At 47.0% G+C, this 72089-nt stretch overlaps 1 protein-coding gene across 1 annotated transcript; it reads right to left on the bottom strand.

The window, feature by feature from the left end:
* Positions 1-12533: 12533 nt before the first annotated feature.
* LOC126214920 (uncharacterized) lies at positions 12534-55889 on the bottom strand. Its single transcript, XM_049941560.1, has 4 exons — positions 55758-55889; positions 15935-16462; positions 12687-13292; positions 12534-12623 (listed from the first exon to the last, which is right to left on the bottom strand). Exons 1-4 carry the CDS (start codon positions 55887-55889, stop codon positions 12534-12536), a joined length of 1356 nt encoding a protein of 451 aa, XP_049797517.1.
* Positions 55890-72089: the final 16200 nt, after the last annotated feature.

The raw sequence follows: 72089 nt of genomic DNA, 5'->3' as shown, positions 1-72089 counted from the left end.
GATCGCCAGCTTACATGGCAGACGCTCTATCCATCTGAGCCACCGAGGACACAGAGGACAGTGCGCCTGCAGGGATTTATCCCTTGCACGCTCCCGGTGAGACCCACATTCCTAACAAGTCCACACCACTACATTCGTAGTGTGCCTAATAGATGTTAGCCCATCACACTCATTACTCGAGGCAGATTAATCTACCAAGTCCCGTACGAGTTGGGGCATGGCGTGTGTATTCGGTCGGGGCACACATTTTCAGCATGTGCCCAATGATGTATATCAACGGCTGTTTGCAGCTAGGGTGTCGATTTAATTATCATTTCAATCTTATCACAATCTGATGCTCGCCTACTGCAAGGAACGTTGACCCCGGCGCATAGCAACGCATTACTGGAAATTGGATACCCGGGAAACTAACGTGGATTCATCGGAGGCGCGGAACGGTCACCATCGAACAGGAGATACTATATAACCAGTCGGTGGACACTTTGAACTACAAGCAATTAATATTTCATTGTAAGATAGTCACTGGTATTCATGTCACAAGAAAACATCACCAACTGCTCCTCATAATTCAAGGAGAAAAAAAGCACACTTGCAAGACATCAGCCTCAGCAATCGATTCCGGGCGAAGATATGGGCCATTATTCTCATAAGATATGGAAATGGAACACCAAAACCGTAATTTCAAAGTATTTATCATTCAGACGACCAGTTTCAACGCTACATTAGCGTTATCTTCAGGTCCTACTATTAACCAAATTAGTACTTCCAGTTACTGGCTCATGTAACATCAGACCCACACTACGTGTCCTGGACCACTGTTCATCAAGAGTGTATATTGCAGCACATGATTTGCAAGTGGTCTCAGTGGTGACTGTACACTCCTGATGAACAGCGGTCCACAGCTCCTAGTTATTGTATGGATCATTGAGTCAATGACGAAGTAATTATTTGGTTAACTGTAGGACCTGAAGACGACGCAAATGCAACGTTGAAACTAGTCAAAAATGGTTCAAATGGCTCTGAGCACTATGGGACTTAACAGCTGAGGTCATCAGTCTCCTATAATTTAGAACTACTTAAACCCAACTAACCTAAGGACATCCAACACATCCATGCCCGAGGCAGGATTCGAACCTGCGACCGTAACAGTCGTGCGGTTCCGGACTGAAGCGCCTAGAACCGCTCGGTCACCGCGGCCGGCTGAAACTAGTTGTATGAATAATAAATAGTTTGAAAATACGGCTGTGATGTTCCATTTCAGTTACTAATATTATCAGCCACTGTCCTACGTCCTCAAGAAGGATGGACTTTCAGAAATAATTCTACGCACTTATGACCTCTCGACTGCAGAGTTTTTAAACCAAGCGCGCACCGATTGTTTGTCACAAGCTTCACTCTGTTGCAGCCGCTTTAACGTCCGAGCGAGAAGTACTGTGCAGCGAAGTGAGTAGGAGGTTTGTGAAATACTGGCCCTGGCTGTATGTTTTGTTCATTGTGTAAAGAGCGTGGTTTCTAACCTTTAGCTTATACCAGAAATGTCTTTGTGTTGAACACTTTTATGTAGCGATTTATAAATGCAGTGTAAATGAACGAAACGAATGAGTATGACATTAAAGAAGTAGCACCGCGCTATTTCATTATCAGCACCTGTTGTATGTTATTTTAAAGCTCAAAATGTTGAAGTGCGCTTGACATTTAGCCGGTGCTCTGTTTTCAGCGTAATATGCACAATAAAATTGTAAATCGAAAATAATTAACGTCATTTCATAATAATTCGGCCGTTGTTTAGGTTTACTCATTTTGCTTTTGAGGTGTATATATAGCTGCAGAACATCAGCACCAGAATATTATTTAGTAATAAACTAAAACTCTGAGCGAACAGGCCTCGGAATGCCCAACGGAACCGACCGACCGCCGTGTCGTCCTCAGACGACAGGTATCACTGGTTGCGGATACGGAGGGGCATGTGGTCAGCACACCTCTCTCCCGGCCGTTGTCAGTTTTCGAGAGCGGAGGCGCTACTTCGCAGTCAAGCAGCTCCTCAATTGTCCTCACAAGGACTGAATGCAACCCGGCTGTCAACAGCGCTCGGCAGACCCAGACGGTCGCCCATCCAAGTGCTAGCCAAGCCCGACGGCGCTTAACTTCGGTGATTTGACGGGAACAGGAGTTACCACTGCGGCAAGGCCATTGGCCATTGTCAAACAATACTAAAGATATACGTTCGCGCGATTGATGTACAGGGTGTCCATAAATTACATTTACAACTTAGGATTCCACTAACATTAAAACTATGCTATATATTAATAAATGATTTCCAACATGTGAAAGATAACTCATACAGATTTTTTTACCTTACGTGCGACGCAATTTTGATGCAGGCTTGAACCTTAAAACCTGATAAAATGTGGATGCTGTAACAGATGATCCACTTCGATGGCCACTGATCTCACACCAGTAGACTTCTTCCTGTGGGGCTTTGTAAAGGATGCGGTGTACCAATCCGAGGACTTGCATTCTCAATGCCTTTAAACATGTAACCATTGAGATCGTGAGTAGTTCGTGGAGAGAAATGGAATTCCGACTGCTAAGGGTACACACACTGATGAGTACGAATGAGGAACCAAAATTTGACGAGATGTCTTATCACATGTTGAACACCATTTGTCAATATCTAGTATAATTTTAAAGGTTCGCTTGCAAGTCTTGGCCTAAGTTGTAAAGATTATTAATGAAAACCCTGTATTATGCACCGTACTCACATTACTTACCTATTTTCCACGTAGAAGGACATGTGTTCTCGAACAAGATTTCATGACAGTTGAAAGATCTGTCCACCTCCCGTCTCCTCTCCAAAAAATGGTTCAAAAGGCTCTGAGCACTATGGCACTTAACACCTGAGGTCATCAGTCTCCTAGACTTAGAACTACTTCAATTTAACTAAGCTAAAGACATGACACACATCCATGCCCGAGGCAGGATTCGAACCTGCGACCGTAGCAGCAGTATGGTTACGGACTGAAGCGCCTAGAACCACTCGGCCACAACGGCCGGCTGTCTCCTCTTCCTTGGCCTTCAAGATCCCTCGAATGCATGTCATTCCGCTGTGCAGTACTTGGATCTCAGGCAATAGGTGGTTGCGGTAGATCGGAGCCAGTGGCAAACAAACGGTGCGCCCGGAGTTTTAAAGCTGTACATTCAAAGTTTTGCGCGGGACCAATTGCTGGAGCTGATATCTTCTTCTTTTAATCTGAGGTCGAGTTGGCGATGTTTCTTTGTTAGACTGTCAGGCTGGAAATTTGCACCCACCTGTGGTAATTGTAGCTACTATCGATTATAACGGCTACAAAGATCGGTTATACAGGGCGCAGTGTGAGTAATATTATTGCAAACACATTCTCCGTTCGGTCCACAGCAGTCGGACGTTTCCTATACAATTTGACCTCACGTGAAACTGAGCTCGTTTTATTTTTAGTCTATATGCACGGTGCGCTATTTTTAAATCGCCGCAGCAACCTACTACAATCTTTTACTTCTTGGGTTCGCGTTTTTTGTTCAGTTGTTTAGTTAGCCGCGCCATAACGACGGAACACTTTTACAGCCGTCAGATGACAATCTAGGTTTCTAGTTATGCCTGTTATACTGGAAACGTAGTTTTCGATGAGGATTTTTAATTAGGCCTCCTAATACGGTGGTTCGACAGAGCCAAATTGTAAGAACAAACTTAAACTTTTACTGCTGTGTATCTCTCGGTATTATTAAACAAAATTCTCCACTTTTTAAGAAACGGAACTAGAACAAATATTAAGCAATGAATACAGCAATTAAAAGTCAGGTTTTCTCTTGATTAGATAGACTGTCTGGTTGTATGATCGTCTACAGTAAATATTATAGACAATGTAAAACGTTTAAAAGCTTGTTCACATATATTTACGCTATCTGATGAAAAGTGTCCCGGCAACCTTATGTATTACGGAATTGACTGCTAGATGTCACGAGGCGCGCTCCAGGCAGTACAAAAGTAGGCTTGGAGTACTGTGTTGTCAGTAGAACAGCAGCCCAGCTGAAAGGGTTGGTTAGGAGACATCAGTGACTTCAAACGTGCGCTAGTCACTGGATGCTACCTGAGTAACAAATCCATCAGGAATAATTCAACACTTCTGAAGCTTCTCAAGTTCACTGGTCATGATATGGTTGTCACGTTAAGTGAAACAACAAGTTTACTGTTACCAGTCGCTGTTTATGTATCTCCACGACGCGTTTCAAAGGCTTAAACCTCCGTCATCAGGTGGATTAATTCTTTGGATGACATTTGTGTGTGTGTTGTTTTTTTTTTTTTTTTGGAGGAATTTGTGACCCGATGACATGGCGCTCTGTCACCCTTAAAACTCCATCGTTGTTTGGGAACAAGAAGTTCAAAAATGGTTCAAATGGTTGTGGGCACTATGGCACTTAACATCTGAGGTCATCAGTCCCCTAGAGCTTAGAACTACTTAAGACTAGCTAACCTAACGACATCACATACATCCACGCCCGTGGCAGGATTTGAATCTGCGACCGTAGCGGTCGCGCGGTTCCAGGCTGAAGCGCCTAGAACTGCTCGGCCAAAAAATATCCGTAACACAACACACACACACACACACACACACACACACACACACACACACACACACACACACACATGCCATATTAATAACTGTAAATCCACCTGATGATGGAGGTTTAAACCTTTGAAACGTGTCGTGGAGATAAATAGTGACTCGTAACAGTAAACTTGTTGTTTCATTTACTGTCAATAACAGTCACGATAAAGCTTAAGCTAAATTGTTCGCATTTATGATTGTGAAGTGCAAACGTGGAGGAACAGCCACAGATATACCGAGACACCAAGGCAGACCTCGTGTACGGACCGACAAGGACCGTCGAGCATTGAGGAGGGTGATTGAAAAAATCGTGTGAAACCAGCGGAATGAGGTGCTCATGAGTTCTGAAGTGCTGCTAGCAGTCCAGCGAGTACAATGACTGTACGTGGGGAGTCAAGAATGCGGTAAAATGGGAGAGCAGGTCCGCGTAAGCTGTATATTTATGTGCATAATCGTAAGTGATGCTTGAAGTGGTGTGGATAGTGGATGAGTGGAAGCGAGTTATTTGGAGTGATGAATCTCGCCATCCACTGTGGCAATCCAGTGGAAGATTTTATGTTTGACAAATGCCTGGAGAACATTACCTGCCATCACGTGTAGTGCCAACAGTAAAGTGCAGAGGTTTCAAAATGGTTCAAATGGCTCTGAGCACTATGGGACTTAACTTCTCAGGTCATCAGTATCCTAGAACTTAGAACTACTTATACCTAACTTACCTAAGGCCATCACACACATCCATGCCCGAGGCAGGATTCGAACCTGCGACCGTAGCGGTCGCGTGGTTCCAGACTGTAGCGCCTAGAACCGCTCGGCCACCACGGCCGGCGAAGTACGGAGGGGGTTGTGTTGGGGTTTGCGGGTGTATGGGGGTGTTTTTCGTGTTCAGGTCGTGGTCCCTCTATTGCGTTTAAGAAAATGCTAAATGCAGAAGGAGTGCACCACCAACGGCGCCGACAGGTCGACAACCCACTCCAGAGACGCCATATAGTCCAGCGATTGCCGCACAAGAAAGCTGCAGCGTTGGCGCCACAGCAGGCGGGGCAGTTCTAAGCCGTCTCCACTACCGGGAACGCAGCCCTCTACTTGTGTACTTGGCGCAGCATCGTCTACTCCTAGTGAGTCTACACCAGCCCGTCTCCAGTGAACGTTCTACTGGGACACGAACTGTTTACTATCCAACTTTAGCTTCTGCCATAGTTGTTGAACTTCAAGATCTCTTGCCTGAGCAGATTTGTAAAAAATCGAGTACTCGTCAATAAATATGTTTGTTCTTCTCACTAATAATTATCAGTGTTTCAGTGTTCTCCTCGTTCTTCTCCCATAGTCTTCCCCTCAGCGCACTATAACTACCTGACGGTGACGACGAGTAAAATCTCCTCCTCTGATTGTATCAAAAGCACGGTGCAACAATGTATACTGCATACAGTACAGGAACAGTTCCGAGACAATGGTTTTTTTGTTTCACCATGACAACGCACCCTATCATAAAGCAGCGGCTGTGAGGCAATGGTTTGTGGACAGCAAAATTCCTAAGGCCTCCCCACAATGTCAACTTGAACCCAACGAAACACCATGGGACGATTTGCAAGTCCGACTTCATTCCACAGCCCAGCGTCCAGTATCACTCAGTTGCCTCATCTGGTTTCGGCTGTTGACGGAGAATGGACTGTCATTCCTCCACAGACGTTCAGACACCTTCTTTAAAGCGTCCCAAGCAGACATCAACCTGTAATAATGGCGAAGGACAGACACATTCCATATTAATATCCTCTAATATGCATCTCAATACTTTTGATTGCAGGCTGTATTTAGTGCTACTTTAAGTCTTATTTTTCCATCAATATTTGAACTTCCTCCGGGAAACAATCTCCCTTCGCCAAACGTCGTATGACTATCGAAGTATGGAAGTCAGTATAGATCGCCTCCTAAGTTTGACGGAGCAAATTGAGAAAGTTCAAAGAAGAGCAGCACGTTTTATATTATCGCAAAATAGGGGAGAGAGTGTCACGGACGTGGTACAGGCTCAAATGGCTCTGAGCACTATGGGACTTAACATCTGTGGTCATCAGTTCACTAGAACTACTTACACCTAACTAACGTAAGGACATCACACACATCCATGCCCGAGGCAGGATTCGAACCTGCGACCGTAGCGGTCACGCGGTTCCACACTGAAGCGCCTTTAACCGCACGGCCACACTGGCCAGCGGACATGGTACAGGATTTGGGGTGGACACTGCGAGTTAACGACCTTTGGCGCTCTCATTTAAATATATGGCCGGAAGAGTCAGCCTACAGGAATTGTGAAACGAATCTTGTCGTCCAGGACCGCGTGCCACAAAGGGCGGAGATTCACCACGAGACGGGGAAACTCACAGGCGTCTGTTGTCTGTTCAGGCCTAAGCGCTGTAGTGTGCAAGTCAGGCAGACGAGAACCTACGTCGTCCATTTGTGGCCGAGGGGAAGCAGCAATGTTAAATATGGCCGACCTAAGAGCGGCCACAAAGGGGAACATTTATGAAAACTATTTAATTCTGTAGTAGTGCAGGAAATGTCACAGTAACTTTAATCTGCCATCCCCCACAAATTTTCATGGGAATCCCAACAAAACTTGAATATTGATCATATTTATAATAGTTTAGGATTCAGTGTTAAAGTGAAATTATCAAGTTTTGTAACGAAGACCTCAATGCTAAAATCTGAACGCTTTGGTCGATCTTAAAGATCGACGTTTCATACAGAAGCGCATCATTGAAATTACAAAAGTTGTAAATATCAGCTCTGTAACTTTATTTGTTTAAAAAATATAGTAAATTTAAATTATCAGTATTTTCAGTTAAGCATCAGGTCATCATTTCCTCCAGACAAAACACATTGAACGATGACTGCATGACACCTTCTTGAATCATTAGGTAATAGAATATTTGTTGTAAAGTTTAGTGAATAATAGTTAATTTTGTTCTTTATTTATTTATCGGAAGCGACATTGGTGCAAGGGTACTGGCCGTGACATTTAAAGTTAAGAAGGAAATTGTATTGGTTGTATGTAAAAGAATTTACGTTTATTATGTAATGGATATTATTGTTACTTTATTTAGACCATGAAAGTGGTCAAGCTTTGATTATTTAAATGTTTTAAAATCTACAGTAACGTAGAATAAGTTGTAACCAATCAGATGGACGGCTTCAGGGAAGTGAACTGTGCTAGTCAGTTGAGCGAAGATGTTCGGCGCGCGGGAAACGTGATTGAAGACGGGCAGAAGGCAGTTCTGGTCGAGACACCAAAGGGGATAGTTCGGATCGAGATGCGAAAATGGACAGTTCGGTTGGAGATACCAAAGGGTACAGTTTGGATTGAGACGCGAAAGCGGACAGTCGGTCTTTAGGCAGCTGTGAAGTGAAATGACAGAAAATTTCGCGTTGTGTGGTATCGCGGGACTATGTCTCTGAGCGGTGAGCAGCCGCGCGCCTGGTGTGAATTCTTAACATTTCGCGTGAATAGCTCGTATTTCGCGATGAGACTGTGGATGATCGATCTGCGCCAAATGGATATGCGCTCGAGTGTAACAGTAACTCTAAATACAACCACTTTCGCTATTAGTTTGCTTTCTGAATAAATATTATTCTAATCAAAACTGCAACTGTATGGTCTACATTATATATGGGCCGGTTAATTTAGTTTCTGATATTGTTATTATTGCTATTATATGTTATGTCAACTTTGCATTTCGCAATCTTACCATCAGCAAGACAATTTAACCAAAGGGTCATAATTTATGGCGAGTAATGCGACACGTGCGGGTCAACCCCTAGACGAGTTTGAGCCAAGACATTTCGACGAAGAGGAACCGCATGTGAGTCCGAACATCTATGGGATGTTAGCGCGCAACATCATTAAAGCAAAGGCGCTTTTCGCGCAAATTTCGATCATCAACTTTCTCCTCCAAATGCGAACATATTTTGTTGACGCTGACCCACATAGGGAGGAACGATCATGACAATAAAGTAAGGGAAATCAGAGCTCGCACGGTAAGATATAGGTGTTCGTTTTTTCCTCGCGCTGTTCGAGAGTCGAATATCAGAGAATTATTGTGAAGGTGGTTCGATGAACCCCTGCCAGGCACTTAAGTGTGATTTCTAGATGGAATTGATTAGTAGGGAGGGTTCGTCACCAGATGGATTTCAAGTTCCACGGCAGGGGGAATCTCACTGCTTCCGTATATCAGCGCTGACAGCTGTGTGCATATTTATGTTATTACGAGGTGCGATCAAACCCTTAGACTGTAAAAGAAGCATGAGCAAGGTTCCGTCGCCAATGACCACAGCGACGGCGCTACTGGGAGTACTAACGTACAGTAATGTGGTTCGCACGTGGATCTTGTACGACTCCATACTCTCAACTGAAATCTATTCCTGCCTACGTCATCACTTACGCATCTCAAATTGGTTACCGTTCTTTACAGTCTAAACGTAATATCCACAACACAGGATAGTGTATCATGAGCCACGCGTTGAGAGAGTGTTTCTCAGCAGCCTTTGTTGGTGTCCACGACTTTACAAACAATATCTACAAGGTCAAGCCAGCAAAAGATGCCACAGAAGAAATTCGAATGGCAGTTACTTTATTCGCTTGTACGTAACACGCAAACGAGCTCTACATTCACTAACAGTACAAGTCCCATTAAACAGCTGGAACAGACAACACATTTAGCGAGAGTTTCCTATCACTCATAAAATGCTGATTTATTGTTATGTTGTGAAACTGAAATTTCATACATCAAATCGCAAGGCAATAAACACAATGCAGTAGTCGCGACAATGTGACAATACGCTAATTTTGTTACGCTCATTCAAAAGACACCATTTACAGCCGCAATGTTTTATATTTAACGTACGGCCTTCCTTAAAAGGAGCAGTGAATAAAAAGAAACTTGCATCCGGGTGTCTGGTGACAGGCAACTGTGTGGAACAGTACAACAAACTCTGCTAAGAGCGGTGGAAATCACTTTTTATTCGCCCATGTAGCGATCATTCTTCCTGCTCATGACAAATAATTACACGATGATGATAAATTTTTTAGAATTTATCTGTTAGTATACACAGCTACTGAGTTGCTAAACCACCCTTTATCTCACATAGTATGTGTTTATTTGATCGGAAGCCTTGACTTTAGTATTGATCGAGTGCTTGGGATCCCAACGAAGCCTGATAAAAGGAAGATGAAGCAGTTCAGAAGCGTGTAGTTAAATTTGGTACCGGTAGGTCTGATCAACATACGAGTGTTACGGAAAAGCTCTGTGGACTTCAACGGGAATTCCTGGAGGGAGGTCGACGTTGTTTTCGCGAATCACTGTTGAGAAGGTTAATAGAACCGTCTTCTGTAAATGAATGTGGAACGATCCTACTGTCACCAACACAAGGTGAGAGAAGCCTAAAGGCAGTCGTTTGGCCGGCCACGGTGGCCGGGCGGTTCTAGGCGCTTCAGTCGGGAACCGTTCAAACGCTACGGTCGCAGGTTCGAATCCTGCCTCGGGCATGGATGTGTGTGATGTCCTTAGGTTACTTAGGTTTAAGTCGTTCTAAGTCCCATAGTGCTCAGAGCCATTTGTGCCATTTTGGAGCAGTCGTATGTCCCTCGTTGAGAGGGGAACAGAAAATGGAGTGACTAGCAGTGGCACAAGGTACTCGCTACCACGCACTGTACAGTAGCTGATCGAAGGCATCAGGATACTTATTAGTGGACACTAATATGGGATGTGTCCACTTTTCACTTTATGATGGCTTGAAATGTGCTGGAGATACTTTCAATGAGGCGTCTACATGTCTATGGAGCAATAGAATCCCAGTCTTCCTCAAGAGGTGAAACCAGATATCACAGTGATGTAGGAGGGTATCCGAAATGTTTCTCTACTGTACTCAGTACACAATCCGATAAAGAGTGTTCATATTCTTCCGCGTTTTCTTTAGCGCAGTAAGGGAACCACATTCTAACTACAAAAAACAACCTCATACTGTGACAGAACCTCCCCAGCACTTCATTGCTGGCACTACAAACTATGGCAGGCGAGGTTCTCCAGGCGTTTGTCCAACTGAAACTCTTCCATCTGACTACCAGAAAGTATCCCGTGATTCATCAGTCCAATTCACTCTTTTCCAGTCATCCATTGTCCACTGGCGTCTCTCTTTACCCCAGCTGAAACACTGCTTAACACCGACTACAGGAATGTCTCGTTCATGTGGAGGTGCTCGACCTCTGCACCCTATCTTTTTAAGTTCCTACGTACTGTCATTGTCCTATCTGAGCTGCTCTAAGGACTCAGACTCAACAGTGATTCCTCCGATGATTTCGGGCCATTTTTTATGGTCACCATCTAGATCGTGGCAGTCCTTCAGTACATGACATCTGTTTGGTCTTCGGTTACCTGTACTTGTTCATTATGGCTCCCAGTTCGCGAGAACATCACTAACTATCGACCAGGGCCGCTTTAGAAAGACTTCAATGTCCCTGATGGCTTTGTTAGTCACGTCTAATCCCCATTGAAACCGCAGAGATCTCCTGACCGATCTATTACGCTATTACTGTTTCCCTGCTGACAGCGCAGTACTCCATGCCTTCTTTTATGATGGAGGTCAACCTCTCGTGACATTTAGTGGTCAAGTCTGTATTACACAGGGATGTTCGGATATATTTACCAGACAGTATACAGTGTGAGAAACACGGTAACGAATGTTACGTAAGATAAGATTCGGAATTTAAGGTGTGCAATAAAATGTAATTACGGAGAGACTGACTGTTTTATTGTTTATTCCTCACAGTAAAGATTTTGAAATATTGTAAGATGTGTTATTTCATTCTACGCCACCCTTAAAAGTAAGATCACGCACATTCGCAGGTATTTAGGTGGTGCACATTTTTTTGAGCAGTTAGTACATCACAATTTTCTGTAAGAGACGCCTCTTTATTGGCTTCAGTGTGGGTGTTGCCATTAATTTTTTGGATAGCTTACGATAAGGAGTTACCCGTTTTGCTATCCCAGGCAGAGGACTCTAATACATGAAGGCTGAAATGAAGACTTCAGGATCAGTATTCAGCGATGATAATCTCCAGACCGTGAGGTGATCCCTCTGCTAATAACGCTTAGTGAAGCCTAAAGTGACTCCCGTCGTGCAGTTTACAGTGGTGCGCTCGTAAGAAGGCAGGTGGTGGATTACTGTGACCAACAGAGTCATCCAGTCGCGTCTCTTTGCAGCGTGCTCTTTGTGGAACAAGTATGGCATTTAGCTTTCATTTTCATTTTAGTTTAGGTATCGTGAAAGCACTGAACATTATGGTGTTCATTATTGGTGGGATAAAGCAAACACGATGATTATTACACTCACTAGTGACAGCGATAGATTCCCGAGAAGGTAAGTTTATGTAAGGTAATTCAGAAGCAGCGACAGTGGCCCAGTAGGCCGAATACTACATCCGCGTGGCAGAGCAGTGACAGTCGCTCCCGTGCACTCACTATCGTTGTCGTTTTGTATCATTCGCTGTGACGTGGGCGACTACGACCCAACAGGTCCGTTGCTCCTTACACGCGGGTAGGAGAATGTCGTGGTAGAGTACGTCACAAAGCAGCGCGAGGTGTACAGGGCGCGCATCGAGGCTGTGCATAGCGCCAATTCGCGGCATATGCACGGCCGGGAGAACACCGTGGGGACAGGGCACGCGTTTATAGTTACGTAGCTCTCACCAGAGCAGCTGGAGTGTGTGGCGTCGGGCAGAGAGGAGAACACACTGAAGATCCCGCGACGTTTTCTCCGTCTCTCCACCTTCTTACTTGCACAGCACTGTAACTGACTGACGCGCTGGTACGGCCACCTTGCCGTGACTGGAAATTGCGTGTTTTATACCGGCGGAGGCAGCTGCTTTGCGCCGGAGCGCGTCCTACCTGGGGGCGGGTACGGCGACGTGGGCACGGGGTCCGGCGCGCCGTACTGGCGCAGCCCGTAGCCGTCGTGGGAGGCGGCGGCAGCGGCGGCGGCGAAGCCCGCGTCCGCCATGGCGGCGGCGACGCGGCCGCGGTCCTCGGCCGAGTACTGGTGGTGGTGGTGGTGGTGGTGGTGCGGGTCGACGTGCGCCGCCGCCGCCCCCGGGTGGTGGCGCGAGCCGTACGCCGAGTAGTTGCACCACGACTGCGGCGAGAAGCCCTGGTGGCAGTCCTGCGCGCCGCCCCCGGAGCCCGCCCCCACCGCCGCCGAGTACTTGTACTCGGGCGTGTTGCCGCCGCCGGAGTTGGTACCGCTGCCGCCGCTGCCCGCGCCGCCGCCGCCCCCGCCGCCGCCACCCCCGCCTCCCGCGCTGCCGCCCCCGGCGCCCGACGACGCCACGTTGGCCGGCGACCAGAAGCTGAGTGCCGCGGCCGCCGCTACTGCGTTGGCCGCCATCGAGGTGGAGGAAGTGGACGACGAAGACTTGGAGGAGCGGACGCTGCCCGCGCCGCCGCCGCCCCCGGAACCCGCGCCGCCTCCGCCGCTGCCCGCGCCGGGCTCCGCTGCCAGGTTATAGTAGGTGGGCGGGGGCGGTGGGTAGTGCTGCTCGAACGAGTCGTACGCCGACCACGGCTGGCCCCCCGCGCCTCCTCCGGAGCCCTGCGACACAGCGCTCTGTCAGCCGATGTCCTCGCAACCGTGCGCACCAGACAATGTAGGAAGGGATGAACGAGGGTCGTCCGGGAATAAAGAACATACGGGGAAGATGGCAAAGTGACGCACAATAATTTTACTACAAAAAAGGTTTATAGGTAACAAAATAAAAAGTATCACAAATGAATTTACATCTTTTTACCTAGTTCTGTACCACCCTTCTCAACAGATATCACGATGGGAGATACCAGTTTCAGTATGCCCCGTTCGTAGAAGTCCGTTTAGTTGGATGTGGCTATCCGCGACGTGCTGGTTCCACTTCCACATCCGTCTCAAAGCGTTAGCTAGCCAGGAACTTCTTCGTGGGACCAAACACAAGAAAGTTTGCGGTGCAAGGTCCGGTCTGTATGGATGGGGCACCTCTCACCAAAATTTGGCGATTTGGCACGAATAGGAGCAACGACAGGTGGGCGTATATAATCATATAAACAGCATAAGACTGAGTGATCACTCCGAAGGACAAGGCAGTGCCGCCAACAACATGGGAACGTGAGGTAAGGCACACTCGGCGTCAAGGTTGAGATCGACCACACTTGCCCACAAGGGAGAATCACCGTACTGCACACTAAGCACAATACATCATAATCGTAGCCGCTTCAGATCAGCACCTGCCGTAATGACCATTCTCCAGCGTTCTGTGTCATCCCGCACCGTTGGTCAGAGACTGGCAGCAGCCAGACTAGGCAATTACCGTCCATTCCGGAGGCTGCCATCATCACCACCCTACAGACATCTCAGTTTAGAGTGGTACTCAGATCGGAAAGCAAGGATTGCTGATGAGTGGCGGAGCATTGTGTTCAGCGTTTCTGTACCACCCAGAATGACCATCGTCGGCGAATATGGCGGCGATTGGGAAGAGGTGGAATTTTTCCAGTGCTTTGGAATGGCACAGTGGCATTATTCCAAGCGTCATGGTGTCGGGGCAATCGGTTAACACGTAGAAGCAGACACTACAGGCGGTGCTGCATGTGGTTACAACCCATCCTGGCGCACCTTTCATCGCTTTTGTGCATAGTCGGTGGATTGGGCATGCAGCAACGCCTTTAAATGGCCTCATAGCCAGAGTATGGAGAGGCCATGCTGTCGGATCTCATTGACCAGTCCATTGAACGTAAAATGTTGCAATAAGGGACTGTCACATGATACACATAAAATGAGTGATACCCCGTCGTGCATAAACTACAGTGGTTGTCTTGGTGCAAGGATAACGTACTCCAATAGTGCTGGTGCTTCATTGCACATTAACTGTGGTATGTAGTACCTGTTTATCTGTCTGGTAAAATAAATTTATACTTAAGGGCTCCTGATGCTTCATATCCATGATTGCTGGAGGACTTGAGTCTGCCTGCACGTATGTATCATAGTAATCTGCTATGTAATCCGTTCTGTATCCTGCCTACAACACCGAATACTACACATTACTCGTCACAAGTAAAACAATCTATATGTGTAAGGGTATTGGTTTCCAGGCACATAATTATAGGAAATTGTCTTCTAGTTTTGAGCAGTACTACCTCCTGCAGGGATATGTGACACTTTTTTTAAACACCCCGTATACTACATCGAACAGTTTCACTTTTTGAAACCAAACAGCGAAAGTAATGGGACTGTAAAGAGTCAGGTGGATGAGGTGGTAGGAAAATTCAGAGGAGCATCCGCATGTTCTCAACAGACAAAGTGAGTCTCTATGTGTATGTAGATACCGGGTAGTGCAAGTGATGTGAGGTTGAGGCTAGTGAGGGGCTCGGAGGATGAATGTTTGTGTTTGGAGTATAAGTATCCTAAATCATGGGAAATTCAGAGCAGTACCCGCAAGTTCTGAAGAGCCAGCTGGAGAGTTTACCTATTTGGAGTCAGGACAGTCAATGAATGGCTCAGATGAGGAATTGTACCTATTTTGAGACCAAATAGTGAAAGTAATTGGGTGATTTTGAACAGAATCGACAATTTCTGAATGCCTCAAGGAAAGAATTGTTTCCATTTGGAGTTCAGATTGTCTAGATGGTGAGTTAAGTGAAGGAGCATCCACAGGTTCTGCTCAGCTGATCTGAACGATTGTAGCCTGAACAGCTTCTACGATTTCTGGATGGTGCAGATGAAGAGTTGTTTCTGTTTTGAGTTCAGATAACCGAAGTGATGGGCAAATCAGATGTTCATGAACAGGTTTTGCACTGCTCAGTTCACGGACTGTTTTTATGCAGAGCCCACACAGTCGAAGTGACGACTGATTCAAAGCAAGGTCAATAGCCATAACGACGATCTATTTTATTCTGGAGTGCAGATAGTCGAAATGATAGACGCTTCAGAGATTAGCACATCGGTTCTGTATGGCCCAGATGCGAGTCTGTTTGAGTTTGCAGTCTGAATGGTGCAAGTGATAGGTGATTCCGCATGTTCTGAATGGTCTAGATGAGGATCTGAGTTCGTTGTCCCATCCCAGTGACGAGCGAATGAAAGGAGAACCCACGGGATCTGACTGGCCCAGACGTGGGTCTGCTTCAGTTTGGGGTCCCGATGGTTCGACCAGTGAGTGGTTCAGACTAGCACCAGAGGACTCTTACTGCATCGGCTTACTGAGAAGGCCCGAAGGAGTGGCGACTGACCTGCGAGTGGCGGATGACGCCAGCGCCGGCGAGCGCCGCGGCGCCCGCGCCGTTGCCGCCGGCGAGCCCGGGCGGCGCGGCGCCGCCGAGGCCCACGTCTGGCGGGCAGTCGGCGTACGTCAGCCGCTTGGCCGGGATGTGCAGCGGGCCGGCCGACGTCGTCGTGCTGCCGGTGTTGGCGGGCGTGGCCTCGACGCTCGCGTCGCTGTGCGGCGGCGGCGGCGCCTGCTGCGGGGGCGGCGTCTGCTGCGGCTGCGGGGGCGGCGCGAGGGCGCCCGGGGGCGCGCCGGCGGAGGCGGCGGGCGTGCTGCTGCCGCTGGCGCTGCCGCTGCTCGTCGAGGTGGCGCTCGTCGGGCCGCCGCCGGTCGTGGGAGCCTGCGGGGGCGGCGCCGGGGGGCTGCCGGGCGTCGCGGCGGTCCTGCTGGGCGGCGGCGCCGGCGCCTGCTGCGGGGGCGGCGGCTGCTGCTGCTGCTGCTGCGGGGGCGGCGGGGGCCCGGACGGTGGGGGCGGCGTCGCCTGGACTATCACCTGCAACACAGCGGGGAGCTTGCTGACTTTCTGACAACACCGGAGGCGAGCCAGAGGCCGACTGCTGCACTTCTCGCTCGAGACATCAGTCGCGGGAGATGGGTTTGATCAAGAGGAGCCCAGGTTTTAATAGAAGTGGTTAACTTCTTCTGGCTGGTGAAAGAATAAGAGACTTGATGTTCTTCCAGGATGCTTACTAAACAAGTAGGGTAGATCATGCGCAGTTTTAAAAATAATGTAATAACCAATATTCATGTTGACGCAAACACACACACACACACACACACACACACACACACACTCATATCAGATGATTAACCTAAACAAAAATATTGTTGGTCGTTTGTTAACATTAATTTGCTTCAATATTTGTAATTCTGCCAGTTGCATACTCTCTCTCCCTTTCCTTGTATCCTTCTCGTCATACGGGAGATTTTTCGTCTTCTAAAAAATTATTTCATGTTCTACTTTGCAGTCGAACGCCCTCCCTGTTGCCATACAAGTCAGGTAAACTAAGGATGGGTAGTCGTGAATCGTTTAAACTTTGTTCGTGTTACAGTAATTACACTGTACTTGCGGAGACGAGAATCAGAAACTGTCAAAAAGCCACACTCAGGCATTGCTAACTCTTGCATTTCCATAAACACTGCCAAGAACGGTAAGGATCTAGGAACAAAGGTTCGACGTAGACACATCTTCGCATACGCAAGTACATACCGGCGGTGGTATGTAAAAGGTTCACAGTTGCAACAGTGACTAGCGCGCATTAACGCCGTGACCAACTTACCTCTGCGTCAGGTCAGTGTGGATAACGGTAGTTCAAAGCATTAGATCGTTATCGAACTTTGTGAAGGGTTGTGCTCGTGTGAGATGACGTAACCAGTAACTGACAGAGTTCGAAAGAGACGTGATTGCGGGTCTGCAATTGGCTGGGTGGCTGTACGCGTATTTTTCAAAAATCCAGGCATCTGTGGTGTCTGGCCCAATTGTATTGGGAACATAAAGAAACCTAGGGAGGCAATGCACAGAGATGTTAGGCTCAACATCACATTACGGGACTTCCTATTTGGGCGGTCCAGGTGAAGAGACATCTACTACTCAGTGAATCCCATCGTCTTTTATCGTTCTTCTTAAATCATTTTTTCTTTTATAATGTCCTATTTTCAATATGATGTAACTTGTAATAGATTTATAGGTATAATACTGCTGCGAATTACAGACAAATGGACGACAAACGATCTGAACGAGGACTCACCTCCACGTGGTGCTGCACGGGCAACAGAGCCTCAACTCAGTAGCATAAGAGCTGCACTGTGAGGGTCATCGGTTCCGGATAAGTGGAATGAGGGGATCACTGCCACCTACACAGCTAATTGCGGGTCCCAGTAGACCAAATGAAGCTTTGAATACAGTAAAAAAGAAACGGTTCTGGTCTACCATACTGTGCTCCTAGCACATCGTAAGCCCTTCATCTGCACCTTCCATCTAGTAACAAATAATGGACTCACTGGCATCCAGAATCAGTGCTCGGAGACTAGATGAAGCAGAGCTGTGGATCACCTACCAATAAGTATGCGACCGTTAACGCAACAACGTCGACTGCTGGCTTTAATGTGATGTAGTACTTGGTCGAGTGGAGTCTGGTTTCTGTACTACATTGGATGACCACCGTCTAAGAGTATGTGGGTACCGAGGGGACGGGGCAAAGTATGCCAGTTGTTTTGGAGAGCTACACTGCTGGTTCAAATGGCTCTGAGCACTATGGGACTTAACTGCTGAGGTCATCAGTCCCCTAGAACTTAGAACTACTTAAACCTAACTAACCTAAGGACATCACACACGTCCATGCCCGAGGCAGGATTCGAACCTGCGACCGTAGCGGTCGCGCCGTTCCAGACTGTAGCGCCTAGAACCGCTCGGCCACTTCGGCCGGCCTACACTGCTGTTACCTCTAGAGCCATGACGTAGGGTGTAGTCACTGATTACATCACGGTCACCTATCGCAGTGATTAAGGCTCAACATTACTTCACAGACATCCTGCGCACTCTGTCACGAGACAGTATCCTCGTCAACAGGACAACGCTCGTCCTCAGAAGGCTCACGACGCTACGTCCAGCCTGGGTGATGTTCAGATGCTCCCTTGGCCACCACAATCGCTCTATCTGTCCGCAGAAGAACATCTGTGGGGCCAGTTCTGACATCAGATCGATCCCAGAGCCAATATCCACCATATCGAAACCCGGTTACAAAGTTTCGGCCCAACAACTGCATTGTGAGTCTCTTCCCAAACAAATCATTGCACGTATTCTGGCCCAAGTGGGTCCAGCAACTTGCCACTGAGAAGGACCCAGAAGCGGGCTCCTACTGCCCATTTTGTAGTTAATGTCGTCAATTTTTAATCAATGAAATAAAGGCAACATAACCACTAAAGCGTGAAATTTTGCGTCACTTCCTCATCTTTTTATAGGCTGGCATATCTTTTTTGGTTTTTAGAGGCTGGATATAGCTCTGAAGTTATTCAAGAAGCTGTACGTTACGTAACATGAAGTAAAAAATATTTTGGTTTAGTTGATACTGTATCAAATGTGTTACACTGCGGAGCAGTACACGTAAAAGAGATTTTGATTCAAACCAAAATGCAGCAATAAAGTACAAAATGGATACATTAAAGTCGTCACAATCAGTGTCGTCAGCTTGTAACAAGGTTGTTCTGTACGTTCAGCCACTTGCTAGCTGCACCCCACACAAAGGGATCGCTGGTACCTGAATGAGTAGTTCCGTGTTTCACCTGTTTTACATGCGTGGATCTCAGTCAAGAGGCTGACTGCTCATTTGGTGGACTTGGGTGACCAGAACACACTAAAAAAAGACGCCTAAGATTGGGTTTAACGTCCCGTCGACATCTAGGTCGTCGGAGACAGAGCACGAGCTCGGATTGTGTCAAGGCTGGGGAAGGAAATCGACCGTTCCCTTTCAAAGGGGCCATCCCGGCAGTTACCTGGAGTGATTTAGGAACATCACGGAAAACACAAATCTGTATGGCTGGACGCGGGTTTGAGCCGTTGTCCTCCCAAATGTGAATCCATTGTGATAACCACTGATCCATCTCGCTCGATCCCGGAACACACTGTCTTGTAGAGTGTGTGGTGCAGGCAGCTCAGGCACAATCACATGACACACAAAGATTCAGAAACAAATGGGCCGATCTCAACACACCTGGTGAGAAATTATCAACCGCACTACGCAAGGAGTACAGATCAACTTGCCCACGGAGAGTAACACTGCTGAGAACTCAAAATGACAAAACCAACGCAGACAGTGACTCAGTCTGCCTCTCGTAAAAACACAAGAAAACAGCACAATACAAACCAAAGAAACACATGCAGTTACACATTACACAAATGTAGAATATAGCGGTGTCCATGCTAATTGGGACAAGACGATTAAACTTCAACTGTGCACACTTACTACTGTATGTATAATACAGTTAGCTGTTTAGTGAATATTAAAAACTAATGTGTCCTCCATTTGCTTTTAATGAGCTTCCGAAAACGTCGTAGCATAGATTCGACCAGGCTAGAGCAAATGTTCCATAGCCTGTCATCATGTAACCACAATTTGACCACATTTACTTACTTGCATTGTTTTGCTGAAGAGGCAATTTTATCAAGACGCCTGTACGCAATACTTCATAAATTCTCCATAGAATTTAAATCTGATGAACTACCAGGCCACTGAAGTACATTAATATTATTTTCTTTACTGAACGTCCTGACTGCTTTAGAATTGTGACACGGGACCAAATCATGTTGAAACGTTGCTCAACCATCAGCAATGGCCTCTACGAGTGGCACAATCTTCTAACTAAGAATTTCCATATATTTTGTGTAGGTCATCATGCTAACAACTGGAGCAAGTGGCGCACGATCACAAGCAGTGAAAAACCGCCAAAGCATGTTTTGGGAAGGGTATTTTACAATCTGTTCAAGAAGCTCATCTCACACTGTCTCATGAGTGCTCCGCCTTACAAACATTGCTCTGTAACCCTAAACAATAAAATGTTACTCATCATTGAAAATTACATGTTTCCTGTTATTGAAGGTCCAATATTTATATATTTTGGTCCGTACCAACCATCTTTCTTCATGGCAGGTGTTAACTACCGCTTCTTAATTGGCTTTCGCGCTTTGCACCCACAATCAAGAAGCCTACGCCGTACCTTCGAAGGGTCATTTTGAACCCCAGTAGCCATTAAATCTCTCTGTAGGTCCTTACTTGTGAGGATGAATACTACTGCTTCTAAATAGAGTTTTGTCAGTTCTGGGCCTAGTTTTTCGTTTACGTCCACAACTGTCTTTTCTCTTTGGATACAATGAGACAGTATCACTATATGCTCTGAGAAGTCTTGAAGTGCTAGGTTTTCCTCATACCAACAACAGAGGCAAGGTCTCTTATAGTAGATCTGTGTGTTCTTGAACAGCATTTTTTTTTGTCTGCTTAGGCGAAATATCCGTTTTAACAAAAACACAAAGTTTTTGTGTCGAGAACATGTAAGTAACACAATTTTTGATACACATACAAGCGCTCAGTTGAACTGGAAGGGACCTACAATGGTTGTTCATGCTTAAGGCAACAACAATCGGCAAAGTGTCCAACAATTGGGTGCATAAAATTTGTTACAGTTAATCATTTTCAGTTTCTTGTAAGATGAGCTTGTCCCAATTAACTTGCACACTACTACAGATCATGACTGCCAATGTTGACGTTAGGGCACAACGAAAACGTAAAAAGTAGAAAGCCTTATATGTCGGACCTCATCTCCTGCTGGCAGGACCCTTGTTTGATGCGCTGTATATTATCAATATTCGATCAGATTTGTCAGAAATATCGCAACATTGCCCGCTATACCATAAAAATTAGTGAAAAGCGAACCTCGATATACGGAGTTAGCTATTAAAACTGCACACAAAGAGCTGCATTTGACAACGAAATTTGAGTTCTAGCACTTGTATAGTGCATTAGGTAGAATACATTATTAAATTTATAGGAGATCTTGTGTTATACAGAGTGAGGAATTTAGTAGACAGTTCTGCCACCTCTGCGAGCGGCAGTCTGAAAATGGCCATGGATGACAGATACGGACAAGCTTATGTGAAACTTTGCCAACACTAGCGGCTGGGGATTGTTGTATGCTAGTGTGTTGGCAACCTATGACTAGATCTTCTCAGTGGGTGATACACTTGGAGAAGGTGCTGGCCAGAGCAATAGCCGTACATTCTCTGTATCGAGATAGATCAGAACAGTAAGGTTAACATGCGGTCTTGGGTTATCTGGATGAAAGACAGTGTCATAGAGAGTTCAAATATAGGGCACTCCACATGTGATCGTGACACCAAAACATCACTCTCGCTGTTGGACACGTAGGACGATGAAGAATGCAGTCTGGCAACGTTCGTATTCCTCGGAGCCTCCATTCACCGATACTTAGACATACTTTTACACTCCAGTCACACTGGTGTGACCACCGCCTTTGTTCTTCCTCAACGTGCAGTAACCATTCACATATCGCAGATAGAGAGCGTATAAAGCGCATTGGGGAGATGCAGAGAACAGTGGAGTCGTTGTCGTAATGTGAAAACGGAGCAGTTTACCTGACTTCCCTAAAGGGGATGATCTTGGCTTTCAGGTCAAGGATGGAACTATTTCCGAAACGGCCCTGTTTGTGAACGTGAACTTCGCGTGCTGTCGTGGTTAAAGTATACCATGCATGCAAAAACGGCATCGTCCAAAACGGGCGCCGAGCCAACTGCTGTTCACCGCTGGCGATGGATGACACAGTTGAAGGACGAGTGCGGAGAATACACGTGCAACTGTTTGAGCAACTGACCGCCAAGATGAACCAAGAGTCTACCAATGGTGTATGCTCGACGACCGTTCAGCGAACGTTGCTGCATGTGGGACTCCGAAGCAGCCGGCTCGTTCACGCAACCATGCTGACTGCTGTTCATCAGTGACGAAGGCTGGAATGTGCACGTCACTACTGCCAATGGACGTCCACAGAGTGACGACAAGTGGCCATTTCTGGTAAATCACATTTCAAGCTCCGTCGAACAGACGACCGTTGGCGCTTACGGCGTGAAGCGTCTGAAACCAAACACTCTGCAATCGCTATGGGCTCGGGAATGTTGTTTTCGTTGAATTCCCTGAGTGACATTGACATTCTGAACGGCAGAGTACAGGGTGTCCGAAAACACTTTCCCTGATTAAATAAACTGATAACTCATGCTAGAAGCAAGATACAAATATGAAACTTGTGTCTAATTGTTTACAACTATCAAAGTTCTTTTTCTGTTTTAGTTTAGCAGTACGTAAGTAGTGGATGAGGTGCAGTGCCCAAGAAGACATGTTAACCAATCAGGAGAAGGCACAGTGTGTCCTGTGGTACCATGATACACGATCACCAACCACAGTGCAGAGACACTTCCAGACAACATTTGGAAGGAATCCACCTGATATCAAGAGCATTAAAGCCTAGTTGCTGACCTTCCGAGGTCTGGTCGACCAAGAACCTCAGCTGACAGGGTGGAAGCTTTACGGCAGTCTTTTGTGCGAAGTTCGAAGAAATCGGTGCGCACGGCCTCACGTGAATTACAGATGCCAAAAAGCTCTCTCCATGACATTTTACACAAACGTTTATTGTTTCGTGCGTACAAAGTGCAAATCGTTCAGGCCTTGTTGCCCAATGACAGTACACGTCGATATGACTTTGCGGTCGAGATGCTATCACGTACTGAGGACGATGATGGTTATTTGCCTTTTCCGACGAAGCGACCTTTTTTGTCAGTAGAGTAGTGAATCACCATAATGTGCGCATTTGGGGTTCACAGCCCCCTGGCGAGGTCATGGAGTGCACCAGAGGCTGTCCAAAGGTGAATTTTTGGTGCGCGCTATTGCACGATCGAATTATCAGGCCATTCTTCTTCGCTGAGGCTACCGTCACATCTGCAGTGTACCTGGACGTTTTGCAACTGTATGCTGTTCCTCAGCTGCTTCAGTATCACCCCGATGTTTTGTTTCAGCAAGACGGTGCATCGCCTCATTGGGGTTTGGACGTCCGTGCCTATCTCGATATGACCTTTCCTGGGCGATGGATTGGTCGTGATGGGCCAACGGGTTGGCCTCCACGCTCTCCTGACATAACCCCATTAGACTTCTTTTCATGGGGTTATGTCAAGAACGAGGTCTACCGAACACGTGTACCAGATCTTGAAACCCTGCGGCAACGGATAACCACAGTCGTTGAATCGATCCGTCCAGTGATGTTGGCTAATGTGTGGACGGAAATTGAATATCGCCTAGATGTGCTACGTGCTACCAAGGGTGCTCATGTGGAAGTTTACTTATGTGTGAAAAAAACTTTGATAGTTTGTAAACAATTAGAGACTAGTTTCATAGCCCGCATCTCGTGGCCGTGCGGTAGCGTTCTCGCTTCCCACGCCCGGGTTCCCGGGTTCGATTCCCGGCGGGGTCAGGGATTTTCTCTGCCTCGTGATGGCTGGGTGTTGTGTGATGCCCTTAGGTTAGTTAGGTTTAAGTAGCTCTAAGTTCTAGGGGACTGATGACCATAGATGTTAAGTCCCATAGTGCTCAGAGCCATTTGAACCAACTAGTTTCATATTTGTATCTTCCTTCTAGCCTGAGTTATCAATTTATGTTATCAGGGAAAGACTTTTCGGACACCCCGTATGTATCTGCCCTGTCCTTGGGGCCATGTTCACCCCTACACGCAGGTTGTTTCTCCTCTTCATGATGGTATTTACCAGCAGGATAATGCAGCGTGTCAGACAGCTCGCCGTGTACGTATGTGGTTCGAAAAGTACCAGAATGAGTTTCCCGTGCTTCCCTGGCCACCAAATTCCCTGGATCTGTGGGACCACCGTAATCGGGCTGTTGGTGGCGAGAAACAAAGGGCAGCTGGCCAAGGCACTGGAGTCACCATGTCTCCACAACCGTGTCGGTACCTCGCAGAATATCACTGCCTGGCGCTCCCTGCTGCGAAATGTCGTTTGACAGGTGTTCACATTAATGTGACTAGATAGCGTACTGACGACCCACGTAGCATCGGGGCTCGTCAGATAAGTATACATGGTGTCAGTGTTGTCAATGGGCGCATCACTGTCGGAGCGCCTCTCTCTGCTGCCGCAACAAAGATCGTGGTGCTACAGACTTCTTCCTACTGTGCGTGTGGATATTTGTACTGCTGCAAAAAAATCTATTTACCGACTCAAGCTACGTGCCGCGGCAGTGTGACCCTGTACTGGAGGGAGCGATACGTAGTCCGCCTCTTCATGGCAAATACCATCTCTCCCTACTAAACCCCGCCGTAGAACACAACGCCTTTCTTGTAGCGCCTGGCTCTAGAGTTTGTTAAGCATGTCCTTAATGCTCTAGCGCTCACTAAAATGATACCCCACCGACATTGTAGAACATCTGTTCGAGCCCCTCAGGTCTTACATCGGCGGGAAACCCGCAAATGCATCAGACGCAAACGACCAACTCTGGGCGCTGATGACGCAAGGTAAAAGCGCAGATAGCTTACACGCACGGGTCGTGTGTCGCAACGCGACGTCACTGTTTGTTTTGTTTGTGGGCTGTCCTACGTTTGACCCCTCTTGACTCTGTATACTCATGTTTTTCAACCACCTGTTTCTCCTTCTTCCTCTTTCGTTTCTCGATTTAAGTTCCGAAGTTTACACTGTGATGCAATCCTGTCTTGTCAGCAACCACACACACGTTGGCAGTTCCAATGTTGAACTCTGCACTACTTTCTATTCATGTGCCTGTTCCGCATTCTTAGCTGCGTTAACGGACCGAAGTTACGAGCAGACCATATGCGTTTTATCACTCTCCCAACAGCCGCATCCTTGGCAGAGGTCGCTAACGCAAGCCTCGACTCGGAGGTAAGGCGGTTCGAACCCTGGTGGTGAATGAAATTTTAATTGTCAGTATTTGACCAGCAAGGGAGGGACAGATGGTCGCGAAATGTTACCGATCACCGGACTTTCTGGCAATGTCCTGTGTTAAATTACAGACGTCTCGGCTGTGTCTCATGAAGTGATGGCAGGTGACATTGTTGATAGTGATCCACCAATCACTCGGGAACGTTAAGTCCTGCGGCCCACTTGGTATTATTCGAGGGGGGAGGAGTGGGGCGGGGTAGGCTATGTGGTGGCATCAGGTATCACCCTTTCTCTTCTCTCATCATCATACAATACAAACATTGCATTCACCTGCGTTCCTCAACTGCACATGTGACACAACTCTGACGTACCCGCGAGGGAAGAGGCCAATGTGTGAGGAGGAAGAATACCGTTTCTAATAGCCGGCTGAACTTACCCCGTGGTATTTCCCGGCCATATGATCTTTATTCTCTCACACAATACTCAACTTCATCCGGAAAGGCCTCGGAAGGTCAACCGGTACCGACCGACCGTCGCGTCATCCTCAGCGGATACGCGTCACCGGATGTGGATATGGAGGGACACGTGCCCAGCACACTACTGTACCGGCTGTTGCCAGTTTCCGTCTCCGTAGCCACTACGTCTCAATCAAGTAGCTCGTCAATTGGCGTCACAAGGACTGCGTGCACCCCGCTTGCCAACAGCGCTTGGTAGACCCGGACGGTCAGCCATCCAAGTGCTAGCCAAGCCCGATAGCGCTTAACTTCGCTGATGTGACGGGTTCCCGTGTTACCACTGCGGCAAGGCCGTTGGTACTCTCACAATACGGAAATTCAAAGAATTCACTTGCAAGACGACCACACATAGGGTGTTTCCGTTATTACGATACAAACTTTACGAGTGATGGAGGACGGCGAATGTAACAATTTAAACAAGGAACTCTGGTAAATGATTGAGTCGGAAGTTAAGAAGCATGGCTCGTGCAGTGGAATACGTGAACGCACAAATCGTTATTCACATTAATTTTTTTCTTATGTACTTAAGAGTTAACGAAGTAGGGCGGTGAAAGCCAACCAATGCAGACCTGTATTATGAGACGTGTAGACAAGAAGATTGATGATCGTTTTGGACGAGATTCGGCCGGCCGGGGTGGCCGAGCGGTTCTAGGAGCTATAGTCTGGAACCGCGAGACCGCTACGGTCGCAGGTTCGAATCCGATGACCTCAGAAGTAAGTCCCATAGTGCTCAGAGCCTTTTTTTTAGACGAGAGACTTTTTGTTCAAAAGAGGCAACTGTTGGAGGGTGCGCGTGAGTCGGCCGCATGTAAATCAGCTGCCAGTCACGTAGAGAGTTAATAACTGACGTCGTGTGACGAACTGATTCTGACGAGTGAGGAGCTGTAAATTCCAGAGTGTGCTGCAGACGCCGAAAGCGTGAAAACAGGCGACTGGGAATCTGTGTGTTTACAGCGGAAGTTAACCTATACTGGCCGAGCTCGCTCCTTATGTAGTGTGTTTCTTGGGCTTTTGTGTCTCCTTAACCATTATTTATTGCTCTATGTATATTCTTGACACCTTGCAAAGTCTGCGTGACGACATAGTATTTTTCCTAGTAGTGTCCTCCCCCAAGAGAGACAAAATATCTGACGGTAAAAAATTATTTACGTTTTACAGTACATAGACTAAGAAACAACCTAGACAGTGCGTAAACAACAACAGAGATAGATAAAATTTTTAGTGAAAATTGTTTGAACAGTCAAAAAATCACATTTATTGAACGAGTAAAGTAGTTTTCAATTTTTTTGGCATTTAGAATGAAAACAAGATACAAAGGATAAAGCATTCTAAATACTGTGCAATATGTTTCTAGGTATACATTTTCTCGAGCAAGTAAATGCTAATGCTTTCCTTATTTTTCGGTTCTCAGCGGTGTGGAGAATTTACAGTACGATCTCTTTCAAGAATATCCAATATTCACTTTTCTCTCTCATTAATAAACTCTGTTTTCATTCATAGTTTCTTATTTTGTTACTGCATTACAACTTTTTGTAAGAAGGGCGGTATCTTGTAACCTCAGTTTTTCCTTTCTGGTACCAAGCTGCACAGCGGATAGTTCTCACAACACAGGCAACTTCGGCGCTGGCATGTAAAGGAAAACGGTCGGTCGAGACAGACGAGGCACAGTAGAGGAACAGAACGCCAGGGGCCCTGGAGTAGGTAGACGCACTTGCCACGCCATTTCGATTGCGACAAAAAGGTCGGTTGCGTAAAAGGTGCTTAGAGCAATGTGTATACGTTGGATATACGTTGTCCCAATACGAAGGATCTGCAGCTCAAACAAAATCTGAAAATCTGTATTAAGGACTATGGGACCAAACTGTTGAAGTCATCGGTCCCTAGGCTTACGCACTACTTAATGTAACTTACACTAACTTACGCTAAGGACAACACACACTCGCATGCCAGAGGAAGGACTCGAATCTCCGACGGGGGGAGCCGCACGAACCGTGAAGAGACGCCTCAGACAGCGCGGCTACCCCGCGCGGCGAGCCGCAGGTCACTTTACGCACCTTGCTGATGATCGGCGGAGTCACAAGTCCCCTAAATTGGTGGTCCAGAAAAGCAGGTCCTTTCCGCAGCCACTGCGTTCACTTAATCTGACCCCGCTCGATGTTTTTCTTATTGAGTCATGCCAATAGCATTTCGGGCGAGACATTTATTGACACAAAGCAGGATCTTGAGGTAAGAATCCTCGCTCTCGAAAAACACGAATGTAATTCAAGCCGTTCCGATAGAATTTTCCGCGCAGTGATGCCAGGATTTCACATAGGCCGGAAACACAGTTTAGAACAAGTGGTGTAAAAGCAAACTGTGCAGGTAAATAAATTTATTGCTCAAATTTATTTACTTGGATTTTTATCGTCAGCAGACAATCGGTAAATTTCAAATTTTCTCTTTCCTGCTTATATCTCTTCACTCAGTCGTTCCCCGACCACGGTTTCCTGGCATCGTCATCTACACTGATCTGCCCAAACATTATGGCCACATGATTAATACCTTGTTGGCCCATTTTTGGAACGCAATATATCCCCGATCCTGCCAATCATTCATCCGTCGGAGTGTATGCAGCACCAGATGTCTACGCCAAGTCATGTAATTCCCTTAGAAACAGTCCGCTGATATGCGTACCCGCTGATGGTTCCGTGGAGCGACCCCGTTGGGTTGGATCATATGCACATCAGGCGAATTTGGTGGCCAAGACATCGACGTGATTTCACTACCATGCTCCTCGAACCATTGTAGCACAATTACGGTTTAGAGTCATGGACAATTATCCTGCTGAAAGATGACATAGCCCGGCCGTTATGGGCGAGCGGTTCTAGGCGCTTTAGTCCGGAACCGCGCTGCTGCTACGATCGCCCGATAGCCGGTTCGAATCCTGCCTCGGGCATGGATGTGTGTGATGTCCTTTAGGTTTAAGTAGTTCTAAGTCTAGAGGACTGATGACCTCAGACGTTAAGTCCCATAGTGCTCAGAGCCATTTGAACCATTTTTTGATGACATCGCCTTCGGGAAAGATATCGAGCATGAAGGTATTCAGGTGATCCTTAGCTGGCATGATCTCTTCCAGTACTAACACAGGTCCCATGCAAACGCAGCAGAATGTTCCCATTACACAGTACTGCTCCCACCAGCGTGCGTGGCGCGGTGCAGGCTTCGAGCCGACGTTCACCTGGATTTGTGGAGACGACCATCCATATGGTGCAGCGAAAACGTCATTCATTCCCCCAGGTGACTCATTTCCATTGATCTTTGGTCCAGTTCCGATGTTGCCACACCATCTGCATTCGTAATTGACTGTGTAGTTGGGTCAACATATGAACACGCAGAGGTGTCTGCTGCGGAGCCCAATGGTCATCAATGTGCACTGAATGGTGTCGTCTGAAACATACACTCCTGGAAATTGAAATAAGAACACCGTGAATTCATTGTCCCAGGAAGGGGAAACTTTATTGACACATTCCTGGGGTCAGATACATCACATGATCACACTGCCAGAACCACAGGCACATAGACACAGGCAACAGAGCATGCACAATGTCGGCACTAGTACAGTGTATATCCACCTTTCGCAGCAATGCAGGCTGCTATTCTCCCATGGAGACGATCGTAGAGATGCTGGATGTAGTCCTGTGGAACGGCTTGCCATGCCATTTCCACCTGGCGCCTCAGTTGGACCAGCGTTCGTGCTGGACGTGCAGACCGCGTGAGACGACGCTTCATCCAGTCCCAAACATGCTCAATGGGGGACAGATGCGGAGATCTTGCTGGCCAGGGTAGTTGACTTACACCTTCTAGAGCACGTTGGGTGGCACGGGATACATGCGGACGTGCGTTGTCCTCTTGGAACAGCAAGTTCCCTTGCCGGTCTAGGAATGGTAGAACGATGGGTTCGATGACGGTTTGGATGTACCGTGCACTATTCAGTGTCCCCTCGACGATCACCAGTGGTGTACGGCCAGTGTAGGAGATCGCTCCCCACACCATGATGCCGGGTGTTGGCCCTGTGTGCCTCGGTCGTATGCAGTCCTGATTGTGGCGCTCACCTGCACGGCGCCAAACACGCATACGACCATCATTGGCACCAAGGCCGAAGCGACTCTCATCGCTGAAGACGACACGTCTCCATTCGTCCCTCCATTCACGCCTGTCGCGACACCACTGGAGGCGGGCTGCACGATGTTGGAGCGTGAGCGGAAGACGGCCTAACGGTATGCGGGACCGTAGCCCAGCTTCATGGAGACGGTTGCGAATGGTCCTCGCCGATACCCCAGGAGCAACAGTATCCCTAATGTGCTGGGAAGTGGCGGTGCGGTCCCCTACGGCACTGCGTAGGATCCTACGGTCTTGGCGTGCATCCGTGCGTCGCTGCGGTCCGGTCCAGGTCGACGGGCACGTGCACCTTCCGCCGACCACTGGCGACAACATCGATGTACTGTGGAGACCTCACGCCCCACGTGTTGAGCAATTCGGCGGTACGTCCACCCGGCCTCCTGCATGCCCACTATACGCCCTCGCTCAAAGTCCGTCAACTGCACATACGGTTCACGTCCACCCTGTCGCGGCTTGCTACCAGTGTTAAAGATTGCGATGGAGCTCCGTATGCCACGGCAAACTGGCTGACACTGACGGCGGCGGTGCACAAATGCTGCGCAGCTAGCGCCATTCGACGGCCAACACCGCGGTTCATGGTGTGTCCGCTGTGCCGTGCGTGTGATCATTGCTTGTACAGCCCTCTCGCAGTGTCCGGAGCAAGTATGGTGGGTCTGACACACCAGTGTCAATGTGTTCTTTTTTCTATTTCCAGGAGTGTATGTGCGTGCTCCGGCATTGTCCTCTTTCGATAGGAACGCCTCAAATCGCCGTCTATCCTACTTTACAGAGCAGAAAGGCAACCGAACCCCACGTTCTGAGTCCGCAGCTCGTGGTCGTGCGGTAGCGTTCTCGCTTCCCGCGCCCGGGTTCCCGGGTTCGATTCCCGGCGGGGTCAGGGATTTTCTCTACCTCGTGATGACTGGGTGTTGTGAGATGTCCTTAGGTTAGTTAGGTTTAAGTAGTTCTAAGTTCTAGGGGACCGATGGCCATAGATGTTAAGTCCCATAGTGCTCAGAGCCATTTTTGAACCCACGTTCTGAGAAGAGTCGTGGACGTCCAGCCATTTAGCTCCTGGTGGTAGTTTCACTGCCCTTCTAGCACTTTCCGTAGATGCTCACGACAGTAGCACGCGAACATTCGACCAGCTTCGCGGTTTTCGAGATACTCGTTCACAGGCTCCGGATGATAATAATAATCTACCCTTTGTCACAGTCGCTTATGTAGGTGGATTTTTGATTTCCTCATTCGCGGCTCGTACCTTCCCTGGAACGACTCCCCATCCGTCTCTTTTCCGCTTACTTACTTTTTTTTACATCGTCACGTGTCCACGGCGCCACCAGGCGCCATTCAACCGCGCGGTGGGCAGTGGTCATAATGTTTCCGCTGATTACTGTATCAAATGTACACTCCTGGAAATGGAAAAAAGAACACATTGACACCGGTGTGTCAGACCCACCATACTTGCTCCGGACACTGCGAGAGGGCTGTAAAAGCAATGATCACACGCACGGCACAGCGGACACACCAGGAACCGCGGTGTTGGCCGTCGAATGGCGCTAGCTGCGCAGCATTTGTGCACCGCCGCCGTCAGTGTCAGCCAGTTTGCCGTGGCATACGGAGCTCCATCGTAGTCTTTAACACTGGTAGCATGCCGCGACAGCGTGGACGTGAACCGTATGTGCTGTTGACGGACTTTGAGCGAGGGCGTATAGTGGGCATGTGGGAGGCCGGGTGGACGTACCGCCGAATTGCTCAACACGTGGGGCGTGAGGTCTCCACAGTACATCGATGTTGTCGCCAGTGGTCGGCGGAAGGTGCACGTGCCCGTCGACCTGGGACCGGACCGCAGCGACGCACGGATGCACGCCAAGACCGTAGGATCCTACGCAGTGCCGTAGGGGACCGCACCGCCACTTCCCAGCAAATTAGGGACACTGTTGCTCCTGGGGTATCGGCGAGGACCATTCGCAACCGTCTCCATGAAGCTGGGCTACGGTCCCGCAGACCGTTAGGCCGTCTTCCGCTCACGCCCCAACATGGTGCAGCCCGCCTCCAGTGGTGTCGCGACAGGCGTGAATGGAGGGACGAATGGAGACGTGTCGTCTTCAGCGATGAGAGTCGCTTCTGCCTTGGTGCCAATGATGGTCGTATGCGTGTTTGGCGCCGTGCAGGTGAGCGCCACAATCAGGACTGCATACGACCGAGGCACACAGGGCCAACACCCGGCATCATGGTGTGGGGAGCGATCTCCTACACTGGCCGTACACCACTGGTGATCGTCGAGGGGACACTGAATAGTGCACGGTACATCCAAACCGTCATCGAACCCATCGTTCTACCATTCCTAGACCGGCAAGGGAACTTCCTGTTCCAACAGGACAATGCACGTCCGCATGTATCCCGTGCCACCCAACGTGCTCTAGAAGGTGTAAGTCAACTACCCTGGCCAGCAAGATCTCCGCATCTGTCCCCCATTGAGCATGTTTGGGACTGGATGAAGCGTCGTCTCACGCGGTCTGCACGTCCAGCACGAACGCTGGTCCAACTGAGGCGCCAGGTGGAAATGGCATGGCAAGCCGTTCCACAGGACTACATCCAGCATCTCTACGATCGTCTCCATGGGAGAATAGCAGCCTGCATTGCTGCGAAAGGTGGATATACACTGTAATAGTGCCGACATTGTGCATGCTCTGTTGCCTGTGTCTATGTGCCTGTGGTTCTGTTAGTGTGATCATGTGATGTATCTGACCCCAGGAATGTGTCAATAAAGTTTCCCCTTCCTGGGACAATGAATTCACGGTGTTCTTATTTCAATTTCCAGGAGTGTATATTTGATCATTATCTAAACACAGTGTAAATTGTCGCAGTGATAAAAATAACGTAGCTACTAAAATTCTAGAAAGAAGTTGGCAGGGTACAAAGGGTAAAATAAAAGACGGAGCTTGATCACTTGTTATCGCGAGTAGAGCTTTGAATACAGTCAGACAGCCAACACTAAAGAAAAGCGATTGTGTCCTTCCTACTTCTTGTAGACTTGTCTTGAATTCACTTTAAAGTTTCTAGGGAAATGCAGTCCGTAGGAACTGCCTGCATTTCTTCGTTCATTGTGACTACATATCAATATACTGAATTATTCATTCTCTATTACATTTAACTGTCTTCGAAGCCTAATAGGCAACGCTGATGGCAAGCATTGAGGAAGTCCATCGTCGAGTTGCCGGTCACCATCTCATAATAGTCAGTGTTGGAATGTGGTCTACTCAGTCTCTCCAATGAAAAGATGCTACATAAAATAAATTGCGTAAACTAAAACACTAGTCGCCAAAAACATGCCAGGTCGGAGTGTATGCAACAGATTCGGCGTACAAAACGTTTATTAATTTTTACTCCTACTTACGACTGGACGAACGTGTGTACAGGTACGTGTGTGTGTGTGTGTGTGTGTGTGTGTGTGTGTGTGTGTGTGTGTGTGCGTGTGTATGGTCGCTGGATACGTTTCCAGAAAATTGGAACGACAGTTTTGATATTGTTTATATTTCTTATGCATGGAACGCTAAAGACTAAAATGCTCATAGTGTTTGTGCACAGATCGCTAAAACGTTGTGGTTTAGCGCACGGTGGGAAGACTTGTGATGGACTGACTAAGAAGCTGTGAAAAGTGGCAATTTCCAGTTTTATGACAAATGACGTTTAAATTAAAACTGCACAATCCTCTGGTATGTTATACCGTGGTCTATTTGGATCCGTTAGATAACCCAGCGTTTCGTTTCTTTCTGTGGAAATATCTTCAAGGAAGGAGCTCTGTAGCACACGATGACAAATCACTGACGGCCATCAAAGTTTGCATTTCCAAAACGACCATTTAAATTGGCTCTCAGATCCTAATATAGAGAACTAATGAGTAGTACATAACGATGTCTGTAAATAAACTCTGAAGAAAGGGCCTTCCTTTCACCCCGTTCAACAATTCACCTAAGGAAAAAATCCCTGTCAGTACCGAGAAATAAATCTGAGGTCTCCACATTGCAGTCAGACACGCCTTCCCTTCAGCTCCGGAAGCAGACTACGAAAACCTGCTAACGATGAAAATCCCATTCAACAGGCAACGAAAACTAAGAGAGACTGTGAGGTGAAGTTTACGGCGACAGACGCAGAAACATCAGGAAAACTGATGACAGTGAGCCTGAAAGGGACTCTGAGATAAAATATGGGACGCTAATCTCTTCAGAAGATTGAATTCATTAGCACAAAAATTTAATAGTCACCATACAATCAGTATGCACAGTCGAATAAGAGGTCTCTCCTGTTTGGCTTACCGCCGTTGTGACTCAGTGGTCACAGTATCTGGTTGCTGTGCAAGGACCCGGGTTCGAGTCACAGTACCGCCAGGGACGTTTCCTTATTAGGAGGAATCGAATGCACACTGAAATGTTACTAGAACGAGAAGTAGCGGCTCATAGACCCAGAAAGCCGACAATGGCCCCGAGCTAATCGCTTGAACCTCCATACAGTCCAAACGACGCCAATGATGGAGGATGAGATGGCGGTCGATCCCCAGATTGGCCTGTATGGATCATAACGCGGTACGTCACTTGCTTTGCCTGTATTGGCGAGTGTGCGGCCCTTGTCCCCTCTCGTTATATTTTGATGTGGCTCTAGGGGTGATAGGGGCTTCAAGGACGGCAAGATGCTGTTCATCAGTTCACTCTATCGCAGACAGACCATGGTGCACCTCTGCGGCCGTGTATGGATCAGGTATCGAATGTGACGCCATGTCACGTTGTAACAATCATCCCTAAATAGCTCTATACTTTAATTACACCGACGAGCAAAAACACGATAAACACCTGCTTAATAGCGCGTTGGTTGAACTTTACAAGACGGTGCAGCAGTGATTTTTGGTGGCATCGGTTCTCTAAGTCTTAGGTAGTTTCCTGGAGGTATATGGCACCAAATGTCTATGCAGAGATCATGCAGTGGCCGTAAATTACCGCCAAACTATCTCTTGGGCCAGGAACTGACACTCAGTTGTGTTGCAGATGTGATCCATCGGGTTCATAACTGGCGAAACTGGAGGTCACGACATCAGTGTCAATTCACACCCAAGTTCCTCCAACCATTGTGGCAAGATTCTGTGCTTGTGACATATTTATCCTGCTGGAAAGTGCCAACACTTATCCTACTGCATATGTCATTGCGAAAGGCATCAGGCATCAAGGAATACGTATTCTACAGTAATGATCACGCAGTCGGCAGCTGTCATGGGGACTCCAATATCCTCTATATCATAATACTTCCCTCAAAGGCTCGCGTCATTGTGCAGTGCATTTTTCGAGCTGCCGCTCACCTGGATACTGCCGTATCCAGGTGGAACCGTAGACCTGGTGAAATAAAACACCTGATTCATCCGATCAGATGACACGTTTCCACTGTTCCGAGGTCAAATGTCAATGATTCCATGTCCATTATAATTGTGACTGTTGGATCAACATTGGAGCACATAGGTTCGTCCGCTGCGGAACCGCATGTTCAACATTGTGTTCCGACACACCTATGTCTGCACCAGCATTGTACTCTGTCGTCAGACCTGCCACAGATCGCCCCCTATACTGCTTTACTCAGCAGGCAAGTCTCCGACTTCGACGTCCTGCGATGGGCTGTGGACGCCCAACATCTGGTCGCCTACCCGTGGTTTCGCCGTCCTTCATTGACTTTCCATATATACTAATGATTGTAGCACGTGAACAGTCGATCATCTTCACCGTTTACCGAGTTGCTCGTTCCGAGTTTCCGGAGCTCAACTGTTTGTCACAGTCACTTCCATTCGTGAATTTCCCCTTTTTGCGAAGTTCCTCGACATGGTACTTCGCGTCTGGTGCCTGTCTAGTGTGACGACGACGGCTTCTGTTGATTTCATCGGCGGTCACGGTATACCGAGACATCTGATGAGTACGATGGCTCGCATATCTCTGCGTTTCGAGAAATGCGTCATTTCGTTGTTCAGTTTTCAGTCGTGTTTAGGGCAGTTTGCATACGTCCCGCAACCAGGTTTCTGTTTGTCAACGCGTAGCAAAGTACTGCGTAATATACTGTCTGTGCAGGGAGAGCAGCAAGGATGGCAGAAGTGTGCAGGTTGGATTTATTTCTCTGCCCAAGGCGGCGCAGGTGGAGAGCGACGACGGCCGTGTTGACATTTGCAGCTGGACGCGCTCATTCTGAATTCCCGGCGGCGCCGCGACGCCCACGCGCCAGGGCGGCCGCGGAAACGACGCCAAGGCCGCGGCGGTCGTCCCAAAAGGCGGAGGTAAGTATAGGCCGGCGCGGTGACTCAGTGCGCCGAGCCTCTGCAGCAGCTCACTCGGCAGGGTGCTGTCCGTCTCCCCGCTACCTGTCGTACCAGTACTAACTGAAGTCCCGTCACCATGAGGGCGGCATGCAAAAAATTTCAAATTAGCATTAAGTGGACTAAACCTACTGATCAAAAGTATCTGGACGCCCCTATGCAATGCGGAATTCACTATTCACGTCACTAGAGGCAGACCCGCCGATATAAAACAAGGTATGGAATATTGTAATATAAGACAAGGCAGGGAGTATTGTATTGTCAACAATAATAATAATAATGAGCGTACAGCATTGGTGGCCGGGAGACCCCTCGCGGGGCGGTTCGGCCGCCGCTCCACAAGTTCTTTAACGCCACTACGGCGACTTGCGAGTGAATGAGGATGAGGTGATGATGAAAGACACACAACACCCAGTCATTTAGAGGCAGAGAAAATCCCTGACCCCGCCGGGAATCGAACCCGGGACCCCGTGCGCGGGAAGCGAGAGCGCTACTGCAAGACCACGAGCCGCGGACATTGTCAATAATCATAGGTGGAAACATCAGCGGCCAAAGACATTACTAGCTAGGGCGTAACCACCTATGGCAAGCTAACATACACCCACAAAAGACAGACGTCGGCAAGCCCCTGCATATCAGAAACGTTGACTGGATGTGCCAGCTGCTATTAAAGCCGACCAACAGGAAGACCGGCAAGCTCACACACTGACGCACATAGGTGTGGGTGTGGAGGGGCTCCACTTCTATTTTTCTTCCTTTTTGTATTGTCAGTTGACAAGCAATAACTGCAGAATGGGTGAGACAGGAGGGGTCAGTGACTTCGAACGTGGACAAGTCACTGGATGTCACCTGAGTAACAAATCCATCAGGAGCATTCCAGCCCTTCTTAGCCTGGCCTTGTCGTCTGCTGGTGAGGTGATTGTGAAGTGGAAGCGAGAAGGAATAACCACGGCCAATTCAAGACCATACAGACTGCGAGTACAGAAGTATGGTATCTGTCGAACATAGGCGAGGGTGGTTGTTAAAATTGCATTAATTCAGCGGGAGGAATCACTCGTGAGTTCCAAATTACTACATGTAGTCCAGCTAGCACAGTGGCTGTCTGTACGGAAGAAATAACTGGGTGCAATTGTCCACCAGCTCCTCGTAAGACACACATTTCTGCAATCAGAGCGACGCTTTAGGTAAAGAGCCACACCTCGGGACAATGAATGGCTGGAAATGAGTGATGTGGAATATGCATCACGACACATCCTGTGCCAGTCCGATGGAAGGGTTTGGGCTTGGCTTATGCCTAGAGAACATTTCCTGCCATCAAGCATAATAGCAACTGGTTTTACAGTGAGGGGTTGTTTTTCGGTATTAGCTTGCGGTCCCTTTATGAGGCACAAGAAAACACAACATGCGGAGTGATACAAAGACTTTATACAATCTTGTGTACAGCGGACAGTAAACGAACGGTTCGGAGCCGATGATCGTGTGTCAACGCGACAACGCACCCTGTCATAAAGCAGCGTCTTTCAGAACAGTGGTTTGTGGACTTGCCTGCCTATATCCCGATTTGAACCCAGTGGAACGCCTTTAGGATGGGCTAGAACATGGACTTCACTCCAGATTCCCGCGTCCAACATCACTACCCTCTCTGGTTTTGGTTCTTGAGGAAGAACGGGCTGCCATTCCTGCCAGGGTTTCAGACCCCTCATTGAAAACGTCACAAGCAGAGTTCAAGACGTCATACATCGAAGGAATGGAAACACCCCAAATTAATGTCCACTACTAGTTGTCCGGAAACATTTTATCAGATAGTGCATTAGGAAAGATTACACAATGGGTTTCTCACTCAGAAATAGCATTTGTGTATTGTTTTTTGAAGATCGTGTTACGTCACGTCGAACAGGAAGACACGTATCCCAGCGTATGTAGGAAATCGACCAGTGCAAGATTGTGGCATATTATGACTGCAGTATACCGTCCCGAGATATCGATTGCTCGCAGTGGTTAGGATCACACTATTGTCATGCGAATACGAAATCCATGAGTTTAGGAGAGCCATACGCAGCATCTGAATGACCTACGCGACTAGCGCTCGAGAGGACATATTCCTCACTCAGCTGTGGAGGATTGTAGTGCTGCCATTCTTACCTAGATTCACGAAATAAGCCTGTTTGCAGCATAACAATTATCCAGACTGACAGTGCGACAACGTGTGGAACAAAACAGACTGTCAGTGCGACAACCATTGTTCTCGGTTCCTTTCATGCAGCAGTAGAAGGTGGCGTGCTGACGGTAGTGCACCCAACGCGAAAACTGGACCCTTTGGTGACATAACGTCGACTTTTCAACGAGTCCGAGTACTGAAGATAGCATGACAAAGGACGTATCGCTGAGTGGTGACTCCAAGCAGAACTAACTCTGCCAGGCTGCAGTCATTGTACTCGCGAAGGCCCAGCACCTGGCCTGATGCTATAGGGTGCCAGTGGGTACACAATACGATCATCCGATTTGCATGATCGATATTTCGGACTGCATGCGTTTCGCCTCTGAAGTGTTAAAGAAGGTAGCTGTGCTACGTCTTTCACTTCTCCGTCTCGCTATCCCTCAACAGGTCAACATAAGACGGCATTTGGTTTGTGCTGTCTGTACAGATGAACTACGACCATTCCCAAGGCCAGAACGTCAATCAGATCTCTCACTCACTGAAAACATCTGGTGACGGCTTACCGAGAGACTTTCACGTGAATATTTGCCAGCTACTACTACTAATAAACTCTGGCACACAACCGAAAAAGAATTGAATGGCATACCACTACCTGTCACTCAAGCTCAGTTCGACTCAGTGTACAGCCAAGTCAGCACTGCCCTTGCTGCCTGTGTAGAAAATTTGACTCGTTGTGTATCCCTAAATCATCTACATATTTTGTCATGTGTTCCTGTTACTGAATAGTACACCGAGATGACAAAAGTCATGTGACAGCGATATGCACATATACAGATGGCAGTAGTACCACGTCACACGTGGTATAAAAGGGCAGTGCATCGGCAGAGCTGTTATTTGTACTCAGGTCATTTACGTGAAGAGGTTTCCGACGTGATTATCGCTGCACGACGATAATTAACAGACTCTGAAAGCGGAATAGTAGTCTGGGCTAGACTCGTAGGGCATTCCATTTCGGAGTCAAGGGATTGCCGAGAATACCAAGTTTCAGGCATTACCCCTCATCACCAAGGACAACGCAGTGGCTGATGATCGTCACGTAACGACCAAGAGCAGCGACGTTTGCTTAAAGTCGTCAGTGCTTACAGACAAGCATCACTGCTTCAAATAACCACAGAAATTAATGTAATACGTACGGCGAATGTATCCGTTAGGCTACTGAACCACTGCTTCAAATAACCACAGAAATTAATGTAATACGTACGGCGAATGTATCCGTTAGGCTACTGAACCACAATTTGGCGTTGATGGGCTATGGTAGCAGACGACCGACAAGAGAGCCTTTGCTAACAGCGCGACATCTTTTGCAACGCCTCTCCTCGGCTCGTCACCACGTCGGTTGGACCCTAGACGACTAGAAAAGTGTGGGCTGGTCGGATGAGTCCCGATTTCAGTTGATTTTAGGGTTCGAATGTAGCGCAGACACCACGATGCCATGGACCCAAGGTGGCAACAAGGCACAAGGCTGGTAGTGGCTCCCTAATGGTGTGCGCTGTGTTTACATGGAATGGACTTTGTCCTCGGTCCAACTGAACCTATGATTGACTAGAAATGATTATGGTTCAGGTACCTGGAGACCAATGGCCGTGCCGGCCTAAGTGGCCGCGCGGTTCTGGCGCTGCAGTCTGGAACCGCGAGACCGCTACGGTCGCAGGTTCGAATCCTGCCTCGGGCATGGATGTGTGTGATGTCCTTAGGTTAGTTAGGTTTCACTAGTTCTAAGTTCTAGGGGACTAATGACCTCAACAGTTGAGTCCCATAGTGCTCAGAGCCATTTGAACCAACCAATGGCCGCCATTCATAGACTTCATGTTCCCAAACAACGATGGAATTTTTATGAATGACAGTGCACCATATCAGCAGGCCACAACTGTTCACAGTTGGTTTGAAGAACATTCTGAACAGTTCGAGATAATGGTTTGGCTGCCTCGATCGCCAGACATGACTCGCATCGCACATTTATGGGACATAATTGAGAGCTCACTTCGTGCACAAAGTTATGCATTAGCTAATCTTTCGCAATTATGGATGGCTATAGTTGCAGCACGATCAGTATTTCAGCGGGTTACTTCCAACCTGTTGAGTCCATGTTGCTGCACTACGCCGGGCAAAAGGAGGTCCGACACGATATTAGGTGGTTTTCCATGGTTTCTGTCACCAGGGTGTACATGCTGAATAACTGAAATTTCGTTATTTCTTGGTGCTGCATCTTTAATAACCAGTAGTGTATGTAACACCAGACTTCGTGGCACATAGCTTTGGACGTTGTACATGCTACCAACAGTCAAGACAGTAATGTATCGCCACTGATCAGATGAATCTGTTGGCTACATATCTCTGTATCTGTACTTCGAATAGCCGTCTTACTGTGTGTAGGGAAGAACACTTGCGACGCCACTATCATGCCCCCATTTAGCACTCTATCTGTGAAAGATGCGTGGGAAGAATGACAGTCAGTAAGCCTCCGTGTGAGCTCTACTTTCTTTCATCTTCTTCCTCGGGATTGTTTCGCGAAACACTTAAAGGAACAAACAAAAACTTACCTGACTACTTTTGGAAGGGCACTTTTAGAATTTTGACAGTAAACTTATTCATGACGCATAATGCCTCCTTTCTGGCGTCTGCCACTGGAAATTTTCCAGCCATCCTTCTTCGTAAGGGTCTCATGCTGACGAGCGATACACACCAGTAGGCGGAACGATTGTTCGGTAAAGAGCTTCTTTCGTGGAAGAACTACTTTCCAATGGGATGTTTCCAATGAATCGTCTGCCTGGCCTACTTACATGAAACGTATTCGCAGTTGCGAATACGACACCGTCATGTGTATAAGACAATGACGACAATGAAAATTTGTGCCGCGCCGGGCTCGAACCCGGATTTCGCGCTGTATTCGAGAGGTTACTTTAACCGCTTTGGCTGTCCAGGCACGGCTCACGGCTACACCCGGACTTCTATACACAACCTGCGTCACAACCTGTACTCGCACACACACTACGTGTTTCCCGTACAGGAGAGGATATTTTAATTGAAAGACGCTGTCTGGTAGCCGGCCGCGGTGGTCGAGCGGTTCTAGGCGCTTCAGTCCGGAACCGCGCGACTGCTACGGTCGCAGGTTCGAATCCTGCTTCGGGCATCGATGTGTGTGATGTCCTTAGGTTAGTTAGGTTTAAGTAGTTCTAAGTCTAGGGGACTGATGACCTCAGATGTTAAGTCCCATAGTGCTCAGAGCCATTTGAGCTGTCTGGTATCGGTGAATAAATACGTACTGCAGTGCCTGTGTTATTAAGAATAAAGACACAACAACACTTCGGAGATGCCTTCTTGTCCGAAGAAACATTACCAGCACAGGCAAGCCACCTACCGTCTAAGGTCATGGATACAAGATTACGTTGTCGTCATTTGTTTTAGCCCTTCGAATTTGAGAGCCGCCAGTGTACATACGACATAATTGTAACAATTCTAGGTGCAAAAAGTAAGATATTTACAAATGACTGTTAGGAAATACCTTCCACTCAAAACACCAACAGCCGGCCGCGGTGGTCTCGCGGTTCTAGGCGCGCAGTCCGGAACCGTGCGACTGCTACGGTCGCAGGTTCGAATCCTGCCTCGGGTATGGATGTGTGTGATGTCCTTAGGTTAGTTAGGTTTAAGTAGTTCTAAGTTCTAGGGGACTGATGACCACAGCAGTTGAGTCCCATAGTGCTCAGAGCCATTTGAACCATTTGAAAACACCAACACAACAACAGTCAGAGAGAAAATCCGCTAGGTACGCTTGGCAAGGGCGGCTGCGGCGCGCAGGAACGCGTCTGCCAAGGACGAAACTAAGCACCGCTCATTCCAGTTTTGAATGGGTCTTGGTTGGCGTTGTGCTGTAATTCCGCTAGCCCGGGTAGAGTTCACAAGAAACGGGAATTTTATGGTACATAGTCTCTCTTCCCTAGCATTTACCCCACCCTAAAGAGTCCGTTATTTCCGTGATATGGCATATTTATTTTAACTTTTGTGGAAGTGTACCTGTTCTTCTTCCTTGTTCGACCTTCAGTATAAATTGAAATCATGATCAGTTTTGGCTCTGAAAAGGGCAGTTTTCATGAATCTTTTGAAGACGTTGAAGCCCACCCGACAGATGCACTGAGAGGGTTGAGTGACTATTACTCTGTCAGCTTCGACCAAAGCCAGTTAAAACCTAGGTGTGTGAGTTTCATCTCAGGCACATCAGGCATGTGACAAAGTTAATATCACATGGCAAGGAATACAATTAATAAATATGCGCCGCACAAAATACCTTTTGACCAGTCTGGATGGTACTCCGAAGTTCAGGTTGCACTGCAAGAATAAGACATGAAGGTGGAAGCCAGAAACAATATCCTCCGCAAAGCCACTGGTAGCAAGTGAGACTCTCGATTGCAAACACTGAGAAGTATGGCACTAACGACATGTTACAGTGCTGCAGAATATGCGTGCCCAGTCTGGTAGAGTTCTGCCAGGCAAACATAGTTCAAACGGTACTGAGCAATATGGAACTTAACTACTGAGGTCATCAGTCCCCTAGAGATTAGAACTACTTAAACCTAACCAACCTAAGGACATCACACACATCCATGCCCGAGGCAGGATTCTAACCTGCGACTGTAGCCGTAGCGCGGTTCCAGACTGAAGCGCCTAGAACCGCTCGGCCACACACAAACATAGTTGACAAGACGCTGTACAATACGTGGTGCGCCGGCCGCGGTGGTCTAGCGGTTCTGGCGCTGCAGTCCGGAACCGCGGGAATGCTACGGTCGCAGGTTCGAATCCTGCCTCGGGCATGGGTGTGTGTGATGTCCTTAGGTTAGTTAGGTTTAAGTAGTTCTCAGTTCTAGGGGACTTATGACCTAAGATGTTGAGTCCCAAAGTGCTCAGAGCCATTTGAACCAATACGTGGTGCAGGCTTATCACATTTTTTTTTTAATGTACACTCTATCAGCTTGCCGGCGTAGCTCCGACAGATATTCGTCATGAAGTAGCTCCCCACGTGGAGAATGAAATGAAATGATCGTGTGGCATTGATGGCCAGGAGTCCCAACCTGGGAAACTTCAGCCCGCTGAGTTATGAATCTTTTCAGTTATCGACACACTGGGGGACTTGCACGTCGATGATGATGATGAGATGATGAAGACAACACAACATCTAGTCGCCGAGCGTAGAAAATCTCCGACGCGGCGGGGAATCGAACCCGTCCCAACGCACGGCAGTCAGAAGCGCTGACCACTCAACTAAGGGGACGGACAACGTGGAGAGAATAAATGAAGTTCATCAGGAAACTCATCTGTTACACGGGCGCGTTCCAGCAGCCGTAAGACTGAGGTCCAGAGGAAGTTTCCTCAAGACCACACGAGTCTTGCAGATTACAGCAGCTGAAGTAAGAAGAAAATTGTGGATTTCTCAGCTTGAGAATAATTCTACCAGTCTCCTTTCTACAGGAACCCTACCACTAGGACTTGAAGAGAAATGGATCGTGTGTAGGTCTCTCAGCCGTCTTGGTTATCGAGTTGCAAGATCAAAGAGTAGAGTCCAGAAATGGCACTTCGCTATGGATACCACCAACTGTGACTATGGATAACCACAGACCTTGGAGTAGCTGCAGGAATGTCAAGTGTGCCCTGCGTCTTGCACGGAAGATGATCTACTTGTGACTATGACTAAAACTGAAGCTGGAATATTTTAATCAGCAATAGTGTAACTTGTTTTTTCTTTTTTTCATTTGCTTTTAATGATACTAACAGCGTATTGTACTTGTTTCTGATTCGAATTAATAATTAAAAAATAAATACTCTCTCTGTCGCCAGTCATGAGAGACGTCTTATGGACCATATGTCCGTGTATCGCGTAAACTTTATTGGATGTTGTCGTATTTTAACTGTTGGTACACCGTGTTTCCTGAGGCACGGACTGGGGACCAGCCCAGAATTTGCGTAAACGAGAGCGGAAAATCCCCTAAAAACCCAAATCAAGTAATTTCTGCACTGAGGAGGCGTACCATTATCATTACCTGCCTAATGGCACGTTGGTCAACTTGTGGAGCGTAGAATAAAAAATGTTCAAATGTGTGTGAAATCTTATGGGACTTAACTGCTAAGGTCATGAGTCCCTAAGCTTACACACTACTTAACCTAAATTATCCTAAGAACAAACACAAACACACACCCATGCTCGAGGGAGGACTCGAACCTCCGCCGGAACCAGCCGCACAGTCCATGACTGCAGCGCCTTGACCGCTCGGCTAATCCCCCGCGGCAGGAGCGTAGAATAATAGCGATTGTGTGTGGCATGGATTCGGAAAGTCCTTGATAGATTTCTGGAGTCATGTGGAACCAGATATCTATGCATAGATCACGCAAGTGACATATATTACGAGCTGGTGGTTCGTGGCCCGCAGAGCTCGAAGCTGATGGCGTCGTGGAGGTGTCCCAGCAGGTTCATGTCAGGCGAATTTGGTGGTCAAGAGATCAACGTAAGTTCACTACGTGCCCCACATACCAGTGTAGTACGACTTTAGCCTTGTGACACGGACTGTTATTCTACTGGAAGTTACCATAGCCGTAGGGTAAGACAGCACACCTTACCAACTGTCTCGCGTATTCCATTCTGGTGAGGAACACCACCCCGTTTATTTTCGGTAGTACTCTTCTCCTACATTCCAGACTTCATAGTTCTCCTGCGTACCTAGCACGGCCAGCATTGATGGAAGAAATGGTGTAGCAGAGAGAAGTAATAGCGGAAATGAAGCTGTGAGGGCCGGTCGAGAGTCTTTCTTAGTTAGATCAGTCGGTCGAACACTTGCCTTGCTTCTTTAGGTAACGCAAATGTCTCAGGTTCGATTTCCAGTAAGCATACAGTTTTAATGAAGATCATGGTGTTTTAAGGCTGAGGGCGCTAATCAGCAAGGTCATCAGCGCCACACAGTTTTAATCCGCCAGAAAGTTTCAAAATCAAATGGTTCAAATGGCTCTGAGCACTATGGGACTCAACTGCTGAGGTCATTAGTCCCCTAGAACTTAGAACTACTTAAACCTAACTAACCTAAGGACATCACAAACATCCATGCCCGAGGCAGGATTAGAACCTGCGACCGTAGCGGTCTTGCGGTTTCAGGCTGCAGCGCCTTTAACCGCACGGCCACTTCGGCCGGCCAGAAAGTTTCCAATCATCGCATACTCATTGCACTGTTAAATTGTATTTTGGACCTAGCAATATGTTTCGTAGCAACGTCCTTGCCAGAGTGGAAACACCGGTTCCCCTCAGATCACCGAAGTTAAGCGCTGTCAGTCAAGGCCGGCACTTGGATGGTGACCGTCCGGGCCGCCATGCGCTGTTGCCATTTTTCGGGGTGCAGTCGGCCTCGTGATGCCAATTGAGGAGCTACTCGACCGAATAGTAGCGGCTCCAGTCAAACAAAACCATCATAACGACCGGGAGAGCGGTGTGCTGACCACGCGCCCCTCCTGTCCGCATCCTCATTGAGGATGACACGGCGGTCGGATGGTCCCGATGGACCACTTGTGGCCTGAAGACGGAGTGCTAAAAAAATTTGTTTGGACTAAAGCAAAATTTCAATTTCAGATAAGATAATTCATTCTTTTACTTCTTATTCAAGCAACAATATGCTAAAAGTCGGAGACAGCTACGATTTAAGCAAAGTGAAGTATCATTTGTTTCTGTGCTTCCGTAGCTTGTTAATACGTGGCGTTGATGAGAACTCATGACTGATCTGAGGAACTGGCAAACTGGCAACGGTGGTTCCCTTTTGGAAGCACTGTAACGAGGTACGCTACCGATCATGATGGAAAGTCAACTGTTACTCGAAGGATACGTAGCGGCTCTGGTGGCGAAAGCCGACAGTAACAGCTAGGAAAATGGCGTGCTATCCAGACTTCTTACAGACTTAGGTCCTGTGACGTCACTGGTAACGTGTGGCGTTCTCTAGACCTTCATTGCGGAGAACGGTGGTTCGAATCGCCGTCAGATCATCTGGATCTTAGTTTTTCCGTGGTTCCCCCACATCGCTGAAGGTAAATTCTGGGATAGTTCCTTTGAAAATGAATCGGCTTGAAGCGAACAGAATGATTTAATACCGATCGATGTAATCCCACATTACTGAACTCTCTTGACATGTACAGATCGATGTAATTCCACATTACTAATCTCTCTTGACATTGCAAAATGGAATCTCAGCATCTTTGTGTGTGTATTAGACATAAAAATACCTTCCAGGACTTTCAGTAGAGAGTCAGTGGTGGAATGTACAAGAGAACGTGCTGGTGGCAGAAAACCAAACTCCTCCCAAACAGGCCATGGAGGCCCAACGGCACCGACCGGCCGCCGATAGGCGTCACTGGATGCGAATATGGAGGGGTATGTGGTCAGCAGACCGCTCTCCCGGCCGTATGTCAGTTTCTGAGACCGGAGCCGCTACATCTCAATCAAGCAGCTCCTCAGTTTGCCTCACAGGGGCTGAGTGCATCCCGCTTGCCAACAGCGCTCGGCGGACCGGATGGTCACCTATCCAAGTGCTAGCCTAGGTTGGTTCCCTGACTTGGGGAAGGAGAACAAACAGCGAGGTCATCGGTCCCATCGGATTAGGGAAGCATTGGGAAGGACGCCGGTCGTGTCCTTTCAAAGGCACCATCCTGGAATTTGCCTGAAGCGATTTAGGGAAATCACGGAAAACCTAAATTAGGAATGCCGGATTTGAACCGTCGTCCCCCTGAATGCGAGCCCATTGCGCTAAGCCACTGCGCTGTCTCGCTCGGACCAGAATATGACTCGCAGAGTAAAGGTTTAAGTCATAGTTTTGTGTGTGTTTCCATTGCATCAGTGGCCACAGGCCCATGACCTCGAGTACGTGGATCGACAGTCACTAAGTGTCGATTGAGTTCACTACAAGGATGATGTATTGCGGTAAATTGAGAGGGAATGAATTAGAGACGGAGCACAAGCTCGGAATGTTTCGAGAATGGGGAAGTAAATCGGCCGTGCCCTTTCAAAGGAACGATCTCGTCGTTGTCGTAGGGTGATTTAGGCGAATCACGGAAAACAACTCAGGATGGCCTGACGGGGATTTGAAACGCTGTCCTCCCGAATGCGAGTCTAGTGTGCTAACCACAGCGCCTCCTAGATCGGTTCAATTGAGAGGCTGCACTGCTCTTGTCGTGGAGAGAATAAAAAGAGCGTAAGCGGAATAATAGTATCGAGAGTCGAACCCAAAGCTCTTTCGTGGACTCTGCATGTTGAAAAGTGTTGCTGCCCTCATACACTGACAGAGAAGAATACAGAATGCGCAACCTTCTAACTGAGTATAAGGCAAACGAAAACGATATAAACTAAACGATTAATGGATGAGAAGTATTAGTCAAGATACAGACATGTTAAGAATACAGATGCATTAGAAAACGTTTGAGTCGATAACAAGTAATAGTAAAGTGTGAGAGAATTTCGTTGGGTAATTTGCTTTTCATTAGTGAAGTAGTCTGATGATGAAAAATGTTTGTATAGGAACGAGAGCAAGTGGAGTATCTATGAGTAGACGAGGTTTTGAAAAGTAGCAAGTGCAAGGTCTCGTAACAGCAAAATCAATTTCTGTGGCATTAAGAAAGAGATTCATCAAGTGTTTTGTGCGAAGTGTAGCATCGTATGACTGTCAAACATTTGTAGTGAAAAAGAATGGGATAATATACTGTGACAGTTTTGAAACTTGGTTATGGAGAAAAATCCTTAAAGTTAAACAGACTGGCAGAAGAAGGCATGACGCAATACTTATAGCAGTATGAGGGGAAAGAAGACTAGTGGAAATTATAAGAGTGCCATAAACATCATGGATTGGACATAACGACCAAGTCCCCTGCAACGAAAAAGTTACTGAAAGTAAGGTCACTGGGAAAAGGGGGGAGGAAAGACGTGGTTTAGAATGATGGATAGCATTAAAAATGAACGAAGTTAGCAGCAAATCAAGGAAGAAACAAATGAGAGGCGAAAGTGGAAGGCGGCCAATCGATACCTGTTGCAAGACGGATATAAAAATTAAGAATGAAACTGGCTACATTGCAGAGTCATAGCGGGAATTACACCCATAGAGTAAGGAATTTTCATCAATGTAGGCATGAGCTGGGCGCCACGCAAAAACTTAAACACTCCTTTTTTTGGTTCTGTTTTGCGCTGACTCAAGAAACCGGTAGCTTGTCGGGATTCTTGCGCAACAAACACCACAGATTACGAGCCAACCGTTACGAAATGTCTCAGCTGTTTATCTCTGATCTGAAGCAAACAAATTCAGCTCCCGTGATTCTACAGCAGCCGTCGTTTGCTTATTTTTCGGAGGACATTGATCGTGTAGCACTCCGTTTAGCATTCCAGGACCCCTGCGCACACAGGATATAAATAATGAAAAAACACACACACACAAACTACGGTGATGCAGTACAAGGTTCGTGATGAATGGTCTGAGGGCGCCCACAAAGTTGTTGAGGTTTGCGAGAATGTCAGTCTGCAAGACAGACATCGCACCTTAGTGGTTGGTTCCAACATAGTCTCAGTCGTTAACGAGCGATATTACGTCTTCCAGAAAATTTGCATACCCGATTTTCTTCCGTGTTAGCCACAAGCCATTCATTCTCGAACTCGTGACCCCCATAGTTGTTGGGGAACGCCCACTTGGTTTCGAAGGGATTTGAGGGTGGTGTTAAGATTGGCAACTCGTATTAAATTCTCAGGAACGTAAAGCTGTGCACTTAACGAAACGAAAATACGTATTATACTATGAATACAATGTCAGTGAGCCACAACTGACATCGGTCGGCTTAAATAAATTTCCTGGTTTAGCAATTTGTGTGGAGCTGAAATGGAAGGGTCACATACGCTCGTTAGTAGGTGAAGCAAGTGGTAGACCTCGTTTCATTGGTTTGACACTAGGGAAATGCAGTCAGTCTACAAATGAGGCCGTTTATAAAACACTCATGCGACCCATCCTAGGACACAAACAGGACAACTTGGAGGTATTTAACATATATTTAGTGCAGCACGAATGGTCACAGGTTTGTTTGAGCCATGGAAGAGCGTAACGGAGGTACTGAAGAAACTGGACCGCCAGATGCTTGAAGATAGGGGCAAACTACCCGGGGAAAGCCTGGTTACGAAGTTTCAAGAACTAGATTTGAGTGACGAATCTAGGAGTGTACTACAACCCTGCAGGTATCCATAATACAGCGTCCACATATATGTTTAAGCGATGATTCTTCCCGCACTCCATTCGAGAATGAGACGGGAAGAAACACTAACAACGGTTACAGTGGAAAGTAGCCTCTACCATGTACTTCACGGTGCTTTGTAGACTATATGCATAGTTGATGTAGATGAGCTACGCCAGATGGGAGTGAAAGACAGACCGGAGCATCTGAGTTTTGACGACTCTTATGTTACAGATAACAGACATTCTGGTCGAGTGTTATGAAAGTTCGTGAGGCCTATTCAAACGAACAGACGGCACACTTGGCAGAGAGTATTGTTATTTAAGGACAAAAAACGCAAAATCTAAGGCGATAAAGTGTAGTGGAATGGAGAAGAACGTCAGTGGAAGTAGTGAAAGTATATATATGTCTGGGAAGTTATAGTGCACAGGTTGGACGAGGCATGGGCGATAACTGGAGAAGATTGATGCAGGCGTAGAAAGCTTTCTTCTATAAAAAAAAAACTCTAGGGCTAACAGATATTGATCTCGAAATAAGCAACAAGTTCCTGAGAGTGTGTGTCTGTAGACTACCAAAGATCCAGAGAGCAACAAACTGCAAGTACCTGAATTGTTGTGCTAAGGATGTTTTATTGAACGGATGAAGTAAGAACTAAGCAAGAAGTTTATGGAAGATTTTTACCAGAGGAAGCGACAGACTAGTGAGACAGCTGTTAGATTATCCTGGCAGGCTAGAGAGGTAGAAGTGAAAAATAAAAGAATCACACCAAGACTATAATACCGAAAACTGATTAAAGAGGATATTGAATGAAGAAGTTACGAAGATATGAAGAGGTTAACACACGACAGAAAAAGACGGAGGGAAACATCATGATTAAGGAACAGTTACACCACTCACTTAAATGAAGCTACATTCGAACGACAAATAGAAGTGGTTATGGGGAAATAAGCGTTAGTTATTTCGTCTGCCTACCTTCGGAAGTAGAAAGGAGTGGAGGGGGGAGTAGGAGGAGAGGTACAGCTAACGCAAATGACTGCCAACACTGGGGAGGCATAATCAGCTGTTTTGAAACTCAAATATAAATGCTGAAGATACTGCAGTAGATTTTTCAAACTTTGGCAATTATAAAGGACCCGACATTTGGCTCTAATGGTGACTTCAGTTTATCCGGTTTCTCGCTGGCGTTGCATGATATCTATGACTGTCTCTTTTAAGAAACTACCACTTTTTGCTTCAGTCACCTCTGAGAACTAGTTGACACGATGCTTTTTGGTTAAGTACCGCAGTTTTTCAGGTGTTTATGTAATTAACACATTAATTTATCTTCTAGTTACACTTTCCTTCCAGACGCCATGTTTTCGCTGTCTATCGCTGTTTACGTTAGCTGCGGAAATATGCTCTCAGACGGAGATACGAGATGTTTTTGTTCACGTTTGTGTACTCACTGTAGCAGGGATGGGCTTAATATTCCCACAATAAGTAAATACTATTTTTTGTCACAAACTTAATTAATCGATGAATCCATAATGGTGATTTACATTATTTTTTACTCAGTTGTGCTTCAGGTGTGCACAATACAAGATAAGTTAATGTCGTGCCAACTAGTTCTGTCAAAAAGTGGGAAATTTTCTAATATTTTGTAAAAGCCATGATTCATTAATTTCTTTATCTGCTGAGGCAATGAAGCAATTGTCTTATTTTATATGGAAGTGTCCACTGTTTTCAACAGCGTTCGAAACCCTTTGACAAGAGGACATTTGTACATCTTGTTTCGGTTTCGACGTGAAACTCTTTGTTAAAAAGAGTCGGTTACCGTCTGGAATATGAAGGTCACAGCTGCCAACACATCGGCATGTTTCAGTTTATTACCCAATGTTTACGTGGCAATTGAAGGAAGACGCTGTTGTTCCAGCACCCTTGGCCTTCATACACACAAAGGATTTTTTTTAAAGATTCAGTGCAATACTACATCGTAAGTTGTTCGAGTTTCAGTGAGACAAACAGTTTAAATCTGTCAAGAAGAGTTTAGATACCCTCCAATCCACTTTCCAACGCCTCTCAACCGTTATTAAAAAGTATGTAGCTGTGTTCAAAAATACATAACTGCTTTAGTATCTCCGTCGCTAAAAATGTTACGCTTGTTAATCACACAACAAAATACTTGTCTCTAGACTTAATTATCCCTCTTACTTTTTTCATTAGCATTAAGATTTCGGAAAACATTGTGCGTGCACACCGCAGCTAACAGATTTATGTATAGGTATCATCAAGTTTATATTATACTAATAGCAGTACGTACAGGCGTATATAAGCAGTCTCTCTTAATGAAATTCACTCCTGAATATTAATAAGACAGCCCTGCCAGTGTATTGATACCCATTTAGTATGACCGGTTTAGATCGACAGAACGTCGTCATGTAACCTTCAGTTCAACGAAACGTAAGTGAGCATAAAACCTATAGTAAGCTATACGTATAAACGGCATGCAACACACCTCGTCCACAATTTTCTTACGCCATCCCCAAAGAGCTGTGCCAGTATCATGATATCATGACTTTAAATACTCTTCCAAGCTATCGACGGAGTGTTTGTATGATCTTCATGTTCCAGAATTTGTCTTTCATCTTACGTAAGATAAATTAGAGTTCTTAAGTCAGGACACTGGCACAACTCTGTGGAGATCACTTATAAACCTTACATTATAATTTTTGATTGGTACAACTGCAGGTAACCCAATGCTGTTCTGTGAAGGACGCCGATCGTGACATAATAAATGTGTACCGGTACAGCTGTGTTGGCTTCCTATTAATATTAACAATTAGCTGTGGAGTTCAAGATGATCAAGATTACCCTTTCTCATAAATGAAACAAGAAGAGTATTACACAGGTAAACTGTTAGTTTTTGTAGTTGCTATTCATATTTTTTGTACTTGCTATGTTAACATAATTCAATTAATTGACACGTGTGTGGAATTTTGCAACTCAGACAAAAGTGCTACGAAGTGGGCAAGATAAATATGTAAGTCTACTATCTATGTTTAGCGACCGCATGAAAGAATAAGAACAAAAAGCACTTCCGCTACTTCTCCATATTGAAATATGATGCAAATGTATACAAAATTCACAACGCGAAAGACTCTACCCTGCTGTATGCTGGTTTTACTGAATGTGTAATCATACACCAGACACTCTTACGCGAAAGGAGTACTACCAAGTTGACCTGACGGTTGCGTCGGCACTTTTGAACTAGTTGTGCCAAACTGTGTGAAAAAAACGTAGGGAGAACAGTATATGAGCGAACAGTCACGATCATATGTACACGAGAACTACCCCAGGGTAAGTTTTTATGCATCGAAACCCGTAGTGTATTTTTAATGAAGCCAGTTGTGACTCGTTACGTATGTCAGTTTCGTAACTGATACTCCGGTTGGAAAGTGTGAATTAAGATCCAGACTGAATCTTTCATTCTGCAACGAAGTGCGTGCTATTTTGAGATTTCCCAGCTTATTAAAACTATATACCGGCACGGGATTCGAACCCGGATACTTGTGTACTATCACCGACACAGTTGCCCAGTAGGTAAGGCTCACGGATCGCTCTCATTGCTTCAATTCTTGCAGTAACTCCTCCCCCCCCCCTCCCCCTTACTTTGCAAACTTCATTCTTGGATAGCTCAATACCTCTAGGCTAGAATCAGCCTGTGGGGTGGGTCGTTCGAGGCCTGGTGCGGCACACTGATTTCATCTGTGATGAAGTTTCAGATTCTTTAAAAGTTTGTTTTCTTTAGAATTTGACGTGATTGAAGAAAAGCTGATCATGTTTTCCAATGCTGATTACTTTTTCAGTGTTCCATGTTAACGCCGCATCCAATAAAGGCTAAAGCCATGTTCAACTCTAAGGTTAGTTTGGGAACAAAGGAGGTTTACTTGGCGTCGACATAGTGGTGGTGGTAATGCCCTTGTCCTCCTTTGAATTTTGACTTCAATTTCCTAGCCAGTTATGCTGTGATACACGAGAACAACTACAGATCATGAGGTAAAATGATTAGGACGAGAAGTCCTTACCTTACATTTACGTTAGTCCACTTGCGTCCTCTTAGCTCTTCCGGGCGCGTTACGCTAGGTCATCTGGAAGGCCAACAGACAGATGGCGGCCACAGAAACAGTATTGTATACTTGTGGACACCAAAGGAGTCGAACGGTAGTGTGAAGTATCTAAGGAGACGCAAGTAGACAAAAGTAAATGTAAGCCAGGGATTTTCATCCTAATCATTATATTTGCCGACTATCATGTGAGCCCAGGGCGTTTTGTCCGGGTGGCTTATTTAATGACTGCTGTTTAGCATATCAGTGTGCACCTCTTTAACGGATTAGAAATGAACAGCCAGATGAGGAAAGCGAGACATTCGTAATGTTTCAAAGTGTGTTTTTGCTGTCTTAAGGAGGTCATACACTTAATAGATATAACGATAGCCTTAACAACAGCTAGTCCATCACATGGCTGATACTGAATGTCTCTATGTAGCAGGGTTGACACATTCAGCTGTATTTATAAATCTTAATTTATTTGAAATCGCTTTCCGTGTTATACTACACCACCTTCAGGCACCTCTATGATACCAGGTGATCATATGGGTATATCGTAAACATCGTTCTACATCACACAGAGCGTAAAGCAGAAGAAGAAAAACAAAACGATGTCCGCTATGCTTCTTTTCTGCTACGGTATGGACAAGGAACCAAATCAACAAGTCTTATTAGTGAGATGCCACCGTTTACACCATAGCAGCAAAGGAGTTTCAGGATAGTGGACTTTGCATCCTCTACCCCATAAAGATAAAGCCGTGATCAACCCATAGGTCGGTTTGAATAGTACAGAGCTTTGTTAATCGTAGTCCTTTTGGAGGTCATATGCCGCTGCCTTTTTCGTCCGACCTTTGAACTGAGTTAGACGCCGGCCGCGGTGGTCTAGCGGTTCTGGCGCTGCAGTCCGGAACCACGGGACTGCTACGGTCGCAGGTTCGAATCCTGCCTCGGGCATGGGTGTGTGTGATGTCCTTAGGTTAGTTAGGTTTAAGTAGTTCTAAGTTCTAGGGGACTTATGACCCAAGATGTTGAGTCCCATAGTGCTCAGAGCCATTTGAACCATTTGAACTGAGTTAGACACTAGTTATATGGGGACCTACTCGTACAGTTTAATGTGGATTCCTAATCACGACGCAACTTGGCATTTTCCACATCAACAACTTTTGCCAGATGACTAACAAGTGAAAAGTGACCAATAAAAATAGTGCGTCTGATCGAGAACCGAACCCAAGGTCTTCGCATCCATAGTCTGGCGCCTTACCACTGAGCCATCTGTAGAAACTGTATCCCACTGATTGCCCGCTATCCACGAGATCACTTGGCATCGTGGAGAGGCCCGAAGCAGGTTCTGAGCGTGAAGGACCTGGGTTCAATATCCGGTACTGCCAGGGATTCTTCCAGTAGTGGTACGACTGAAACAGGATGCAATCAGGTTCGTAATGTCAACTGTGAGCTGGCAACGGCCGGTAGGGCGGTGTGCTGACGTCACGCCCCACCATAGCGCATCACAATGGCGCCACTGGCACAGGGTGACACGGCGGTCGGCCGAATTTCACTGTAGTTAACGGAGAGTTCGCTTTTTTGTAACACATGAAATAAGATAAATAATTACAGATGAAGGCGAAATCCGTATTACATAAAGGTACAGACAGCTGTCGTCCCACAATCTGTTAGAAGACGGATTTACGGAGAATATTTAAATAACCTACAGTTCCATGTGGACTACGAACCACGGGGAGATCCATTTGTCTAGTTTCGGTTTTAGGGGTGTGTGGAGAGTCCTGGGGGCGGCAGAGACGGCGGCGAGTCTCACCTGGTGCGGGGGCGGCGGTGGGCTGTCCTCGTAGAGGCTGCCGTTCATCATGGCCCACCACGTGACGCCGGCGCCGCCGCTGCCGTTGCTGTTGCTGCCTCCGTTGCCGGGCGGCGCCGGGGGCGAGGACATGGGCGCCGCAGCCACCGCCAGCGACGGCGACAGCACGCCGCCCGCCCCCGGGGGCGGCACGGCAGCCGCGGGGGCGGTCGAGGCGGTCGCGTCCACGTAGTGGCCGCCGTAGTGTGCGCCGGCGGCGGAGACCACAGGGCCTCCGCCCCCGGCGCCTGGCACCACGCCGCCGCCGCCGCCCCCGCCGCCGCCGTGGTGGTTCAGGTGATTGAAGTGGTGGTAGGCGGCCGCATGGTGGTGGTGGTGGTTGAAGTGGTTGATATGGTGGTGATGGTTGATGTGGTGGTGGTGGTGATTGAGGTGGTGGGGGTGGACGTCGTAGAGGGCGCCGCCCCCGCCGGCGTCCACGTCGGCAACGGACAAAATCGCGGCGGCCGTCGGGGACGAGCGGTTCGGCTTGATCTCCCACAGCTTGGCAGCTCAGCGGCGGCGGCGGGGGCGGCGTCCCGGCGCCGCGGGGGCGCGCATAGCCCGCGAGGTTGGCACCCCTGGCTGTCTCCTTTGCGCGTGCTCTGATCGATACCCGGCCGTCGATCTATGCTATCCTAGGGTCCGTCTCAGACGTATCCCGTTCCACTCCGCACCGATTCCATTCCCAGTCTCTCCTCACCAGGTAAATGCTAAGCAGCACAGTAAATTTCAGTATTCACTCCCGAGACCTGCTGAACTGTCCCGTCTACAGCTGGAGTCTACATGTAAACACGCTGTCTCGCGACAGTTTTTCCAGACCGAATCACACCGCTCTGGAGAGCGCCGATTCGTGTGCCGCTGCTCCAACAACACTGCTAGCACGCGGGACTTAATTGGGAGCCGGTTCGGGCGCGAGCGGTCGGTGCCTGGGCAGCGAGTTTGGCGCCGCGAGGTTGGCAGCGACGCCGCGCAGCGCGCACGCAGGTGCGCAGGTGGTGGGGGCAGCGAGGGGCGGCGTCGGGGGCGGCGGCCGGAGGCGTCGGCGCGGCAGACGCGCGCCGCCGTCCCAGGCGGAAGGGTCGCCTCTGGGCGGCGAGCTGAGCTTGCCGATACAGCGGACTAATAAAACAGCACCGCACTCCCGTACTGTCAATAAACCCAACAGCACTCGCACCGAAGTCAGCAGCACGTCTCCGTCACACTAATGTCATTAGCCAACATGCAAGCAGTCTTTCTAGTCAATGTTTTTATACTATTCACTTCAGAAGATACGAGACGTACACTGTCGAAAAGCACACAACAAGTAACAAGGAGAGGATATCACTGTTGTTACACAGCAATTACTTCTAATCCGCTCCTATTCGTCCTTCGGTGTCCCCTCCTGTCTCCTCTCACCACCAGTAGCTCGTGCACAGCTTGTCAGACCGACGGCGGAGGAAAGTTCAGTACGTCAGAGCCGTAAACGGAGCGACAAAAAAATCTCCCCTCGCAGGAGCTGTTCTGATCGACCGACCCGTTCCCTCCTCGGACGGTTGCCGCGTAAATCAGCCGGCAGACGACGTGGCGTCCGCACTGTGCGATGACGTCACCGCCCGCCGAAGAGGGAGCAGCGCGTGGGACGACGATGCGTATGGGGGAGCGGCGGTCGACTCTCTGCGACCTCGAGGGAGGCCGGTCTAATAGCTCCCGCTCCCCGACGGCGAATAAAACAGCTGATCGCAGCGGGGAGAGTTCCCGCGCGCGCTCTGATATATGGGTCACAGTCGCCCTCCTCACAGCTGACTTTTTTTTTTTCCTCTCTCTCTCTCTTTGCTCTCCCGCCGAACCGTATCAGCTGGCGCGCTAGCTGTCAAAACGGGAAAGTTATTTTATTTCTCGGGCGCCAGCCACGCTCGAACGGACACAGTCACAGGCGACAAATTTCCAAAAGCGAGTGACGACGGATTCTATTCGTGACACCAGCTCCCGGCAGTAAAAACTCTCGCCGGAGCAGTTTGTTTACGCTGATTAATGACACACGTGCTCGGTCCACAAAACAGGGTGACCTCTACGAAGTGTTGCGGTCGTAAACAAAAAAACAGTTCGAAATAATTCTTAAGTGTTCTCGCAGTGCTATGCACGCAGAGTGTCACGATGATTGATAACTTCCACTTGTCGTTGGCGTGCTACGCTACACTGCTGTCTCGCTACGAACCGCGGGAGGGTATTTCTTTGGTACTGCGCGCACACACACACACAAACGACACTGTTCTAGAGAGCAGCTCCCCCTGCTGTTCGGTGCTGCCGTAGAGTCTGGTGTCACTCGGAGGCGAGTATGGCGTCTCGTCACGGAACGAGCGCAGCTCCCGGTTGTCTCGGAAACCCCGTGCGCAGCGAGTGGTTATCGGAGATTGCGACAGGTGCTGTGCCGAGGGTCGTCTAATATTCAGACGGGCTCGATTGCTGCCGTTGAAATGTAGTGAGAGACGCGGGTGTCGTCGAGGCGTTCGGTACGGCGGACTGGCCCGAGGTGCAGACGCCGTGGCTGGTGTGTCGCGGCTGACGCGCGGGCAGGCCGAGTGGTGGGTCGCGGACGCCCTCTGCCTGCCGACTGAAGACGCGGCGGCCAGCGCTGCCCACAGACGGCGCCGGCGGCGACGCGCGCGCCGCCGAGCGGCGGTCCGCCCAACCAGCCGCTACCGCCGCCGTCGCCGCCGCCGACACCGACTGCGGACGCTGCGGGCCCGAGAGCGGCGCTCGGAGGCGGCAGTCATCCGAGCCTCGCCTCTCACCTCAGACTTCGAGGGTACCCAAACATACACTAAAAGATCGCACCCCGAAGGAATTATCTGAACGCATCGGAAATCGGTAGATATGACGAATATGTGCTACAGACAAACAAATGATTTCAGGACCAGAAAAACTGAATAATATTTCAAGGGAAAGAGCTTCACGATTTCTGCTAGTCAATAATGCGTTGGTCCACCTCTGGCCATCATGCAAGCAATTATTCGGCTTGGCGTTCGAAGGCAGAGTTGTTAGAAGTCCTCCTGAGGGATCCAATCGGCACGTCTGATCGTCATATCCTGCGATGATTGGAGGCTGTGCCCATAATGATCCAAGCGTTCTTAACTGGCGAAGAGTGCGGTGACCTTGCTGGCCAAGGTAGAGTCTGCATCTACATCTACATCTACATCCATACTCCGCAAGCCACCTGACGGTGTGTGGCGGAGGGTACCTTGAACACCTCAATCGGTTCTCCCTTCTCTTCCAGTCTCGTATTGTACGTGGAAAGAAGGATCGTCGGAATGCCTCTGTGTGGGCTCTAATCTCTCTGATTTTATCCTCTTGGTCTCTTCGCGAGATATACGTAGGAGGGAGAAATATACTGCTTCACTCGCCGGCCGGTGTGGCCGTGCGGTTCTAGGCGCTACAGTCTGGAACCGGGCAACCGCTACGGTCGCACGTTCGAATCCTGCCTCGGGCATGGATGTGTGTGATGTCCTTAGGTTATTTAGGTTTAAGTAGTTCTAAGTTCTAGGCGACTGATGACCTCAGAAGTTAAGGCATAGTGCTCAGAGCCATTTGAACCATTTGAACTGCTTGACTCCTCGGTGAAGGTATGTCCTCGAAACTACAAACAAAAGCCCGTACCGAGCTACTGAGCGTCTCTCCTGTAGAGTCTTCCACTGGAGTTTATCATCTCCGTAACGCTTAGCGATTACAAAATGACCCTGTAACGAAGCGCGCTGCTCTCCGTTGGTTCTCTCTCTCTTCCATCAACCCTGTCTGGTACGAATCCCACACTGCTGAGCAGTATTCAAGCAGCGGGCGAAGAAGCGTACTGTAACCTACCTCCATTGTTTTCGGATTGCATTTCCTTAGGATCCTTCCAATGAATCTCAGTCTGGCATCTGCTTTACCGACAATCAATTTTATATGATCATTCTATTTTAAATCACTCCTAATGCGTACTCCCAGATAATTTATGGCATTAACTGCTTCCAGTTGCTGACCTGCTGTATTGTAGCTAAATGATAAGGTATCTTTCTTTCTATGTATTCGCAGCACATTACACTTGTCTACATTGAGATTCAATTGCCATTCCCTTCACTATACGTCAATTCGCTGCAGATCCTCCTGCATTTCAGTACAATTCTCCATTGTCACAACCTCTCGATATACCACAGCATCATCCGCAAAAAGTCTCAGTGAACTTCCCATGTCATCCAGAAGGTAATTTATATATATTGTGAATAGCAACGGTCCTACGACACTCCCCTGCGGCACACCTGAAATCACTCTTACTTCGGAAGACTTCTCTCCATTGAGAACGACATGCTGCGTTCTGTTATCTAGGAACTCTTCAATCCAATCACACAATTGGTGTGATAGTCCATATGCTCTTACTTTGTTCAGTGGAAACTCTCGCCTGGTGCGGGCAGGCATTATCTTGCTGAAATGTAAGCCCAAGATGGCTTTCCATGAAGGGCAACAAAACGGAGCGTAGAATAACGTCCACGTACCGCTGTCCCGTAACTGTTCCGCGAATGACCATCAAAGGGGACCTGCTATGAGCGGAAATGGCAACGCTGTCTATCACCCGTGGTTGCTGGGGGGTTGGTGAACGACAATCGGGTTGGTATCGTACTGCTGTCCGGAGTGTCTCGAGACATGTCTTTGGCCTGGAATCTCATTGACTTGAGTAGAATTGTCTTCATTCATGGGCCCCCCTTCCCAATGAGCTCGATAACCACGAATGCATCGGAAATCGGTAGATATGACGAATATGTACTACAGACAAACAAATGATTCCAGGTCCAGAAAAACTGAATGATATTTCAAGGGAAAGAACTTCACGATTTCTGCTAGTCAATAATGCGTTGGTCCGTTCGGAGGCAGAGTTGTTAGAAGTCCTTCTGAGGGATCCAATCGGCGTGTCTCATCGTCATATCCTGCGATGATTGGGCGGCAGTGCCCATAATGATCCAAGCGTTCTTAACCGGCAAGAGTGCGGTTACCTTGCTGGCCAAGGTAGAGCCTGCATCTACATCTACATCCATACTCTGCAAGCCACCTGACGGTGTGTGTCGGAGGGTACCTTGAGTACCTCAATCGGTTCTCCCTTCTATTCCAGACTCGTATTGTACGTGGAAACAAGGATCGTCGGTATGCCTCTGTGTGGGCTCTAATCTCTCTGATTTTATCCTCATGGTCTCTTCGCAAGATATGGGTAGGAGGGAGCAATATACTGGTTGACTCCTCGGTGAAGGTATGTTCTCGAAACTTCAACAAAAGCCTGGACCGAGCTACTGAGCGTCTCTCCTGCAGAGTATTCCACTGGAGTTTATCTATCAACTCCGTAGCGCTTTCGCGATTACTAACTGACCCTGTAACGAAGCGCGCTGCTCTCCGTTGGATCTTCTCTCTCTCTTCTATCAACCCTATCTGGTACGGATCCCACACTGCTGAGCAGTATTCAAGCAGCGGGCGAAGAAGCGTACTGTAACCTACCTCCATTGTTTTCGGATTGCATTTCCTTAGGATCCTTCCAATGAATCTCAGTCTGGCATCTGCTTTACCGACAATCAATTTTATATGATCATTCTATTTTAAATCACTCCTAATGCGTACTCCCAGATAATTTATGGCATTAACTGCTTCCAGTTGCTGACCTGCTGTATTGTAGCTAAATGATAAGGTATCTTTCTTTCTATGTATTCGCAGCACATTACACTTGTCTACATTGAGATTCAATTGCCATTCCCTTCACTATACGTCAATTCGCTGCAGATCCTCCTGCATTTCAGTACAATTCTCCATTGTCACAACCTCTCGATATACCACAGCATCATCCGCAAAAAGTCTCAGTGAACTTCCCATGTCATCCAGAAGGTAATTTATATATATTGTGAATAGCAACGGTCCTACGACACTCCCCTGCGGCACACCTGAAATCACTCTTACTTCGGAAGACTTCTCTCCATTGAGAATGACATGCTGCGTTCTGTTATCTAGGAACTCTTCAATCCAATCACACAATTGGTCTGATCGTCCATATGCTCTTACTTTGTTCAATTCTGTCAGGCAAGAAGACGAGCAGTTGAAACTCTCGCCGTGTGCGGGCGGGCTTTATCTTGGTGAAATGTAAGCCCAAGATGGCTTCCCATGAAGGGCAACAAAACGGAGCGTAGAATAACATCCACGTACCGCTGTCCTGTAGGGGCTCCGCAGATGACCGTCAAAGGGGGCCTGCTGTGAACGGAAATGGCAACCCAGTCTATCACCCCCGCTTGCTGGGGGTGTTGGTGATCGACAATCGGGTTGGTGTGGCACTGATGTCCGGGGCGTCTCGAGACATGTCTTTGGCCTGGGATATTACTGACTGGAGTAGAATTGTCTTAATTCGTGGGCCTTGCTTCCCAATCAGCTCGATGACAAGCGAAGAATTTGGTACGATATTACCTAGGAGTACATCCAACAACTCTGTCAAACAATGCCAAGTCGAATAACTGCTTGGAGAAGGGCCAGGGGTAGACCAAAGCTCAGTTTCTGGAACTCATTCTCTCGAATAACTCATCCAATGTTTAGGAAATTTTAATCACTGTTTGTCTTACACGTACAACACATCTACGATTTCCGTCCCATTCGGATAATTCCCTAGTGGTGCGTATTTTTCTTTTTTGGGTTATAGTGTATTTCCTAGTACGTGCTTACTCCGACACAATAGCACTATTCAAAGAGGTTTCGGGCTTGTAGTCGGTCGTCATTGACTTCACCTCAAGATATTACGGCAAGGCACCTATCAGCGGCCTTCAGGTGAGCCATCGAGATCTGACGGGGACGTTTATAGTGGTTATTTCAATTCACTGGAAGATACAGGCTGATAGCGGAAGTCGCACTTCATCCAAATACAAAATGGTTCAAATGGCTCTGAGCACTATGGGACATAACTTCTGAGGCCGTCAGTCCCATAGAACTTAGAACTACCTAAACATAACTAACCTAAGGACACCACACATATCCATGCCCGAGGCAGGATTCGAACCTGCGATCGTAGCGGTTGTGCGGTACCAGACTTTAGCGCCTAGAACCGCTCGGTCACCCCGGCCGGCCATCCAAATACACTGGAGTGTAAAACTTAAGGACGAAAGCAAGCTACGCATGATGTGTCAGTGCAGAGTAACGTAGCTCGATGTGACTTGGACCAGAGATGGAAAAAACCGCTACAGTACACAAAATAACAATGAGACGAACAGAAATTGCAGTTTTATTCAAAGACAGTAATTACATAAAAGTCACCATGATTTATTATGGTCCCTTGGACATTGCAAAAGGCGAGACATGCATCTTGTATGTAAAATTGGTCTTCTGCTACCAGATAGTTCTGTAGCATCCAGAATGAGATTTTCACTCTGGAATGTGCGCTGATATAAAACTTCCTGGCAGATTAAAACTGTGTGCCGGAAGTTTCATATCAGTGCACACTCCGCTGCAGAGTGAAAATCTCATTCTGGAAACATCCCCCAGGCTGTGGCTCAGCCATGTCTCCGCAATATCCTTTCTTTCAGGAGTGCTAGTCCTGCATGGTTCGCAGGAGAGCTTCTGTGAAGTTTGGAAAGTAGGAGACGAGGTACTGGCAGAAGGAAAGCTGTGAGGACGGGGCGTGAGTCGTGCTTGGATAGCTCAGATGGTGGAGCACATGCCCGCGAAAGGCAAAGGTCCCGAGTTCGACTCTCGGTCCGGCATACAGATTTAATGTGCCAGAAGTTTCGGTTCTGTAGCATGTCAGAAATATTATCTCCAATTTACGTTGTTCAATGCTTGCTACAAATGATGTAAAAGTCTTACTTCAATCCTGTTTTCTACACGCCTCGGTCTTTCTTTACGGTATTTTATTATTTACAGAAAACAGAGAACACTTCTGTAGAGTATATAAGACTGTGAATCCATTTACGATGAGATGAACTACGATTTATTACGGAAATACATGATGGAACGCAAAATGGTTCAAATGGCTCTGAGCACTATGGGACTTAACTGCTGAGGTCATCAGTCCCCTAGAACTTAGAACTACTTAAACCTAAACAACCTAAGGACATCACACACATCCATGCCCGAGGCAGGATTCGAACCTGCGACGTAGCGGTCGCGCGGTTCCAGACTGTAGCGCCTAGAACCGCTCGGCCACTCTGACCGGCGATGGAACGCATAAGGTGAACGAAATATTTGGTAATCTCAGTTAAAAGGGATGTACTATGAAACATTTTGCTCAAATACTATTGTTAAAATTTACTCAGATGATGCTTGTCTGCTGTTCAGTGGTTGTAACAATGCAAGAACCAGAACCTTCATGAGACTAGGATTTGATGCAAGTTGCTTCACTGAAAACCTATTGGAAAAGACAGATGATATGCGTATTGCTGTTTCTGAAATGTCAGCGAAGGGCACGTCACAAAGATCAGTCTAGAAGAAAAGAGCTATATGAAGACTAAAAAGACCAAATCTATGACTATGGCGAACTATTAGGGTACTTGTCTCTGGCATAAATGCTAGTAAAATCTTTTTTGTATATTTGTCGCATCTTTCATTTTTCACTATATGAGGCACATTTTCTGTTGAGCGATTGCACATAAAAGTACACAATTTAACAAAACTTCCTTGTTACGTGCTGTCAAATATATTTACGTTTTTTGTGAAATTAGTATGTATCATACAAATACAATTAAAAATTGTTGCGGGAGTTCAAAAGTGATATGAAAAAATTGTACATAGATTTATTTTTCTAATTATTAAGAATAGTCTAACACATTTTGAAACTGATAAGTAAGTTAGCTTTGAGAAAATGTTCCTCATATGACAGTACGTATTTCAAAACCATCCAGCAACGTTCTGATCAAATTATTTTTACAAAATGTTGAAAAAATCCAGAATGTCACCAATAATGTAATGACGACATGTGCAAAATTTGGTTCAGTTATCTCTCAGACACTAAAAGTTACATTAGCTTCTATGTAGCTATGTATTTTCTGATTCATCCCCTCTTAAAAGTGTGTGCTATCACCGTGGATGGCAGTGTATTCTCTACAACGTGCGGCCATGCTGGCCATGAGGCTGGAGTTGTTGTGGTAGGGCGTGCTGTTCCTCCTCCAGCACCACTGGACGGTCGTTGTCGCGAGTGGACATTCTGCATTACGTCTCCCCAAAGTCTCCCACACCTGCTCGATGGCGCTGAAGTCGGGGAACGGGCAGGCCAATCCACTCGCCGAATATCCTGTCGTCCCAATAGCTCCTCCACTTGCACTGTCCTATGCGGTCGCGCATTGTCACCCATAAAAATTAAGTTCGGGCCTGTTGTTGTTGTTGTTGTTGTTGTTGTGGTCTTCAGTCCTGAGACTGGTTTGATGCAGCTCTCCATGCTACTCTATCCTGTGCAAGCTTCTTCATCTCCCAGTACCTACTGCAACCTACATCCTTCTGAATCTGCTTAGTGTATTCATCTCTTGGTCTCCCTCTACGATTTTTACCCTCCACACTGCCCTCCAATACTAAATTGGTGATCCCTTGATTCCTCAGAACATGTCCTACCAACCGATCCCGTCTTCTGGTCAAGTTGCGCCACAAACTTCTCTTCTCCCCAATCCTATTCAATACCTCCTCATTAGTTACGTGATCTACCCACCTTATCTTCAGCATTCTTCTGTAGCACCACATTTCGAAAGCTTCTATTCTCTTCTTGTCCAAACCGGTTATAGTCCATGTTTCACTTCCATACATGGCTACACTCCATACAAATACTTTCAGAAACTACTTCCTGACACTTAAATCTATACTCGATGTTAACAAATTTCTCTTCTTCAGAAACGATTTCCTTGCCATTGCCAGTCTACATTTTATATCCTCTCGACTTCGACCATCATCAGTTATTTTGCTCCCTAAATAGCAAAACTCCTTTACTACTTGAAGTGTCTCATTTCCTAATCTAATCCCCTCAGCATCATCCGATTTAATTCGACTACATTACATTATCCTCGTTTTGCTTTTGTTGATGTTCATCTTATATTCTCCTTTCAAGACACTGTCCATTCCGTTCAACTGGTCTTCCAAGTCCTTTGTTGTCTCTGACAGAATTACAATGTCATCGGCGAACCTCAAAGTTTTTACTTCGTCTCCATGAATTTTAATACCTACTCCGAATTTTTCTTTTGTTTCCTTTACTGCTTGCTCAATATACAGATTGAATAACATCGGGGAGAGGCTACAACCCTGTCTCACTCCTTTCCCAACCACTGCTTCCCTTTCATGCCCCTCGACTCTTATATCTGCCATCTGGTTTCTGTACAAATTGTAAATAGCCTTTCGCTCCTTGTATTTTACCCGTGCCACCTTCAGAATTTGAAAGAGAGTATTCCAGTTAACGTTGTCAAAAGCTTTCTCTAAGTCTACAAACGCTAGAAACGTAGGTTTGCCTTTTCTTAATCTTTCTTCTAAGATAAGTCGTAAGGTTAGTATTGCCTCACGTGTTCCAACATTTCTACGGAATCCAAACTGATCTTCCCCGAGGTCCGCTTCTACCAGTTTTTCCATTCGTCTGTAAAGAATTCGCGTTAGTATTTTGCAGCTGTGACTTATTAAACTGATAGTTCGGTTATTTTCACATCTGTCAACACCTGCTTTCTTTGGGATTGGAATTATTATATTCTTCTTGAAGTCTGTGGGTATTTCGCCTGTCTCATACATCTTGCTCACCAGATGGTAGAGTTTTGTCATGACTGGCTCTCCCAAGGCCGTCAGTAGTTCTAATGGAATGTTGTCTACTCCCGGGGCCTTGTTTCGACTCAGGTCCTTCAGTGCTCTGTCAAACTCTTCGCGCAGTATCTTATCTCCCATTTCATCCTCATCTACGTCTTTCTCCTTATAACGACGTCCTCTTGAGTAGTCCCCGCCCGGAGATCCGAATGGGGGACTATTTTACCTCCGGAATATTTTACCCAAGATGACGCCATCATCATTTAATCATACAGTAAAGCTGCATGTCCTCGGGAAAAATTACGGCTGTAGTTTCCCCTTGCTTTCAGCCGTTCGCAGTACCAGCACAGCAAGGCCGTTTTGGTTAATGTTACAAGGCCAGATCAGTCAATCATCCAGACTGTTGCCCCTGCAACTACTGAAAAGGCTGCTGCCCCTCTTCAGGAACCACACGTTTGTCTGGCCTCTCAACAGGTACCCCTCCGTTGTGGTTGCACCTACGGTACGGCCATCTGTATCGCTGAGGCACGCAAGCCTCCCCACCAACGGCAAGGTCCATGGTTCATGGGAGGAGGTTAAGGCACTCATAAAAAAAAGACGCCCATGGAGAAGGACGGCGACCGGTGGCTGTACCGTGTTCAATGATTTAGAGGCCAGTGTGCCTGTGTAACACTAGGCTTCACCACTACACCTGGACCACCAAAAAGGATCACGTTCGGCAGTACTGGACGCACCCTCATATGGACAGAGGTGGGAACCGGTAATGCACCCAGGCTTGGTGGAATAGGTAATCTGCCAGGAAGTTTGTTCTCATCCGTGACAACGCCTGTCCTTACAGCGCTTGTGCAGCCCAGTGGCCGCTAGAGCAATTTCAGTGGAACATTTTCGATCACCAGCCGTACAGTTACGGATACTGTTACTCTTACTGATAAATCAGATATACGTACAGTATTTAACAATTATTTTCTGAGCACTGCTGGTGAATTAGATCAAGATTTAGTTTCTACAGACAAGGGGGAGACTGAGTCAGTAATTAAATCACGGAAGACTAAGGACTCTCATGGATATGATGGAGTGCCTACCAGAATATTAAAGTACTGCGCTACACATGTTAGCCCTCTATTTAGCCAGATTTGTAATCTTTTCTTTAGGATGATTAAAATAGTAAAGCCGCTTTATAAAATGGGAGAAAGAGATAATGTAGACAATTTTAGACCTGTTTCTGTGCCATCAGTGTGTCCTAAAGTTATTGAAAAGGGTATGTATGCAATGATAATTGACCATTTTATACCACACAATTTGCTATCAAATGTACAGTTCGGCTTTAGAAGTCGTTTAACAACTTGAAAATGCTATATTATCTTTTCTCTGTGAGGTCCTGGATGGGTTAAACAAAGGATTTCGAACGCTAGGTAGGCAGTTTTTTTATTTAACTAAGACGTTTGATTGTGTTGATCACAAAATATTGCTCCAGAAGTTGGACCATTATGGAATATGGGGAGCAGCTCACATTTGGTTCACCTCTTACTTTTGCAACAGACAGCAGAAGGTCATTATTCACAGTGTTGAGAATGGCTGGGATGTGGTGTCTGAGTGGGGTGCAGTCAAATGGGGAGTGCCCCAGGGATCAGTGTTGAGGCCAGTCCTGTTCATTATTTACATAAATGGTATGCCCTCTAGTGTTACAGGTAACTCTATTTCTGTTTGCTGATTACACTAGCTTGGTAGTGAAGGACGGTGTGTGCTCTGTGCAGTTCATGACATAAGTTCATGGCTTGTCAAAAAAAGCTAGCGCTAAATCACAGTAAGACTCAGTTTTTACAGTTTCCAACACATAATTCAACAAAACTCAACGTTTTAATTTCACAGAATGGGCATAATTTCTAGGTGTTCAGATAGATAGTAAACTGTCGTGGAAAGCCCACGTTCAGGATCTTGTTCAAAGACTTAATGCTGCCATTTTTACTATTCGAACGGTATCTGAAGTAAGTGATCGTTAGACACGAAAATTAGTCTACTTTGCTTATTTTCATGTCGTATGGTGTTATATTTTGGGGTAACTCTTCCCATTCTAAAAGGATATTTTTGGCTCAGAAACGGGTGGTTCGGGCAATAAGTGGTATAAGTTGGCGAACCCCTTGTCGACCCCTGTTCACTAGTCTGGATATTTTGACAGTGGCCTCTCAATATATAATTATATATCTTTACCGTCATTTCTTGTTAACAATATATGCTTATTCCCAAGAATAAGCAGCTTTCACTCAGTAAATATTCGGCAGAAATCAAACCTGCATTTGCACCGGACTTACTTACCTCTTGTGCACAAACGTTTGTAGTATACTGCTACATCCATTTTCAATAAGGTACCACAAGAATTCGAAAATATTAGCAGTAGTCCATGCGCTTTCAAATCGAAACAGAACTTCCTCATGGGTCCCTCCTTCTATTCTGTCCAGGAAATCCTTGAAAAATTAGGCTGGTTCTTATGCTGTGTTGTTGATTGCGTTTACTTAAACTTATGGTTTGGCTTTTTTCGGGTTCATAAACATTTTATTTTTATCTGCTATTACTCCTACGTTGTAATTTCATATACTGGCACGTTTCATGACCTTGGAGATTTGCTCCTTAATTTGGTCCTTCGGAAACTGACGTGTAAATAAAAAAATAAATAAACAGTCCCAACCTAGTGTCGTCGAGTGACTCATACATTTTTCCCTGAACTGAGGAAGTGACTAAGAGGGCAGCGCATCCAAATTAATGAGGAGCTTCAGGACAACTTCAAAACTCGTTTCAGTTCATTGGCGACAAAATTTTATGATGTCGTATTGCAAAGTTTTTCCACCAGTACATCAGATGCCTCAATTTCGAAAAGTAACCGTAAATATATGTAACTTTTAGTACAAAACATATTATATGCACTTGTCTTTTAGTTAGGTCTGAAAAAAGATAACTCTCGTAAAAATGCATACAAACTCCAATAGCTTACATTAAGACGCCTCTCATATGCTGCAAGTGAATTTTTTATTTTATTTACACACGCAGACGCGCTTCGCCTTTTTAACAAGTTTTTAACAAGGAGTTTCCAGTTGGTGTCAGTAAAACTTCTAATTCATTATTTGAAAATCATGTAGTTTTCTCTCAAATGTGTGTGAATTCCTACGGGACCAAACTGCTTAGGTCATCGGTTCCTAGACTTACACACTACTTAAACTAACGTAAACTAACTTATGCTAAGAACAACACACACACCCGTGGCCGAGGGAGGACTCGAACCACCGGCGGGAAGGGCCGCGCAGTCCGTGACACGACGCATCAAACCGCGCGGCCACTCCGCGCTGCTGAAAGTCTCCAATTTTTCGTATAGTCACTGGAATTACGTAACGTAGCATTTCAACAGTTGACACAGTGCCTCTGAATCGGGTCAGAGAATCGTTCACATCCCGTGATAGTGTCCCACATTGTCACTGATGTCAGAGGACCTGGGCGGCTGCATAGACACCCTGTTCTCAACGCATTGTCCTGGAACCAAAGTGACACGTTTTGAAAATGGAAGTGTGGTGCATTATCCTACTGAAAGTACAGATTAACTGCAGAATGTCGTAGTAGAGGTTCAGACAGTAAGTACATTTGCCCTCCGCCACTGTCAGACGATGGCAGATGTATCAGGAACCGGCTTTCATTGCGTATAAACATCCCCCCATCAGAATAACTCTACCACTTGTCTGAAGGAGACTCTATGGCAACCAGGATGTAGCGCCTCATATTGTTTTCGAGGTAACCATCACCACCACTGACGTATACCAACGCGCCACACGGCTCGTTGGTGGACTTTTTTCTACTTTTCGTACGTCTGCTGGCTGTGTTCGTGCGTTTATGCTTACCTCTACGTCCTGCGACGTATGGTGAGCAGAGGTACGTGTTTTGGTTGGTGGTTGCAGTACAACACAGCCGCGCGGGATTAGCAGAGCGGTCTGAGGCACTGCAGTCATGGACTGTGCGGCTGGTCCCGGCGGAGGTTCGAGTCCTCCCTCGGGCATGGGTGTGTGTCTTTGTCCTTACGATAATTTAGGTTAAGTAGTGTGTAAGCTTAGGGACTGATGACCTTAACAGTTAAGTCCCATAAGATTTCACACACATTTGAACATTTTTTTGCAGTGCAACAAAGAGAGGAGATGGTTGAGAATAATGTGGTTGCCCAACAGTAGTTGCCCGGCATTGAACTGACAGGGAAGCTGGTGCTCTGTGGTCTCTCCTTCCACCGTTAAATATATGAAATAATCAGCACGTTCTTGTTCGCGACAGCTGACACGGAATGCAGTAGCTGTCCCCGAATAGTCGTACAGCGGTACGCTCCTGAGAGAGCGATACGTAATAAAGCCAGCGTCAGCACGACCTCGGAGCTGAAGTGTTAACTTGACGGAACACACACGATATGTTCGCGACCGAATGCGACGATATTGCGCGTGTTGCAAATAATGCGCTTGACTGACATACTATCTGCTACGTCGTAGTCGTCTAGCGTGTGGAGCTATTCCTTTCACCACGCTGTCTCCAATATACAAGTAGAAAACTGTTGTCTCTTTTTAGAAAATTGGTTACTGCCTGTCTTCAGTCTCGATGGATGATAGTCTTGGCTCTTTCTCCAAGACATCGTACTCAGTAATTTTAGGTAACATGTTTTGGAGATTTGATAGCGATCTATTACAGATTATCAATCAATCGCAATAATCATTTATTTAAAAATGATAACAGGTTTCGGCCTTTACGCTGGCTATCTTCAGACCTAAAGCACTGTAAAGATATCAGAAGTACCAAATGAAATAGGGGTGTCAGAAAATAACGTGCGAGAAAACAAAGGAAAGAGAGACCAAGAAGCATTAAAATAAAGTAGAATTTACCCAAATAGCTGCAGCGGGCGGCGCACGGAGCAGTTGCGTGAAATCACAATCGCTTACTGCTGCTGCCAGCTAATCTGACACGGGTTAAATAGAGTGGAAAGCGCGCGCTCACGCCGCATGACGTAAGCCTCAGTCAGTGGGCAATGACTTTCGTATGAACGAATAAAATGCGAAAGAAAATATAAAAATTTGTATAACACTCTACGAAAAGTAGCTTGGAACTAATTATATCAGTTCGTTGGTAGTAATCGTCTAAGCTAAGAACATGTCAGATTAAAAGAGCCAATGGTAATAGATCGCCGAGTGGCGGCAGTGGTTGAATATTTCAGTGCTGCTGATTCCACAGAGACGTCTGCGTCAAGATGGTCGCTAGTAGGAGGACGACGTATATGCTGAGACGATGGTGAACGGTTATCGATATGCACCGGCAAGGATGAAGCAGTAAGGCACTGCAGACTGTATTGGGGGCAGTACGTTGATATGTTGTCGCTAGCACCAGTACATTTGTTGAATGTTAATAAAAGAAGACAGAAAGTCAATCATTATAATATGATATTATAAGCTAAAACTAAACTCCGTCCGAACAGGCCATGAAGGCCCAACGTTACCGACCGGCCGCCGTGTCATCCTCAGCCCACAGGCGTCACTGGATGCTGATATGGAG

This window comes from Schistocerca nitens, chromosome 12, assembly GCF_023898315.1.
Source record: "Schistocerca nitens isolate TAMUIC-IGC-003100 chromosome 12, iqSchNite1.1, whole genome shotgun sequence".
In the NCBI taxonomy this organism is placed as follows: Eukaryota; Metazoa; Arthropoda; class Insecta; order Orthoptera; family Acrididae; genus Schistocerca; species Schistocerca nitens.
The sequence above is the reverse complement of the archived record's forward strand: the minus strand, read 5'-3'. Positions and strand labels throughout refer to the sequence as shown.

Excerpts from the sequence above, each read along its gene's own strand:
- LOC126214920 (XM_049941560.1), bottom strand. The coding sequence starts at position 55,889 with ATGTCCTCGCCCCCGGCGCCGCCCGGCAACGGAGGCAGCAACAGCAAC. Across the intron at positions 16,463-55,757 it reads CACCGCCGCCCCCGCACCAG|GTGATAGTCCAGGCGACGCC; the intron begins GTGAGACTCGCC and ends GCTGTGTTGCAG. Across the intron at positions 12,624-12,686 it reads GCCGCGTCGCCGCCGCCATG|TACGGCGCGCCGGACCCCGT; the intron begins GCGGACGCGGGC and ends GGGCTGCGCCAG.